This window comes from Quercus suber, unplaced genomic scaffold, assembly GCF_002906115.3.
Source record: "Quercus suber isolate HL8 unplaced genomic scaffold, Cork oak 2.0 scaffold_114, whole genome shotgun sequence".
NCBI lineage: Eukaryota > Viridiplantae > Streptophyta > Magnoliopsida > Fagales > Fagaceae > Quercus > Quercus suber.
In genome coordinates, this window is record NW_027069579.1 from 1292820 (window position 1) to 1349397 (window position 56578).

The 56578-nt window shown below is 37.0% G+C and overlaps 2 protein-coding genes across 2 annotated transcripts; both read right to left on the reverse strand.

The window, feature by feature from the left end:
• Positions 1 to 9091: 9091 nt before the first annotated feature.
• On the reverse strand, positions 9092 to 14756 carry LOC111994612 (respiratory burst oxidase homolog protein D). Its single transcript, XM_024026498.2, has 12 exons — positions 13950 to 14756; positions 13690 to 13852; positions 13527 to 13575; positions 13288 to 13401; positions 12777 to 13202; positions 12168 to 12551; positions 11968 to 12063; positions 11738 to 11853; positions 11457 to 11559; positions 11279 to 11352; positions 9809 to 10353; positions 9092 to 9676 (listed from the first exon to the last, which is right to left on the reverse strand). Exons 1-12 carry the CDS (start codon positions 14563 to 14565, stop codon positions 9567 to 9569), a joined length of 2796 nt encoding a protein of 931 aa, XP_023882266.1. The 5' UTR covers positions 14566 to 14756; the 3' UTR covers positions 9092 to 9566.
• A 12196-nt stretch (positions 14757 to 26952) lies between these two features.
• LOC111994610 (uncharacterized) lies at positions 26953 to 29738 on the reverse strand. The gene is made up of 3 exons (XM_024026496.2): positions 28701 to 29738; positions 28413 to 28611; positions 26953 to 28136 (listed from the first exon to the last, which is right to left on the reverse strand). The coding sequence occupies exons 1-3, from the start codon at positions 29736 to 29738 to the stop codon at positions 26953 to 26955; spliced, it is 2421 nt and encodes an 806-aa protein (XP_023882264.2).
• Positions 29739 to 56578: the final 26840 nt, after the last annotated feature.

Sequence of the window (56578 nt, forward strand, 5' to 3'; positions counted from 1 at the left end):
TGTTGGAGAGTTCTTCTCCTTTTGTCCTGCAGGGTGAAGGCCCTTCTAACTCGGAAGTAGAGTAGGGTCAAAGTATAAGGATACCCCTGTGATAGACAAGGATCTTTCTCTTGTTACAGGTGAAATTCTGAAGGGAACCTTGGTTTGGGCTTTTCTACTCCCACTAGTATTTCATTAAGGGGAAGCTCTGAACCCTTCACTGCTTCTCCAGACGATAACCCCTTGTGTGGTAAGGTTGTAAACTCTCTTGAGAAAAAGAGCTTTGCCCTTAACTAAAACGAATAAAGGCAAGAGTCCAGTTCCTTACCCCAGGCAAATAAATTTGTTAGTTTCTTGAAGCAATCCCTTTTTTGGCTGTTGGAATGTGAGGGGTCCGAAGGAGCATATGAAGGAAAGAGAAGTTACTAGAGCACAGGCTTTCCTTTTGTGGTCTGGTAGAGACCACAAAAGTAAAAGCAGTAAGTTTTTTTATTAATGGCACATTCACTGGACGAAGTAATTTTTTATTAATCCTTATTTGCTAGAAGGCTAGATAGTAAAGGATGTCTGCTGCACTCCCATTATCTATTAACACCCTTCTACTTGTATAACTTGTAATTGCCAAAGTAATGACAATCGCATCGTCATGAGGATGGTGCAGTTGTCTTGCATCTTCGTCTGTGAATATGGCCGACTCATCTTCTCTGATCATCCTTGGTGGTTGTCTAGATATTTGAACATTTTGGACTTCTTGCAGGTAAGTCGTCTTGGCTTTGAACGAGCTTCCTGTTGATGTACCCCCTACAATGATCCTTTTTTCTCCGAGAGGTTGATGTGCTGGCTTTTCTACTTTACCCTTCATTGGTTGTCTCTTTTCCTTATGGTCTTGCCCAAGAAATTTTTTTAACTTTCCTTGCTTAATGAGAGCTTCAATCTGCTGCTTCAAGTCATAGCATTCATCCGTATCATGTCCATGGTCACAGTGAAAACGACAGTACTTGCTTTTGTTTCTATTGCTAGGATCTCCTTTCATCCTCTCGGGCCACTTCAAGGATGGATCGTCTTTAATTTGCATTAACACTTGGTCAAGCGGAGTATTCAACAGAGTATAATTAGAGCATCGTCCCGAGGACGACCTTAATTTCTTACCGTCAGGATCCCTTTTCTCCCCTACTTTGGCTTTCTTTGGACAAGGACTTTGCTTTGGATGGTGTTTATAACCATTGTCTAGCCATTCACCTTTCTTCTTTTTCTTGGCAATGATCGCATCTTCTGCATTCATGAAACTTTAAGCGGAATGTATCAATTCAGCCATCGTCTACGGCTCCTAGTCATACAGCTTATGGATGAACAAGTCTAAACTGACTCCATTGTAGAAAGCTGCTAAAAGTATCTTGTCATCCATTTCGTCCACCAATAGGGATTTTCTGTTAAAATGTTTAATGAAGGTGAGCAGACTTTCGTTTTCTCCTTGTTCTATGTTTAACAAGCTGGACAAGGAACGTTTCTGCCTTTGTCCCCTACAAAGTTGTTGACGAACAATTTACTTAACTCCTAGAACGAGGTTATGGTGTTTGGTGGTAACTTACCAAATCATACTTTGGGTGGGCCTTTCAACGTGGTAGGAAAGGCTATGCATATGATTTCGTCTAGAACACGTTAGAGATGCATGGTTGTCTTGAATGAGGAAATGTGATCACAAGGATCACGTGTCCTATCATATAAGTCCAGGGTAGGCATTTTGAATTTGGAAGGTAAGGGGTGACTTGTGATAGATGTAATGAAGGGGGAATCGGCCCTGTGGAAGAGGTCATCCATGTGATTTGCTATCCTCATGGAATCTTTCATCTCTTCCACAACTTTTTTCAATTGGTCCATCTCCCTTTCCAAATGTGGTACCCTACAAGTAACGGTACCTTTGGACTGATCTCCTTTAGCATAATTCTCAGCCCCTTCATTCTCTGGATTTTGGCCTCGTTCTTTACTATGTCGATGTTGACGTTGCCTATTAACTTCTCTAATTAATTCCTGGTTCTGTTGCGTCAGTTTTTTCATCGCTGCTGCCATGGACTGCAACTGTTGTTGAACGGTCATAAGGGGTGCTGGTGCACGATTTGGGTGACTAGAGGGCGTTTCCACTCTCCTGGTGTCCTAGACTAGTAGCCATCGACCTAGTCTGAACCATGCAACCTTTTTGTCTTGTAAAGCAAAGAAATTAACAGTTAGAAACTTTTTCCTTACTACTCTCCCACATACGGTGCTAACTGATAATATAAAAAATCAGTAGTTGAAATACTTTGGTTATGGTGATGGCTGTAGTCCTGAAAAGAAAGAAAAACTTTCAGGGTGACTGGTGTAACGGCCAAGGACCCTCAACATTAAGTTAGTTTTCTCTCTAGAACACAAGAAAGTGAAAATAGCAAATGGTCAAACTTACCTTGGGTGAATAGAACTTGTTCCTTTTATAGATAGTTAGAAGTGGGTCTACTTATTCAGATCCACCACAATCATGGGTGATGTGGGTGGTTAATGGAGAAAATGGGTAAATGGAGTACATGGAGTGAATTACAAGGAATTCCTTCCACGTTTTGAGAGTAGCAGATCATAGCCTAATTCCATGAAGTTTTATGAGAAGTTTTCTTGTAGAATTCACTAAGTATTTTATGGTCATCCAAGCCCTTGTGTTAATCCTGAACAAGAAATTTTCTTGTAGAATTCACTAAGTATTTATGGTCATCCAAGCCCTTGTGTTAATCCTAAAATACCATCATGAGATTGAATGGTCTTGCTACTGATGGACGAGTATCAGCCATACATGATGCTATTGTTGAATTTCTCTTAAGGTTATCTGATGCTATTATTATAGACGTGGTTTGACTGATTGGACGACCACTATGGACGAATTGACCTTAGATTGATCCCTATCAAGTAGTATATAGAGTTTTTTTAAACAGGCTTATAATATATTACATAACTAAAGTACTACTACAAAAGGGCCTAACCTTTGTAGTAGTAGTTTGGGATTATAAGGACTAAAACTCTAACACACACATGTACTAGGTACAAGATTGTGAAACTGGGACCGGACCGCATAGTATGACGCAGTTAACTGTTATTCATCAAGACAGTTCTTTTAACCAAAAAAATTGGCCTATGCAAAAAAGTGAATGAACTGTGTGAATCGTGGTCGAATGACACATTTTGAAAACCATGACTAAATTGGACTGCCTAAATTTGAATATCTCTCTCTCTCTCTCTCTCTCTCTCTCTCTCTCTCTCTCTCTCTCTCTCTCTCTCTCTCTCTCTCTCTCTCTCTCTCTCTCTCTCTCTCTCTCTCTCTCTCTCGGTGAGAAAGTACTAAATAGACTAGGGTGCACTTAGTAATCAAGAAAAAAAAATTTAAAAAAAAGAATAGCAAAGGTGGGAAACTGAAAAAAAAAAAATACAATTCCCAAGTTGATATCTTTCCAAATTAGATAAGACATTAATACATCTATTCGTTTTCCTGTATACATGTTTGATTTCTTTATAAGGGATCCTTCACAAGAGACATCTACGAATTGAGATCTTGTTGTATTGCACAGTGTGCAATTGCTCAAATCTTAGCCATTCCTTCAACCCAATGGCTTATGTGAAGCATCACGTCATCATTCCCTTGAAAACGAAAAAACCCTAACTTGTTGATTTTTTTTAGAAATGATATGTCCACAACATTTTTACAACAAATTCTAAGTGGTACGTTGTTACTGGTTGTTATTATTGGGGTAAAAAATTAATCTTAATGTTAAGTTTAAATTTGAACTAATAACAACTAATCACTTATGATTTGTTGTGAAAATGTTGTAAATTTGTTGTGGACATAGTATCTTTTTTTTTTTTTCCTCAATTTTTCATCTCATTATTTCAAATTACACACACGTGTGCACGCACACGCATGCCCGCGCACACACACACACACACCTCTCTCTCTCTCTCTCTCTCTCTCTCTCTCTCTCTCTCTCTCTCCTCCCTCTCTCTCTCCTCTCTCTCTCTCTCTCTCTCTCTCTCTCTCTCTCTCTCTCTCTCTCTCTCGAGGCTACACTCATTGCTCGTTGCGGCTCTACCTCTCTCAACCCTGCTGTCACTGCTTCCACCATTACTCTCATGCCTAGCAACAACCACCTACTCTGCTTCCTAGCATCGATAGTTCCAACAAGACCACCACCTAGTACATTTCCCTTTATCTCTTTTTTTTTTTATTATTGATTTTTTCTAATAAACTCTATTTGGTTGCTGGGAAAAGGACGGAAAGTAATAATAATGTCAAATTTTTGTTTATTGATTTGTTGGTGCTAAATTTGATTTCTTTTTGTATGATTTTTTGAAGTTGTTAATTTTGAGCTTAGGGATTAATATCACTTGTGCCTGCTAGTGCGGCCTTCTCCTCTCTTATTTATAAGACGTACTTTAACCCTACACCAGTGGTTGAAGCGTCTCTTCACCAATTTCTTGTGCTTCCAAGAAATGTGTATCTTTTTTTAGTTTCAGTTTTTGGACGATTTCTACTGATTGATGGTGAGACTCGACTAAGTTGGAATCTGTTTTTTCATTCTAATGTGGGAAAATTTCTGTCCTATTCTTATTGATAGGCACAAAAGGCTTTCTAATAACAAATTAGTTGAGAATTTTTTCTTTGGTGAATTTTTATTGTTATGTCTGATGTGTACTATGATAGATAGATAAAGTAAGAAGCCTATATTGTTTCAACTTTTGATGTTGTTATGTTTTCTCCAAAATGAACTCATATTGAGAAACATTATTTTGTACATTGATAACCACAATGGGTTATGTCACTGTAGTTTGTTAAGTGCTACTATCTTTTAATAAAGAAGAAGTTTCAAGGCCTAACAATATTGTGTTAATCCAGTCATCTCTGGTGCATTATGTTCTAGAACGTAGTTGGTCACTGTCATCAATCTTGATAATTTTGGTCCCTTATTTGAACAAGAGTATAATTTTGTGTAAACTAAGAGGTTTATGTTGATTTTGCTGTAACCAATCCTTGCTAAATATCTACTCATTTTTGTAGGGTTTCCTTTAAGCACATTATGTATAACCTTCACTAGAAGTGAAAATGTTCCTATGTTGTTATTTTTCTTATATAAATATCTAACAGTGGTTTAGTAACAGATTGACAATAAACTTCCAAGTTTTTTTCTGCACCTTTCGAGTTGATAGTTTCTTCCTGTCTGGAACCTACATCACTTTCCCAAATGATGTCCCTTAATTTCAAATTATGCTCTAATTTCTGCTGCTTATTCTTATCATTGAATGTATTGCAATCAGATCATGCATTGTCCTAATACGTTTATTTTGTTTTTTATGTTTATCTTCTCCAATGATTAATTATGTTGATTCCTTGAAGTTTGATTAAGCCTAAGTAATCATCAAGTTTGTCATTGTTAACATGTTTTTTACCTTGACAATGCAAACTTGGACTTTTATGCTTCACATATTCTTTCTTGCTTGATTCTACAAGCTTTTTGAAGAGAACTTGATGAAGGAAAGGACAACCAATTTCTTAAAGAGAAATCGTTTTGGGGCCACTATTTAACTGGAATTGTTTTTGTTGGGGGAATGATACAATGTTGGAGTCATAATATTATGTTATATTGTAGATTAAATTCTAATTATATTTTGCTTGTTATAAATATATGTATGACACTTCAATAGAACAAAAGCTATGGATATGCATCTGTGGAACTGGGCATTCATCATTTTGTTTTTGAAGGGGATTCTGAGGTGGTACGTAATGCGTTGAAGTGCGCAGATTTTGATCTTTCCTCAATTGGTCAGTTTGTAAAAGACGTTTTGTTTATTATGAGTTCTCGTAGAACTTTTTCTCTCTCATGCAAGGCAGCAGGACAATTGTATCACCCATGCCTTTAGCCAAGAAAGCAAGAGTTTCTTTTCCTTTGATAGTCTGAATAGAGCATGTTCCACCTGACATTTCTCAGTTTGTTGTTTCTGATTTTTCAGCTTCTTAATAATATTGCTTAGTCTTTTCCCTTGCAAAAAAAAAAAATGCTATGGATATGTATATGATTTATTATCCATTATATTCACCTTTTTTTTTTTTTGGTTAATTTTGGTCCTTATGTTCGTTATATAATTTTAATTGAACTTTTGTTAGGCTACTATATAATTACAGGTATATTTGTGCAATGTTGGTATTACAAAAGCTGGTTATACTATTTTGAATTTGCTTAGTTTCAAAAAAAAAAAAAAAGAAGAAAAGAAATTGCTTTAAAAAAAAAAAGTTCATTGTAATGATTTTGTCAGGATATTTCCTTATGATATTTTTATCTGCATCAAGCACTTTATTATTCTTTCAACACATGACTCGAGTCTCAAAGACAAACTAATAATTTATCTATTTAAGACTGAGGGGAAGAGTTTTATTTTATTTATTTTATTCCTTTTTGTCAATGATAATAACACTACAAATTTAAATTTAGATTTACGCTCATGAAAGCATGCGGATACAACTAGGCGAAACGGCCATTGTCATATACGGGGAAAGAGGTTATGATTATTAGATTTATGGAGATTGCCTCTATATGAGTTTTGGTCTTTCTTGTGTACATAATAAGTCAGAATGATACTTTCATCTTGACACTGCATGGGGAAATATCATATTCATGCTAAATTGTATTTCATGCACAATGGCATTAGAATTTGTGCTTTTTATTGTGAGAATTTTTTGTTCTCATTGCATATTAACTTACTCTTGTAAGTTCATCAAGCCAAAATCACTGAACAGCTTTTAGTGGCTTTAACATCAAGTAAATTGGTTGTATTTACTTGCGTTAGGCTTTGTTTGTTTACTGAGATATTTGAGAAAATGAATAAGAAATTTGTTTGAGTGTCTTGCTATTCAATTTATACCTTGAACTTTCGGATTTAATATAGCTTTAAAAATTCAGCAAGGCCACAATGACTCATTTTCAAATTTTGTTGTTGTTGTTGTTGATTTTAAGATCCCTAATTTATGGTTTATAATTTAAATTCCAAGAAACAAAAAAAAAAAAAATGATTTATAATTTATGGTCTATGGTTGTGAAAAATGTGTTTGTCTATATATTGTGGTGGTTCAATTATTGGACTAAATGTAGGTAGCATATGAGAAAAAATATTGAAATAATTTTCCCACTTTGACATCTCATTTCAAAATTAACTAAAGTGTGTATTATGCAAAAACCATTACAAGGATGTACAATACAAACCAACTGTAATAATTTGCAACTATTCATTTCTTGATATTTCTTGACACATTGAAATTATATTTTGGGTTCAATGGTGACAATTGATGTTGTTGAGCTTGCTATTAAGAAAAAATTATTTTAATTTATTGGTGAAGTTGTAGTTATGCACTTATGCTTAACCTGGGGTTTTTATGTGTTTTTTCTTTGTCCATTTTGGATGATAATAGCAGGCATGTGTCTTGGAAAGAAAATCCTTAGTCAAATATGCCCACCATAGGTTGTTAATGATATATCCTTTTGATAGAAATTTTTGAGTACAAATGAACAAGACCCGATACATAACATTGCATTTAAAGATATTCTCATCATTTGCATATGCAATTAGTGTTTAACTAGAAGTTACTCAAACATGCACATATACAATTTAACATTTCTGTGTAGCATCTTTAGTTATAAAATTGTCCAAAACATTTGCTACATGTGCAATTAGTTGTCTAAATATTTAGAAATGTTGTCCAAAAAAATGTCGAAGGCAAAGTTGTCTAAATCTTGACGTGGCTTCTTGAATTAAATTTTTTTTCTTTGTGATAGCTAAACAGAATAAACCTTATCATAAATTTAAAGCCAAACCCTAAAAATTAAATACTTTGACTAATTTTCATCGGGTTTGATCGATGTCCAAACACAAAAAATACATCAAAATGGAAAATTTTATCAACTTTTTACCAAGCCCTAGCATTGACCTTGTTTGACTAAGCTTTAACAAAAAAAATTGATTGTTTGTTTAAAGCAAATTCTTCACTATCTTAAATATTTCGAAATCGTTTACTCATGGGCTAATATTAGATTTAAAATGAGCGTGATATCACAAAATCAATAAAGAAACGATCCAATCGAGGGGTGTAAAATCGTTCCACCCTATAAATCGAAGAAATTTTTTTTTTCTATTCCATCTCTCTCGCGCTAAGTTGTTGTGGACCACCACATGGGGTGGTCATATAGATCAAAGCAGATCTACTTCTTTTCAACCCATATTAATGCCAACTCCATTAACAAACAAAGAGCTGATGTGAGTTTGATATGGCGTGGGAGTTGGTGTTTAAATCCCCCGATCATAGTCTGTGGGTTCATGCTTGGGAGATGTTGTGGTGGCATGGCAACTGACTATCGAATCAAATGTAATCGACACTGATAAAGTTGCAATTCATTGCGAGCAGTATGATGAAAATTTGACTTTCAATAAAGTGACCTTGGCAGCCACATCTTAAACTCCTCCCAAAACTGGCCATACCGGTCTGGTTGATGTACTGTACACCCCTAATCGAAGTCGATAACAGTAAGATCGAGACAGAAGAATAGGAAAAACAAATACGTAACTTTGAATTTTCTTTTATATATATATATATTTGGTGCCTTTTGGTTTATTTCACAACATCAATGTAGTTAGAAAATGGCCTCATGCTGATGTCACATTCTCATAGTAAAACTAAGCCAATGTCTTTTGCCGACATCATAATCTTTGTCATTTCTTTTTTGACCGAACTTGAGGATTATGCCTAAATACTTATGTAAGCTTCATTCACATTGACTTTCAAATTATAGATTAATAGATTGTCTTAAAAACTTAAACAGTTAAACAATAAAGAATTTTATCAATTAATTTAACACATTTATGTTTTCTTTGATTAGTGAATCTGATATTTATTAATTTGACAAAGGCCATCCATGATAATATCATTTATATATATATATTTGAATTTATAAATTTATATGCTATGTTAATTCTTTTGAAGAAAATGAAAATTCTGATCTCTGCTGGGCAATAAGACCCTTTTTGTCAACGATGAATCGATGATACAGTTTTAACGTCCATCCACAATTCATGCTTGATATATAAAGTGTCGGTCAATAAAACAACTTCTCTAGAAGATTTATATTCTATCGCGCCCTTTAGGCCTTTACTTTAAGGGGTGACATCCTAGCAAGAATACACTTGTATACATACATATTAAAAAATCAAGGAAGAAAAATGAATGAAAAAAAAAAAAGGGGAAAAATTATCATCACTCTATACGATTAGGTGCTCGTGGCTCCCACCATAAGCCAGCATTCCATATTGGTGGGTCCTCTCACTCTCATTCTCACCTTCGTCGAAGAGAGAGTTTCTAATACTTTAATAGTACCTTGCACTTGCACCCCCCTTGATTGCGGTAGCCTGGTAGCCTATTATCCAGTTTATGTCTATAGACTCTATACAATAATCAACTAGGGTACGAAACTTTCACATGGACGTGCTTCCTTCCATGTTCTTCTTCTTCTTCTTCTTCTTCTTCTTCTTCTCTTTTAAAAATTCTCTTTATGAAATTCGAATTTAGTGGATGTCCTATGAGAGAAGTCCAGCGCAAGTTGTTTAAGTTCCTTGGTCAGTGCTGGTGCCCCACAATAGAAAACTCCTGCATAATTTGGACCACATTTTTTGGTTATATATTATTTATATGAATATATAATACTTTTAATCATCTATAAGGTATTTTTTCAACACGTGTTAGGCAAAAAGAAGGTGGAGTGGGGTAGGTGAAACTCACCGACTCGTGTTTCTGGATGGTGAAGAGCAATCTTCTTGTAGACTTGTCGCCAATTGGGTTTGGCGAAGTGGGATTTGACTCTTGTGCCAGACACCACATCCAAACCACTCTTGGCATGGTGTAGTGATTGAAGCATTGCTATGAGTGCCGATCTTGCATCTCCTTCTTCATACACACTTGTACAATAGTTATGCAATTCTATCATTTGTTTCTCATCCATTTCAGCCACTTCATTCATTATCCCTTTGAACCACTCGAATGAGCCTTGTTCCCTTGTGACCCAATAGAAATAGGCTTTTCTTGTCCTGAATCCCTTGTTCTTATTGTGACTTGATGAAGAGCTACCTCTCCCACTTTCCAAAGCAGCCTCAGTTGTTGAATCTTGATCTTCCAAATCTTTGTTTTTTATGTTATTGATAATGTCTTTTACAATGCTAACCATCGGAGTGGCCCCAATCCCAAGCCCAACTAGTAACACCACATCGTATTTTTTGTAATCTTGTGCTGGAGCTCCATATGGACCGTCTATCAGTATCTTTGGAAAGCTGCATTTCATTTATTTAATCAACATTAATTAAGAATCCCAAAACCAAAACACCCTCACCCAAAAAAAATACTACTATATTGCCTACATCACTGGCAACATTAAAAACAGTATAGAGTTTGGAGACTCCGTTAATGTGAAATAAATTAACGAAGAATTAATGATAATAGAGCGCATTAATCGGTTAAAAAACGTCCCCTTCTTAATTCAAGTTCTTTGGTTCGGATTCTACACGACAGTGACCACTCCATGATTGGCGTTATTAACTATAGTCAATCAATGTGTGAACACGCATAACACAATTATTATTTATGTCAAAAGGTGTCCATATTGAACAAGAAATTATTGGTATATTGGTGTCACATACATGTAGATCACATGGACAAGGTTGACAAGAATGACCCGCATATATGTGACAAAAAAGTATAAAACACGTTCCCAAATTGAACACGGGTTTATTAATAGTCAGTACTATCTTTTTTAAATTATCTAAAACTTTAATTCTTGAGTGCTTTTCACCCCCTACAATTTGACTTATAAGCCAAAAGTCTCGTAGTTCCAAAATTCAACACGGGTTTATAGTAGTCAGTGCTATCTTTTTCAAAATTATCTAAAATTTTAGTTCTTGAGTGTTTAATAATCAAGACTTAAGGCCAAAAGTCTCCTAGTTCAATTTGTAGTTTTCGTGTTTCTAACAGAGATGATGGGACTGTTTGGTAAATGTGTTTAAACAACTATTTTTAATTTTTTTAAAAATACATGTGAATAAAAAAGTGTATGAAAATATGTATAATGTTTTCAAACTGAAAACATGTATTTAAACTTGCATATCAAACAGTGCTAGAGTTTTAAAATGTCTCACTCCAACTATCAAATTGTAAAAAAAAAATAAAATAAAATAAAAAATAAAAAAACAATCATCTTACCTGGGGTTGTTACCTCCTTGCATGAAATCAGCTCTGAGTAATCCGCTCTTCCCAGCAGTTGGAGGTTGACACACCTAACCAATGAAAACATAAAGTTTTAGTGCTAATTTAAAAGCTTGAAGCAGTGACTGATCATGAACACAACGATTTCTAAAGCACTTGTTAAACCACAACCAACCTCAGAGAAAACAGTTTTGAGCTGCCGTGTCCAGTCACCTAGTGTTCTAATGTGCACACTTAGGTAATCATCTCCTGGTGATGACGTAATGGAAAATGGGTGCCTGTTCAAAAAAAAAAAAAAAATCAACAATTGGTTTATTTTTTGATAAAAATAAACATATAGTTTTGGTTTATTGTAAGCATACAATTATTATAAGTTTGGTCAATCCGATCGGCCACTAACAACAATGTGCATCCAGTTGTATTGTATGTCACAACATATAATATAGTACTACCTACCATTCGAAGGCTGAGACAGCAGCACAGTTGACAAACATATACTGTCCACTCTTGTATCTAAAACCTTGAGGCTTCGACATGTGCAATGCTAACACATTTCCTGGATAAACAGCAACCTTCAAATTGAACAAAACACACATCCAATCAGTGCATTATGATTCAAAAGGGTGTAATTGAGTTTGAGAGAATGGTTTTAGGATTGAGATAAAAAGGCATAATAATTTGATTACCTTTAGAATTTTCACAGGCTTGATGCTTGATCTAAAAGCTCTAATTAACCTTTCACATGCATAAAGGGTCACAGGAACTGCCAAATACATCCATGTCTGCCAACAAAATAAAGTAGCTACAATGTCAAAACACAACTCTAAAAAACATAAGAGGGGACAGGTTAAAAGGTCACGAGAAGATTTAAAGAAATGAAACTAACCGTTTTCTGATACCACTTTTTTGTGATATAGAGTTTGATGCCGTGGACAATGAGGAGGGCATAGACAATGACAAAAAGATGGTGGGAATACCAAAAGGCATTGAATCCAGTAAATTTCTTGAGGGGCTTTGGTAGGTTGAGCTTGTTTCGTCTAAACCAAGGGGTAGCTAATGTGAATGCTATGGCCATCAAGATCACAATTATTATACCTGTGACCCCTTCAACTCCTTTCACAAACCACCAGTAGCTAGTAGGTTGTTCCCCAAAGTAATATACCATGGGCTCGTACTGTTCCGCAGTTGCGTGAAGAAGTCTTGGGAAATCACATGTTAAATGAGAAATCGCGTGTAGTCCAACCCCGACCCCAATTCCAACCGCAATTACCTGAGTTTTACATTCAATAAAGGGTAAAACATTTTAAGTTTTTTTTTTTGAGACCTTCGCTACGACAAAAAGGATCCTCTCCATTTGAAATGTATCCATAACAGAACAATGTTATAGTCATGAAATAGACGAAATGGAGAGGACCTTGTTTTGACAAAAACTCATACGAAAAAATATCAATCAAACAAATGACTGTAAACATTTTCGGTAGATCATATTATATACCTTGTGGAAATTCAGATTGTCATCAAAGGGAACAACGGTCCCTAATTTGGTTTTGTTTCTAAGCCAAGTAATGGTGTTCCGGCAGACAGGTAATAGTATTAGAGCCATGTTGAATTTAAGGGTCTCTGCCCCTCCTTTTGCAACGCAAACACAGTAGCCCATCACTTCGAATGCGGCCTTGTTTCGATACTGCACAAATTTGTAGGCAAAAAGACCCAGCATGATCCCAAGCCATAACATCATTACCCAGACCCTTTGCCAGTTATCCATTAGAAAGTACTTAATCTTTTGGTACCCTCTTCTCACTGGGTTGTCCTCCTGTGTTGGCTTCAGTTTCTGACTCAACATTTGACTCATAATTCGGCTATCACTTATTCTGACAGATTGGTTTGGAGCTTGCAATAGCAGTGTTTCAAGATGGTATATCTGTAATTAATTTGCCAATTGAGTCAAACTAAAGAAAGAGATATATAGAACAAGTAGTTAAAATAGACAGTTTTTAATAATATACCATGATGTACCCATTATTTTCTGGGTCTAGTTCTTCCATAATTAAAGCTGCATATTCCTTGGCTTGTTTCTGAATATTGGAAAGTTTGTTTGTAGAAGCACTAAGGCTGATAATCTGGAAAGAGAAGTAATCATGATGATGCTAAGATTAAATTCTATACTTGTGGAATACTTCGTAGAAAGTTAATATAATGCCGGGTCAAATGTGGTCCAATTTGGCCAAAGTGTTCGGTGGCCTACCTCAGCGACTTCTTCTTCTGCAATTCTTCCATCGGCATCTTTGTCTACCCTGTAATCATTACAAAAAATAAATGAATGAATGAGAAAAGGAGCTTGCGTGCGAATTAATGAGAAACTATGAAACTCAAAACCGCGTAAATTAAAGAGATATATATAAAATTACATGTCAAAGAAAATTTGGAGCCTGGAGTCGAAGCTTTCATCAGAGATTTGTTCCCAGAAGTCTTTCAGCTGTGCCTTGTTGATTGAATCACCACTAATGTTATATCGCCGAGCGAGTGCTCTGAACATCTCACCTGCGAACTCCTTAGACTCCTTGTTCATTCCTGTTACAAAACAAAAAGTATGCTGTAAATTAAATATTTTATTACAAAATTGACGTGGTGACAATGAATGTGACTGAATCTATTCTGTAATATTTACCTATGCATTCTCCAAACAAGGAGGAGGGAAGGAGTCCATTTTTAGAAGCGGTGAGATCATCGAACCGCTTCTCGATGGCCGGCCAACCAGCAGCGCCACTTGTCTTGGCGGCGATGAACTTGAGACCCTTCAAAGCATGAGCGGCGGCAGACTTTGTTCGATCAAAACGTGTCGAAGCAGAAGGTCTTCTTGTAAGAGATGTGAAACGTTTGAGCTCCTGAGAAACCTGGCGTATATGAGAGGAAGTGTTACGGAGCAAGTATGAACCAAAGGAGTTAGATTTGCTCCGTAAAGTTTTCTTTGCCAGCAAAGAAAGCTCAGGGTCTTCCTGAACATCACCACCCCCAACACCTGTTGTTTGAACACTGTGAACCGCAACGGAATCGTCACGAATGTCAAGAGTGATCTCAACGTAGCCATCATCGTCGTTGTTGTTTGTGGTTATTTGGTCACCTGGTAAATTGAATCTAGCACTCTTTTTCGAAGGTTTTCTGCTGTTGCTGTTGAATTCTTGAGTACCCAAAGGACCACTAAAAGCTCTTCTGTCATTTCCTCCCAAGCTTTCTGTGTCAGAATTATTTTCTGAATAAGCTCCTCTTCCATCGTTGCCTCTCATTTTTTGTTGTTGTTGTTGTTGTTGGTGACAAACAACACTGACGCAAGTGGGTTTAGCAAAACAGTTTCGATAAAAATAAACAAATGAAATTAATGGAGTTTCTGTTGTTGCTCTTCAGAACATCTTCAGAAACTTTGATAAAAATTTGCTACGGTTGATTTCTCAGAAAAATGGGGGTGTTAAAGAAATGTATATATAGGAGGTGGCGTAAGAAAAGTCAGAGATTGATTATGTTTACTCGCCCCTCTATGTATACAAAGTCGTAAACGCAACAACCAACCAAAGTTGTTCAGATATGAGAGTGAGACCACAAAATAATATATTGTTTTTTTATATTTAAAGGGATTAACAGTCAAACATAAAGTTTTTTCAATCCTGGCGGAGGTCAAACGTCCCCAAAAGACCAATGAACTCGCGTGCAATTATCATTCTCAAAAAAAAAAAAAAAAAAAAATCTCGCCTGCAATTATATACTTTAAAGACTATATGTTACGTGCCATAAATTTATAGGAAAGACTCGGCAAATAGGAATATTATAGTACTGCTATTCTCGTTATTCACACGGTAAAACTCGGACTTACTCGCAGCCAGGTGTTTGGTCATTGGTGGGCTTCCATGTGCACTACTTCTTCTTTGTTTTTGGGTAGAAATAAAATGGGCTTGTGTACCTCGGATCCAGACTGCACAATGTAATTGCAAACTAATGGATGAGATGGAGAGTTAAAAATTCATTTTTAATCTCAATTTTTTTTTATCAGAAATTTTTTTAACCTTTTATTATTATTATTTTACTTTTTAACTTTTCAAACTTCTACATTTATAGTTAATTGCACCATACATTATTGCATGAACTTCAAATCCATGTCGGATAATTACACCATATTATTTGTAGAGTTTTCAAACACACGCCATCAAGGAATTCTAGACATAGCGCACTCATTATTGATGAATTGAAATTAGAAAAGGAGTAGATGGAAAAAATTGTTTTCCGAATCATATAGGAAACGATTCTATGTCTCTTCATAAAATTGTTGGGAGGCCTTTTGAGGACATGATGTGATATATCTTATTTTATACACTAAAGCGTTTATCCAAAAATTCAAAAATGATGTATGCCATACTGTACTTACCACTATAAATCATTTTGTGAGACATGCAACATGGATGTCCAATGCTTGTTACGTTGAGAGATGATGTCAAATCATTATTAACAAAATGACTTTACAATTAAGATTTACTATTGAGTACATATTTTTTTGTGTTGTAATATATTCTTAATTTAAATAATAAAATTATCAGTTTGGTGGGTATACGATGAAGTTGTTTATTCTTAGCTCGGCTCTAGATGCTCGAAAGGGACATGAATTGCTTTTAAATTAATGATATTTATTTGTTGGTGAACAAGTTTTATCTTGCACACTTCACAAATAATGAAATTCTACTCTTAAAATATGAAACTTCACTATTATTAATATAATGTAGTTTGGCAGTAAGATTTCAAAAAATTATTAAATATTTATGAATTGTGTCAATGGCTGATAAATACTAGAAAACTAATAGTCTATCAACTTGTTCATAGAGTGGTTATACTTGAACAATTGTACTAAATTTTCCGGTTTTACTCCAAATGTGGAACAAACATTTTCAATCATTAATATTATCAAATTAGGTTTCGCAAAAAAATTGAAAGATGATTTTTTAACATACTTTGATTTTGTATATTGAAAGAAAAATTATGGAGAAATTTTTTAGAGAATCAATCACAAATGATTTCAGAATTGAAAAGAGTATAGAGTTCTATTTTAATGGATGGCAAATGATTGAATGGAAATGCATTAAGAGGCAACAACTTTGACCACGACGAGGAATTGCAAACTCTCCGTATCCACCTCCAAGATACAGTAAATTCTGGTGGTTATGACTAAAGTCTTGAAAATTCACACTTCCAATACCCATGGAGGCCATTACATTCAACGTCGAGAATGATATTTGTTTAATTTGTTTATGATAATTTCTTTCTGGTGGTTGTTGGTTTAGTTATCAAAATGTGTTTGGGTTTTAGGCCCGGTTGTACCAAGAATTACCAATTTTAAACCAAAAAGTTAAGTAGTTCAATAATGGTTAAATCAAACAACATGCCACAATGATTAAATCACCACAAGAAAACATAATGGTGACTTAAGAAAAGCCAATTGAACAACTTGTCCCATGGTAAAAACCACTAAGAGGGTTCAACCTTTCAACCCAAGGTAAACAAAATCCATTAGAATGGAATGGAAATTTATACAATAAATTTAACTCTAAATTTATTGTTAACTCATGTAGTACATACTATTATACTAATGTGGCCTCAAGTAGCTCCATTTCTATAGAATTTTCTATTTTGGATTTTGTTACACGTGAACCTTCCGCTCATGACTCCAAGTACTTGCTAGTTGCTAGAAGATTTGTACCAAAAGCTTTGACGAATCTGGATTGTAGCAACTTTGCTTCAATCACCGAATCTTCAAAACTTGAATTGGATCTCCGATTGATTATTCTAAGGAGTTGGGAAGTCTCCAATGGTAAGCCTCCAATGCTTGTATACAAAAACATGGCTCTCCAAAAGTCTATGAAAAATGTCCTCTAGGGTTACTTTTATACTTGACTTGCAAACCATGAAACCTCAAATGAAATGGCTGAAAAACTGTAGACTAGATAGCTGAATCTGCAAGAATCTCGATCTATTGAGATTTTGCTACGATTGATCAAGGTAAGAAGGTCTCGATAGGTTGAACCTAGAATCAAGTGGGATTCAAGATTCTGAACACCTTGGGTTCTTTACAACTTGAACCTTGGCTTGTCTTCTACTTGATATTGGCTTCAAACACACTCAAGATACACTAAGATTCTAAACTTGATTACACAAGGTCATGGTTTGCAAAACTAGTCCAATGGACCCAACAAAATGACATACAAAAAGGGTTCTACTAGTTGGAATTTCTGAAACCTTAGGCCAAAAACAATGGATGTAATAGTATTCGGCTTTCATGCTATAATGAGGCAATGTTCAAGTGGCAATCGGGGTGAATAGGTTTTTTTTTTTTTAAGTAAATAGTCAAGGACGAGGAGGTAAGGTTGAAACTACATACATGAAGCATAACAAAAGATAAGCCTGGTCTACTACTGTGTCAATATGATTATCTGAAGAACTTTGGACAGCCACACTAATCTCATTCTTCCAAAACAAGGCAAGGCCGCCACCCTGATTGTGGTGAGGAACAACAAACATGTGATCATACTGAATCTTATGACGAATACGTTCAAAACAATCCTTCTCCATTTTAGTTTCCATAATGAAAACCAGTTTGGTATCTTTGTTGTTGATTAAAGTAACGAGCTCATTCTCTGTCTGTAGATTCCCAAACCCACGACAGTTCCAGTTAAGGTAACTCATATGGACTGGTGGTGCTAGGGACCAGCCACTACCGGGAAGTTTTCTTTGTTCTCCACAATACCCATGTCCAACCGCTTCTTCTTCAAGAGCCCAGTTTCACTAGCATCTAGAAAAGGCCAGCAATGTTCATTAACTGCCACCTCAACAACTAAAGAAACATCCCCACCCTCTCGGGCTAGCTTTTTCCACTTCCTGCCTATCACTGGAGAAGCCAAAGGGCTCCCCACGTTCAAAATGTCACACAAGGGTTTATGAATTGGATCATGCCTATTGCTACTATGCTGCCTTAGCAGTGATGTTCTACTCTGATCCTCCAAAATTACACACCCCAAAAAATTAGTTGAAACTGTACTAGTGGTCTGTCCTAACTTAGCAACAGACCCAGCTAGTGCTTCCACCTCACTATTATGATTAAAAGGTTTGATAGACCATACTTGATAGGAGCTTGAAATGCACCAGCGATGGGCAAATTCTCGTTTGAAACTTCATCCAAACTTTGCACAACATCACTCATCAGGTCAGGTTTAGGGACTACGACCTTGTTCATTGGGGTCTTTGCTGTAGATGTATTTTTTTCCATTAAAGGGCCCTTCTTCCAGTAATATGGAACATGAGAACTATCGAACACCACGACTACCGTTTTCCTGAAAGGCCTCACGTGATCTACCTCAAGCCACTCGCCATACTGTTGGTCTTCTTTCTTAAGTCTTCCTTTGCCTTCCAACCACAAAGCACAATCCTTCTCAACATGGTTACATCTATCACACCAATAACAAAATTTTGGGAGCCGTTCGAACTTGAGGAGCGCCCATCCGATTTGTTTTCCTTCGGAGTTGAGTTTGCAGCAATGTGGAAGGGGTTTTGTTATATCAATGGCAACACAAACCCGGAGAAACTCGTTACTCAAGCCATCATCCTCTGGATCAGTAACCTAAACTGTGGTACCAATAATATTACCCACTGCCTCGCCAGTTTCCTGATTCATACTCTTCTCTGGAATATTATGCAGTTGCACCCAAAAACGAATTTTTGAATAAGTCAGATTAGGAACAGATTTTGTGTCTAGGGTACTTTCAAAGACCACCAAATTCTTATCATAAGACCTGGGCTCGAATTCCAACACCCTTAGCAGATCCAGTTCATCTTCAAATTCAAAGAGTAGAATATTTCCACCACTATCTCTAATCTTAAGTTCACCCTACTAGTTTCCACAATGGCTTAAATGTACGTGCAACAACTTTAGCATTGACTACTCGCTTGGTAAAGAATTTCCTTACAAGGCGATGGATGGTCGCCTCACCCTGTTGGGGTACATCTGCCCCTCTTACTTCCTCTTCCGATAAAGAAACCTCGACCATAAATCCTCCAAACCTGCTATCACGAAGAAACTCGGGACCCTCAAAACAATAATCCGGCCTATCCGAACCAAAGGAACAGAAGGGAACAAGACCTAAACCAGGTAAGGGACAAAATTTTACACACAAAAAAGGAGAAGCCCTAGCCAGAGAAAACCCTAACCAAAGCAAACCCTAGCAGCGTGAGAAACTGGCCATGAGACGAGGAGGCAAGGTTGAAACTACATACATGAGGCATAACAAAAGATAATTGTAGAGACTCAATTTGGATTGGACCCAGAAAAATGATGGTTTTCTAGCCCAACAAGCCCAAACAATAAATTTTTAGAGTGTGGGTGCAAGAACTAGTTCTATGTGGTAGAAAAGGTCACGGTTACAGTGTAGGCAAAGACACTTCAAGCTAACTATCTGATAAGAATTCTCCTCGGCTAGGTTTCAGGGGGTCTTTTTCTAAGCCTCCTCCTCCTTCTCCCTTTCTCTCCCCTTTTTCTTTTCAAAAAGACCTTTCTAATGTCACCTACTTTCTTCTTATATTCTCCGTTCCTCACTCCGTTTTCACCGTACACGTGTAGGCTTCGTTCTTAAGACTCCTTCTTGTCCCATCCAGCACCTCCCGGGAGCTTCACTTAGTGGCCATAAGGCTGCTTGATTACTATTCAGGTATCACCTCCACATTAATGCGGCCAGTGAGTTAGTTGGGAAGCATTTAATTTGGAGGTGGCAGCTCCAGAAGATATTTATTATCTCCCTCGGTTCTTCCCTTGTTCCACGTTCACCATTTAGTTCTAATGTAACTTTGTGGGGTGCCCTGAATAATCGAATAGTTATATCTACCTCGGACCATGGTATCCGAGATGCGTCTTATCCTCGGAGACGATTTGGGCCACTGCTTATGACCTCCGTCCCTCTTTCTTAGACTGGTCCCATGATACATTTCTTTAATCATCCTCGGACAAGCGAATGTCCTCGGACTGGGCCGTTGGGCCCCAAGCCCAAATCCTATGGTTCCTGTATCCTTTTAGATAACTGGCCCCACAATAATATTACCACTAACATCCAGTTCCAGCTTTAAAAACTTGGTTTTAAAATATTGAAGTAATAAAAGACTATGCCTTTTTAACATTACATTCGGAATCTAGTACAATTAGTTCATCTCTTAAAAAAATAATTTATCTATAAAAAAAAGTACAATTAAATTTTCATTGAGAATTTTCACTTTGAGAGAGAGAGAGAGAGAGAGAAGCCTGGAAAGAAAATTTTTTGTTCTAAGGGTTCCTTTCACTTTCTTTTAAAAATAGGAATCATTAGACTAGACATATGAATAACAAACCAATATGAGAGCATATCTATGTAATAAACTTTGAAAGGAAAAAAAATGTAATAATATCCTCAAAGACTAGTTATGACTTATGATAACATCTCTCTTACTGCACACTATGATGTTAAAATTTTTCTAAAAATTATAAATTAATAAAAATTAAGGTTTTGGGAGATTACAGTCTCTGGAACACATGGAAGAAGATCCTCTCTATTTCATTTAAAATGAAAATAGTAGACGAAAGAGTTTATTTCTATAGAATGCAACATCATTTAAAATTGTAAATTATGTTATAATACACATTTAAACTTATAATATTTAACTTGAACAAAGGTATGGATCTATTTGTTTACATGTGACTCCACAACTTTTTAAAATAGAATTTAAGACTCCAAACTTGATGACTTGTGAGTTCTGGTTAGCTCAACTGATAAATTCTCTTATCATTAAATTGATTTAGGATTTGAACCTATTCTAAACTTGATGAACTAGTCTCTGCAATTGTAAAAGTGTTTTCCCAAATTAATAAATCTAATGACACATTAAGTTCACTTTTTTTTTTCAAAATTGTTAAACAACAGGTTGTGATTGGTATAGAATAAAAATAATATCGTTAGTAGTCTCATGTGAGTAGTGACAAAGCATTATAAATTTTTAAGGAGGGGACAAGCTTAACACATCAAAGAAAAATAAATTAATCTAAAGAGTAATATATATGGCAAAAATGCATTTTTGTTCTTTATATTTTTGAAATATTTTCATTTTGGTTTTTATGTTTTAAAATTTTTGTTTTGGTCCTTGAGTTTTTCAACAATGTTTCACTTTGGTCTTCGCTGCCATTTCATTGATAGAAAAAGTTGTCGTAGCTGACAGAAAGCTCACTTAATACACACGACTAAAAGATAATAAAAAATATTTAATTGCTATTGAAAGAAGCACATTAGCAAGTAAAACGAATTTTAAAAAATCCACAAACCTAATATCACCAACCATACAATACACTCATTCTCATGTGTTGTGTGCTTTCCCAAACCTACTATCACCACCGCGCCAAAGTCAAACCTAAACACTAACCCTAAACCCTTTTTGATTTCCTATCAAATAAAATAAAATAAAATAAAATAAAATAAAAAAACCTAAAATTTCAATCCCATACTTCATCAAAACTTAAAACCCTAACCCTAAACCTAATTTCCAATTCTTCATCTTCACCTTAATGTGCTTCTCTCTCTGGGTCGCTCTCTGTGCCACCTCTCTTCCCTTTCACTTGCTAAAATTTCTGATAGTGCCCTCCAAACCCCCAAAGAATTCTAGCCCAATCACCCTTAAAAATCATTGAGAGCTGAGTCACCCATGTGGTCATGATCGTGGAGATTATTATTATGCGTGATTTATTCCCTAACATCTCGAATCTCTAGTACTATCGACTGGACCAGCTCAAGGCGATTAGGATTGATGACCTAATTCAATTCGAGACACCCAGTTGAAGATCATGGAGTGCCATGTCAGAAAGGTAAGGTGTGAGGCGTTTTATTTTCATTTGGTTTAATGGGGAATTTAGGGGCCTTTTTCTTTTTCTTTTTCTTTTTTTTTTGGGGGGGGGGGGTGGGGGTTGTCAGTGTGTTAATTTGTTTGCCAAAGTGATAGAAAAAACATGTATTTATTGTGGAGGCCATTTGATGAATTTAAGATCACTTTTTGTGGGTTATCGCATGCTCAGGTCACAATTAGAGTTGTATTACTTTCTTGTAGATTTATTTGGGTCTCTAATCAATTTTCATTGATTCTATTGTTATATTGAGATTTTTTCCCCCGGAATTAAATCTTTTTGGTCGTGTATGACTGATTTAGTAAAAGAATATTGCTGAAGCAGTGATGGGGATTTTCTCGAAGCTTTGGGTTATGTCTAGCTTATATTGAGATTTTCTCTACATTTATTGTTGTGATTGGTTGCCAGGTAAGTGGAAGGAACAAAAAAAGGAATCTTGGGTTTTTTTTTTTTTTTTGCTTTTTTATTCCAGATGTGTATTTTTTTTTTTTTTTTATTAAAACGCTTATGTGACATTTTTTTAATAGCAATTAAATTTATTTTATTAATCATGTGTGTGCCAAGGGAGCATTACCCACAAACAAACACACACACACACACACATACACATAAAGTATGTTTGTAACATGATTTAAAATATGTTATTTTCTCTTATCTAATAAACTTATTTACACCAAGATAGTCTAAGGTTTCATTTTGTTTTTTTTAGTCCTTAATGTTTATGTTTGTTGTCAATGCTACTTCTCTTGTCCATAAACTCTGTTAACTAATAAAAAAAAAATTTAATACTAAAAAATTAATTCCTTTTAGTGTTAAAAACAATTTTTAATAATAATTCCCCAATTTTAATGGATGTAAATTGTATATTTTTCCAATTTTTTTTTTTAATTTTATTAATTTTTACTAGTAAAAATATATATATTTTTAATACTTAATGAAGTCTATGGACAGAAGGATGACAATAAACATAAACTTTAAAAACTAAAATAACAAAAAATAAAACTTAAGAGATGAAAATGACAAATCACAAAACTTAAAGGATTTGATTTGTTTTTTATTTTTTTATTTGGTTTCATCCAGGTAATTAGTAACCTTTGAACTCTCTTTTAAGTCATACCTACCATAATTAATGTTCTTTAAACATATGAGATCAAATTTTTTGCAAAAGAATTTAGTGATTACAAAATTAGAATATACTAATAGCTTTAAAATTTATGAAATATATTAAATTTAATCAATTTGAATAATTTTTTTTCAAATAAACATTAATTTGTACATATGCCTAAATATACAAGCTAATATAAGAAAAATATAACAACACTAATAAAAACTAAAACAAAATATTATTTTTCATAAAAGACAAATGAAATAAGGATCTCAAATTCCTAGCCACAAAATTCACAATTGTCCTTTTTTATAAAGATTAAAAATAAAAACATAATAAAATTTTAGTATTCATATCTCTAACTCTCCAAATGCAATATTAAAAAAAAAAAAAATTGTTTTTTAAATATATAGAAGACTTCTATTAAAGAGATTTACTTGTCTACCTCTAGAAATATATCTCTTGAATATACTTTTGTGTAATGATCTACTTTTTTTAATTTTTATTTTACTATTTTAATGAGCAATGTATGGTAAGAGAGAGAGAGAGAGAGAGAGAGAGAGAGAGAGAGATGATTTATAGAGCTACATATGTTATAGCACTAAAAATGCCATTATTCATATAAATATAGTAGAATTTAAAAAAAAAATCCAAAGAGTCATTAGTTAAATTTATATATAAATAAATAAATAAATACAAAATCACTTTTTTGGAGACAGAAAAAGTGAAATCTAAATTTTCAAGATCCGGATACACTTTTACACCGAAAAAATTTTAAAATTTTGGAGTCAAGGTCTTCAAGATTTGGATCCCTTTTATGTATAAATTGTTTTAATGAAATCATAATTGTTTTCTTTGTCCATTACCAATAAATTCTAATTGACTCCTTATACATACTGTCACTGTGACCACAAAATACGACATCATTGACATGACTTACAATTTACTAATTACATGGCATCTTCTTCTACTCATTTTAAATTCTTTTTCAATATTCCTTTAAACTAAGAAAGAATCACCTATGACTTCACTTCACTTATGCGTGCATGACGTAAATTAGCAACTTTCTTTTTCTCAAAAACCTTAAGAAATTACTTTAGAATAGTAGTCTTTATTACTAGAAATAAAATATATTGTAATAAATTAGTTACTTTTATTCATAATTTTGGTTATTACGTATTAAAAATTTGTATTTTTTTGAAAATATATTAATTTTAAAAGTTGTTATATAATTTACAAGTACTAAAGAATAACTATTACATTAATTTTAGAAAAAAATAATTATTCTTCAATTCAATAGTTAATCCTTAGGAATAAATATTATCTATGATAACATTGCAACCAAATATCAATTACACATAATAATGTGTAAGTATGTGTAATTGAAATGGTTATCCATGTGTAATTGATAATAAAAAATATCAATTACACATGGATAACCATTTCATTATAGGATCTACTACAACATACTAAACCTTCCCTTATTGTTTAATCACATTATTTTGTCTCTCAAGAAGTTAAGTGATTAACTTTGTGTGTGTGTGTTGGGGGGGGGGGGGGGTCATATCAAAGTTACGCTTGATATTTATTTATAATTTTTTCAATTATTTATCTATATTTTGTGGGATTTATTGTATATGGGTTTAGTCTCAACTTTGTGAAGAATTGCTCAAATCAGAGGATTTCGCGACTAGCTCACAAGTAGGTCGGGATTGCAACACCCACGAGAGCTCATGTGAGGACCACATGCTGAAGTTTAAAAGTCTATTATACTTGGGTCTCACGAGTAGCTTAAAAGAAGGCCCACCTACGAGCAACCTATTAGCCATTTACATATGGATTTTTGTGTGCATCTTCCTCTTCTTCACTCACATTATATATACCCTCATTGCTCACGAAATTGAAAAAGAAGAGTTTTTGAGAGAAATCCCTAGAAACACCATTGGAGAGTTAGTAATTGTGAGCCTACAATTTACTACACAAATCTCTTAGATTTTCTCTACTCTGTTTCCTCTTCAATTGTCATACATTGAGAGAAGATTTCATTCAAACACAGCCCATGAGTGTTAAGAGTGTTTTTGGACCATAGGAAGCATTGGAGCTTAACCATACATATAACAAGTAAGGTGTATTGGAGCGATCGAGTGTATTGTGGGATTTGAAAAGTTTGTGAAGACAAGATTTCTTCAAATCCATAGTTAGTAGGAAATTTGAGGGCTCAAGTACTTTGGGTAGCACAGGCTTTGAGAGTTTTTGTGTATTCATGTACTCCAACAAATTTACTAATGGATCATTTCAATTTGTCAAGCTCCAGAGAGGTTTTTCCGTCAAGTTCTTTAGTTTTCCTCTTCGAAAACATGAATCTAGTGTCATCCTTGGTTTGCTTTCCTTTTAAGTACTACCCTTAGATAATTTCCTTGTTCAAATATTCTTATCCATGCTCTTTTCTTTTTTCTTTTCTTTTTTCTTCCAGATAGTACCAATTGGTGTAGGCAGAGATTGAAACTCAGATCTCTTATTCAACAACAAGAGATTTTACCAATTGATTAATTGGTTAATTACAGAAATTCTGCACTAATTGTGATTAGTCTAAAATTAATCAAGCCATAATTAAAATTTGGGAGTCTTAATTGGCATAGATTAATTAGACTAGTGCACTTTCAAGTGTAATTAATTAGTATTTTGAAAATTCTATTAATATATTACATGTTTTTTATGTTTTTTTTTTTTTTTTTTTGAAATCGGGCCCATTATATTATTAATTATTGAAAGACACCAAATCCTTATACAACGCCTCAACAGCTGGAGATGGAGTCTCCTCAAACCAACAGATATCCTCAGCTATCAAACGTGCATGCCTAGCTAATGAGTGTGCAACACTGTTGGCACTACGATTAACCTAGCTGAACAACAAACTCCTACAACCAGATGCCAGCACCCAAACATCCCCATACACGTTGCCAAGTCTGGACTTTATAGGACCCAAAAAAGCCAGAGATCTCATAACCATGGCGTTATCACCCTCAACCTCCCATTCCATGAAGCCAATGTCAACTGCGAATTCCAGAGCTCTCCTACACGCGAGCACTTCTGCCTCCTCATTGTCAATGACAGCTAGTCCTTTCGCAGACAAAGCAGCCATAACCTCCCTATATTGTTTCGGATAACCACCCTAAATCCCGTGAAGTTCATATTGGAGAAAATCGCAGCATCAAAGTTCAACTTGTAGAGCAAACCCAAAGGAGGTCTCCATGACTGCACCGAGACCGTATTCATCGTGATGCCCAGCTATACCTGAACTGCTCGAAACTCCTCCAGATAGTCTCTAGCCCTTTGGTTCAGTCTACCCGGGTCTTGGATTGCACCCCCATGCAAAATGGAGTTTCGTTGATTCCAAATTAACCAACTTTGAACCCAAAACAGTTCGAGCTCCTCATTGGACAATCTGCCATGCAACTCTTCAACCACCTGGAGCATATCACCATGACCTACCATTCCCTTTTGCAGGCATCTCATGCAACCAGCCCAAATGTCCTGGGCCAATCCGCACTCCCATAGTGCGTGGTACTCTGTTTCCGTAGTCAAAAAACAGACCCCACACCTGGCATCCTCAATAATCCTTCTTCATGCCAAATTCTCTCGCGTAGGCAGGGTGTTAAGGCAAGCTCTCCATCCAAACACTTTTATCTTGTTTGGGATCTTAAGCTTCCATAACTTCACCCAAACCAAGCCTCCAATCACCCCACCAGAACACTCTCCCTTGTCAGCTTCTAGCTTGGATATTAATCTCGCAGTGTGATATCCAGATTTCACCGTATACTCACCACTCTTTGTATGAAGCCAGAAAATCACATCAAGGACTTGTCTACGACTTAAAGGAATTTGAAGAATAGCCTTTGCATCTGATCTCTGAAATTTAGCCATAACCTCCACACGGTCCCAAGAGTTTGTGCTGCTGTCAATGAGATCCGAGACACGCCACTCCCACTCCTCCTCCACAGGTGGATATAGAACCTGGTTTGTGACTTGATTCGGTATCCACTTATCTGAGGTGACCCTAATTGCAAACCCATCACCCACCCTCCAACAACACCCCTCCTTCAAAACAGGTTGTGCTGCCATTAAGCTTTTCCACACATAAGAGCTGTTAGGGACATTCGAAGCATTCAAAAAATTAAACCATGGGAAATATCGAGCCTTAAAGCACCTGTATAATAGGGATTCTTTTTGTTGGATTAGTCTCCACCCTTGCTTGGCAAGCATAGCCAAATTGAAATCCTTCAAGTCACAAAAGCCCATTCCTCCTTCTCTTTTAGGTAGACATAATGCGCCCCAGTTTTTCCAGTGAATCTGCCTTTCATCTCCCGTTTGACCCCACCAAAATCTAGCACACAAGGCATTGAGTTCATGGCAAAACTTTGCAGGAATTAGGAATACACCCATTGTGTGTGTGGGGATAGATTGGGCAACAGCTTTAATTAGTACTTCTTTGCCCGCTCTCGAAAGCATTTTCCCTTTCCAACCTTGCAACTTTTTCCAAACTCTATCCTTCAAAAAAGAAAAAGCTTGGCATTTTGATCGCCCTAAGAGCGTGGGCAATCCTAAGTATGTCTCAAATTTTTCCACCTCCTTTACCCCCAACATGTTTTCTATAAGTCCTCTTTGCCTTCTAGTTGTGTTTTTGCTAAAAAACATGGATGATTTTTCAAAGTTGATACATTGCCTAGATGAATCAGCATATAACTGAAGAGTATCTGTAATACACTGCATTTCCTCCTGAGTTGCTTGGCAAAATAGCAATAAGTCATCTGCAAATAGTAAATGGGATATATGTGGTGCACTCCTACAAGCCGCCACCCCCTTAAGCCTCCCTTCAGATTCTGATTTTTCCAACTAAGCTGAAAACCCCTCCGCACATATCAAAAATAAGTAAGGAGATAGTGGGTCTCCTTGTCGAAGCCCTCTCAAAGGAATAATGTTCCCATAAGCTTTGCCATTTATACAAATTGAGAATAAGGTCGTAGAGACGCAACACATCACCCTCTCAATCGATATCATAGGAAAGTCCAACCTAACCATGATACCTTTCAAGAACTCCCATTCAACCCGGCCATAAGCCTTACTTACATCCAGCTTCAAAGCTAGTGACCCCTTCTTCCCTGATTTTTTGCAGTGCATAGCATGCAAAGTTTCATATGCCACTAACACATTATCAGTTATAAGTCTACCTAGAACAAAAACACTCTGAGTAGGGGCAATTAGCTGGGAAGTATCTGTTTCAATCTATTAACCAACACTTTTGAAATAATTTTATAAATTACGTTACAAAGGCTAATAGGTCTAAAATCAGAAATTTTTTCAGAAGATTTCACCTTTGGAATAAGAACTATATGAGTGTAATTAATTTCAGGAATCATGTTACCTGAATTCAGAAAATCAAGAACAGCAGCAACCACATCATCCCCAACAACATGCCAATATTTTTGATAAAAGAGGGCATTCATACCTTCTGGTCCAAGGGCCTTTGTTGGTCCCATTTGGAACAACGCTGCTTTGATTTCCTCCGCACTAAATTCACTAGACAAAACATCTTGCATTGTTGGGGTCACTTTTTGTTTCACTGCATCAAGACATTCTTCCATTCTCTGACATGATCCCGAATAAAAAATACTCTCAAAGCACTCAATAGCCACGTCTGCCACCTCTTCTGGTTCTTCCACCCAAATATTATTATTGTCTCTCACCCCATTAATAAAATTCCTCCTCCGCCGCTGAGAGGCTTTAGAGTGAAAGAAATTAGTATTCTTGTCCCCATGCTTCAACCAAGCAACCCTAGACTGTTGGGCCCAATATATCTCCTGTTTGAGAAGCAAATCATCCGGTATTTTACTTGCAGCCAAAAACTCAAACTTGTTTGCCACTATCGGTTCAACCATACTTAACTCCTCCACCTTCTTTTGTACTCTCTTAATTTCTGGTACATTCGGATTGGTATCATTGGCACCCCAAGCCTGAAGGACTGATCCACACCTATTAATTTTGTCCTTTATACACCTCAAACCCGAATCCAAATTACCCACAGACCCCCATGCCTCAGTTATGACCTCTTCACAATTAGCCCTTATTAGCCACGCCTCTTCGAACCTGAAACTCCTTGTACATTTGCCACAGTGCCTTAGATCAAATTTGGCATGTAGTAATAAAGGCCGATGGTCAAATGCATAAGAAAAAGGATGAGTCACCGAGCTTGCATGAAATTTTTCCTTCCATCTTGTGTTGGCCATAGCCCTATCCAGCCTTTCCTGTGTATTCTCCAGTCCTGGCCTCTTATTATTCCACGTGTAAGGATATCTAACAAATCCCAAATCAGCCAACCTACATTCATCCAGCAAGTTACGAAAATCATCCATTTGTTTAACCTGAGGAGGATACTTACTTTTTTTTTCTGAAGAATGTAAAATTGCATTGAAATCTCCCACACTACAACATGGCCCATCAACGAAGGAGCGTATATGATTCAAGATAGCCCATGATTGTGGCTTTTGACATGCTTTAGGCCACCCATAAAAACATGTTAACATCCAGACAAAGCCATCATCTTCCTCCACCCTTGCTAGTATATGGTTATCTGTAAAGTTTATAACCTTCATCTTGACCTCCATCTTCCAAATAAGAGCTAACCCCCCCTCCCCCATAAGGCTTTTTGATAATAAACTTATTCGGAAAAGGAAGTTCACTACAATGTTTATTAAAACCCTCTCTATCTAAGCGTGTCTCCATTAAGAAACATGCTGTGGGAGCTTAATCCCTCACCAATTTGTGAAGGCTACGAACTGTCCAAGAGTTCCCAAGCCCTTGGCAGTTCCAACTTAATAGCCTCATTGTGCTCGGCAAGGGTGCTCTTACACCCCCGCCACTTCATCCATTAGAGAATCTTCAGGGTGTCTACCATGCTTCCCCTCCTGACTGCTTATTTCCGTTTCTGCTTCAATGTCAACATACTGTATTCCTCTTTTCCCCAACGTGTTTGGAGTTGCATCTTTATTCCTTATCCCCGGCCCACACTCCATCCTTATAATCCTAGTCCAAGTGGGCTTTTGTTTTGTAACAAAAGGCCCATTCTGCTCCTTCCCTTCCACATGCCCTTTTGTTGACTCTGGCTGCCTCACTCCCACGTGTTGCTGGCTAGAATTAAGAGATTCACTCTCAATATTTGAAGTCGGCGCCTCAGAGTTATCAGCCAATAAATGTTGCCCCAACCGTTCCTTAGTTATTGCACCCGTTATAGAAACATGATCCAAGGAAACCAAGGAGGTCCCTGAAATCATGTCATTTCCTTTTGCATGCATGTCGCCTTTAGTAGGGTTTTCTTCATTGTGTGCTATCTCCGCCATCGGCTTCACTTGATTGCCACCAAACTCATTCTGCGCTTCAGCCGTTCCTTCACTGCTTGAAGCCTGGTTCTTGGCCGAGCCCATTCTAGGGGGCGAACGGGTTCGACCTCTTGTTGATCGCAACCACTCCCCATACGGACACACTACCTCTCCACCATCCTTGCTTAAAGCAAAAAATTCAGCACAGTGCTTCAAATCATGGCCCAAGAGTCCACAGAAATGGCAGAATAATGGAAGGCATTCATACTTATAAGTAACCTAAGACCTCTTCCCATCCGATCCACCAATGAAACCACCCCGTCGAAGAGGTTTAGAAATCGAGACAGCAACCTTGACTATCATAAAAAAATTCTGTACTTCACGTTTCTGACGCTTCTCTACCTCCACTACCTCCCCCAAACAACTCCCAATTTCAAAGGCAACCTTGGATGAGAACATGTCAAACGGCGCTCCCCAAATCTGAACCCAAAGAGCCACCGAATTGAATTTAACATTCGTCACAATCATTTCGGGCTGCCACCTTCTCATCAAGAGCACTTGGTTGTCAAAAGACCAAGGACCTCCTTTAAACACTCGGTCCATATCAAATTCCTTCTCAAACTTAAACTGGAAAAGGTTAGAGCCAACTTCCACAATCTACATTGATTCCTCTAAGCCCCAAGCTTGCCTCAACGTATTCTGAGCAGCCCGTTTGTTAAACGGTTTGCATGTGAGAAACTTGCCTACCAAATTGAGCGAGCAACTTTCAATCTCATCCCTCCTATCTTCAACCCGTATCGTTATCACTTCTTCCTCTTCCGTCGTCAACTTCATCTTCTCTAACCCGTTGATCTTCAGCCATAGTGTATGTAAACAGACTAAACTAACGTAAAAAGCATGCCCTGAGTAAAGCCCAGGGAGAGAGATGTCTCGCAGCAAGTCGAGAGAGCTCCTACATGATGAGAGCTTTTTATGTTTTTAATATGCATGTGTTGTTCATAAATAAATTTTTAAAAAAATACATGTCAAATTTCTTATTAATCTAATGTTATTTCTATTTGAACCAATAACCCATCTTTCACCAAAAAGCCAATGCCATTCCCTCAATGGCTTCCATAGGGATGAATCTGATTGAATATGATTCCAAGGTTAAAACAAAATTAATTATTATGTGGAACTTGCGTCGCAATAACATAAAAATACTTTGGCTATTAGATTAAGTACCAGATTGTTGTCGTGAATATTTTGTTCACCACACATTGACAAAAATTTTCTAGGGCTGAGGGAAAAAAGTCGCACTCGTGAATCATATATTTAAAATTTTCAAAACGTCAATGTTTTCATGTGTTTCGACAATTATGAATCACGGGAAGCTCACATCACGTTACCAACCTCCCTCCCTATCAATCAATCTAGAAATCAACTGGCTTTAAAAAAAAATTAATGCGCAGAAGTTGTCTGTAAACAATCTAATAAGACACTAAGAAAAGTTTTTTTTTTTTTTTTTTGGTTTTAATTAACTTAATTAATAAATTTTTTTTTGTTAAATAATAAATTTTGAGTTTAATATTTTGGCATGATGAGAAAGAGCAAATATCATGAAACAGATGTCATAAATTAAATTTCAATTTGCAACGAGAACTGAAATTGTGATGAAATGAAATGTCCTTTGTTAAGACCACAATGTTTGACCCTTGACTGAACAAAAATCTAGGTTCTTTGATTGATCATTTCAGAAAAGTTGAATGATGCAACAAAGGCAGAATAGACAAGGCCAGAAATGAGATAGGAAAAGTAGCTTGCACTGATTAAGAACAAATTAATTAAGGATTAATATGTTTTATTTCATAAGTTGTTTGTAATTAGCTGTACGCGTATATAAATTGACATGACATTCCTCATAATCTCCAACGTGTTTATTACAAGATTGAAGCACAGCTCGGTCTCTAAATCCTTTCTTCGTTATTTCCTATTTCGTTTTCCTTCTCTTTTGACATCAATATAGCTCATGATTTTTGTTTTCACGTTATGATGTTGGAGTTTTAGATCATCAAAAACAAAATGTTGGACTTATAGTGGAAAAAAATAAAATAAAATAAAGATACAGGGAATTCCAATTTGTTCCAAAAAGTTCTAATCACTATAGCTTGTAAATCAAACTTCATTTGAAACTTGGTTGGATAAACCTCCGCCATAGCTTTCCCAATGTATATCCTCAAACATTCGCTTTGAATAAAAATATCTGACTATTTAAACAACACTAAGAGTAATGAAAATTTTTCCTCCAATTTTCTCTTATTTTTAGTAGAATATGTGACACATAATATTTATTTAATTTTAAAATGTTGCATATCTTATGTTTAAATAGAAATTAGAGGGAGTGGAAGAATTTAACAGGAATAAATCTTATTCCAAAAAAATATGTCTATCTATAATATCAAAGTTATATATCTCTTGCTCATATTATAACTATCAAATTATAAAAAAAGAAAAAGAAAATTGAATATGCAATCTTATTACGCATTTTAAAATACAAACAAAATTGATGATGACTTAATTAGTTTAAATAATTTAACGTGAGGCATTTAAAAAAATGAGATTTCGATTTCCATCTTTTCACACCCAAAAAAAGAAAAGTTGATTTCCACATTGGGTATGGGTAGTGTGATAATGGGCGGATAAGGGCGATAGACAATGGGATGGGACAGGAAGCAAATAGGGATTGTTTTGTTTTGTAGGTGTGAGAGTAATGACTAATGAGAATGGGTTGACTAGATATTTCAACAGTGGGACCCGTGGGCCGTGGCAGGAAGTTGAAACCTGAAACGCGGATTCGCAAAATGACACATTCAAACTTATCTTTTCTTAAAAAGTATTATAAACGTGGACCAATACCGTTTAACTTTGAATGAATACGTCCAAACTCGTAACTGTATTATTATTATAGCAACAAGTAACTTCACATTGACTTCTCCGCTAAATTTTATATATATACATATACCACCGTTAATGGACGACTCCTGCTAAACTTTACCATCGTTAACTTCCGGGAAAGAGGCCATATGTGAGCTGTAATGTTAGAAAAATTATCTTCTTTAAGAGCATTCATACTGTAAGGTGTTAAAAGACTTTTTGTCTATATTTTCTTATGTCATTTCTCTTTTTTTTAATCATTGCTTCTCTTAAAATTTTTTATTTCTCTCCTAGGCAGCAAGGCAACTGTGTAGCCCATGCTTTGGTCAAGAGAGTAAGATTTTTTTTTTTCTTTGTTAGTTTAGATGGAGTATGTTCCATCCCACATTTTTCAGTTTTTTTTTTTTCTAATTTTTCAGCATCTTAATAATATTGCTCAGTTTTGACTCTCAAAATAATAATAATAATAATACTATAAGGTGTTAAACAAAATTTCAAGTATAAAAATTCAAAAAATTGAAAATGTTTCACAAATGTAAATTTATATTAATGAATTTTTTAAGTATAATTCTTTGTATTTAATTCCTTTTAAAAAAGAATTATCCTTCTTAAATTCAATCTCCATGAAAAATTCTTTCAATCCAAGAGTTGTGTTAACGAATTCTTGATTCGAACATAGAATTCCTTTAAATATATTTAAACTTAAGACTATAAAAAGAGCAGAAATGCAAGTTACTACTTATATTGTCTCTTTCTCTATCCAAGTTTGTGTTTTTTTTTTCACTTACATAAAAGATCTGCAATAATATTTAACATGATTAATCTTTTGAGGTTGCAAATGTTAAATGGTGGATGAGGCTAATATGTTTGTTCTGATTAATTCTTGTCAAGGCAATTCTTAATTTGCGGTTCTATCTCCATTATGAAATTTCACCCACCAACAATATGGTATTTGAAATTTTGAATGTTAGAAAGTTGAGTCCATTATCAATATAATATTGTTGTGGCCTTGTGGGTAATGCAGTCTGGACTCTGGGTCTTTGCTGGAAAGGAACTTTTTCCTCGAACGGTAAGGCCTTGACTGAAGCTTAAGTCCACGCGTTCAGCTAAGTCTAACATGCGGTCCATACCATATGATGAAGTGTGACTTCGTCAGCCAATGAATGCAATCAGAGACGAACTGATCCCTCGTGAATGATCTTTCCTGATGGATGGTCACCGGTATGGTGCCTGCCACAACGTCTCCGATGCTAAAGTCAGTGTCGAGAATTGTATGAGAGCAAAACAAACACACAGCATCAAATGTAAAAGAAATGTTCATACCTCTCCCGTTGGGGGATGTGAAGGATTTATATATGTTGTTGTAGATTTTAGCACAAACTTCTTATAAATGTTTTTATTAGGTATGAATTTTAAAAACCTAGCCATTTGACTGCGTTTACTTTATTTTTTTAACATGCATGTCAAATTTTGTTTAAATTAAATATTATTTACTATTTAATTAATAATTTATTTTTGAAATTTAAACATTTGATTGATGACATAACTACTAACTTTTTATTTTTGAAGTTGTTGAAATTTTACAAGCATGAAAGATATAACAAAAACATGCAATCTACTAATTAAAATTTTAAAATTCACATTTACCAAAAATATATAGGAAACCGTGGTTTCTCTCCAAATAAATCTTTTCCAAAAGAATAAATAGTAAGTACTGAAATGAGAAGGTAAGAACCTGCAAACTTCACTGGAAAGAAATGCTTGTATTTCTTGAGATTCCTCCTCTAACGTACCATCACACTCATTTGTAGTCAAGCTCTTTTTGCTGATTATATGTGCTCTGAATCCTGATCTTGTTCACCTGCACTCTTATTTATATATAGTAGGTATGGTCTGTCTAGACTGTTCCAATTTCAATCGCTAAGGACAAAACTTATTTATAATATTTTATGTGTTATTTTTTATATTTTTCTTTTAGGATTCTATCATATGATTGTTTAATTAAAAAATATATTTTCATTTTATAAGAAAAAATTTACATGGAAAAATCTTAAGGAAAAAACTTAAAAAACAGCACTTAAATATTGTATCCAAATCATGCCTTAAAGCTAATCTCTTTTTCTTTTTTCTTTTTTTTTTCCTGATAACCACGCAATAATTTTAGTCACCCCGAGCAACAGTGCACGATAGGGGACCAATGTTGTCATATACTTATTGTAATATATCCTTTTTGGATTAATTAAAAAAAAAAAAGAGTCATTAATCTGATTCATTTACCACGTTCATAAAATGCCAATAAAATTAAATAAATAATTGTTATACTGTGATGGAGCCACGTTGAGATAAATTGTTGCATCCAACCTAACTATGAGAAAAGATAAATAATCAGTCAAATATAATATTTGTCTTTGTTCCATTGACTGTCTTGAACTTTTGGCATTTTATACCGTGACAGAGTCACGTTGAGATAAATTCTTTTACAACTAACATATATCAATTAGTTTAAATGCACAGTCTTGAACTTTCTACATTAGTCCATGTCAATTGATTTGGTGTTGAAAATTCCAAATTCCCAACGGAAGTTTGACTATAAGGGTTAATCATGCAAGCCTTTACCACTTGAATAATGAATATGGAGATCTATGGGTTTTCAGAAAAGCCCTTCATCTTTTACCTCCTCACAAAGTGAGGAACACGTGGAATCTTTTGGCCCTTCCTTTTTGCAAAAGCACAATGTGAATCATGTGATGTGCGTTTCACTTTCAAGTTTCATCCTCTCATTCAGGAAAAAAGAAAAAAAGAAAAAAGAAAAGGAAGACCTCATACTCCAGTCAATATATTATATGAACTATTTTTGGCACGTGGAAATTTTTTTTTTGCGAAGGTAAATAGTCCATGGAGTTGTTATTGCTTTAAAGAAAGACTTCGTATTCCCATCAAGATATTATATTATATTATATTCAACAGTCGGTACCTTTTTAAAAAAATTTAGAGATATTTATCGGTTTTTAATCATTGCTTTTTATCATTTAACAAATTTATCCATTAATTTTTTATATAAATAGGAATTGAATTCTGAGTTTCTTATTTAACCACAAATGATTTTACAAATTGAGCTAACTAGAATGCATTAAATGAACGGTACGTATTTGATTGTCTGATCTGCAATCATTTTGATTTTTGATGAAGTGTGACTTCGTCAGTCAGTGAATGAGACCAGAGACGAACTGAAACCTTGTGAACGACTGTTTCTGGAAGGATGGTCACCGGTGTGGTGCCTGCCACAACTTCTCCGATGCTAAAGTCAATGTTGAGAATTATATGAGAGCAAAACAAGCAAATAGCATCAATGTAAGAGAATGTTCATACCTCTCTCGTGGGGGGATGTGAGGGATTTATATATGTTGTTGTAGATTTTAGCCGTTGGGTGATTTATGGTGCTTTAACTTCCCTCTGTGTAACGCCTGCTGGCATTATTAAGTGGCTTTAAGTTGGTCCCAACGGTCTGTTCGTCTGGATGTGTAACCGCCCCTTATCATTTACTGATGGTAATGATGGAGGGGCTATCCTCGTCATTAATAAGTGTTCTCGTCACTAAGGATCTTCCTCGTCGTCAGCCTTACCTCTTGCAGAATCTACTTCGTCAGTCCCATCAGTTGCCCCCGGATTCCATGGTCGTCATGACGCGTCGTGTTGGCCAAGGAAGGTGAAAGGTTTCTGGGCAGCAGGCGGTTGGGTTTTTGAGCCGCATTTAATGTGCTGCGGCGGTTCCTTTTGGGTTACGGCCCACGTGGCGTCTTTTGGTTGGAGGAGTTAAGGCTGCATATGATGAGCCTCCTTGATTTTCCCGCTGGTTTTTCAGCTTCCCAACATTTGGTTTTTAAACTTCCCTTTTACCCATCATTTTCTTTTCACTTTTTCGAAAACTCCCTTTCAACATTGCTTTGGTGTTCTTCTTCTTTTCTCCCCAGTGATCTTCTGCGCAGCGCCATAGTTGGCTTCTCCGAGGTCAAATTTTTCCTTCGGCTTTCTATTTCCCTTGATCTTTTGTTGTTGTAAATTTCTGATCTTTTCTTTTTGCCTTGCTGGTTTCTTCTTTGTTTTTCTTCTTCTTTGGTTTTGGGGCGCTTTAGACCTCCTGTTTCCTAGCTTTCCATGTGCAGTAGTTTTAAGGTTAGGTTAGAGTGTCCTTCAATTTCATTCTTGTTTGCCCGATTAGGGGGGGTTTTAGGGACTTTCCCTCACCTAGAAAACTTTATTCACGAGGGCAATAGTTTGGCCATTGTGTTGGCTGATTTATTGCCAATCCTTCACCAATCTATTGAGTGGTTTGAGAAATTAGTGAGGGAAAGGACGATGTCAGAAGTTAGGTCTAGTGAGCTTGATACTGGGCTGTCGTCTAGCGGCGGCCCAGCAGAAAGGGATACGGCTGTCTCCGTCCCTCGTGAGGTTAGGGCTTTCCATGCCCTGGAGGAGAGGTGTGGATTGGACGACGATACCCTTAGAAGATTTCGTGATAGATTCCAATTTCCAGACCGGGTTAGGGTTCGTCTGCCTAACGAGGAGGAACGGGCCTGCCACTTCTTCCCAGGCGAGGTGTGCTTCTATGAGTCCGCCTTCGTCTGTGGGTTGAGGTTTCCCGTTCATCCTGTCGTGATGGAGTTATTGGATCAGTTTGGCATTGCTCCCGGGCAACTCATGCCAAATTCGTGGAGAATATTGGTTAGTTGCATGGGCATATGGCTGGCTGCCCTGGACGGAGACATGCTTAGGGTAGACGAGTTCAATTATTTGTATCGTTTGAAAGCGTCGAAGGAGCACGGGTACTATGAACTGGTACCGTGGGAGAGGAGTACTAGGATCGTCAAGAAGTTACCCTCGTCCTTTAGATACTGGAAGTCCAGGTTTTTCTTTGTATCTGGGGATGATTTCGAAACCCCCTCGGGCGAGGTTTGGGGTGATCTCCCGAGATTGCATCGTCGGTGGGGAACCCCGACTTTAGGTGCGTCAATATTCCCTTTGATATACTAATCCTCCTCGTCTATGTCCTTATCGTCAATGAATGTTTTGCCTCTTTTTTGTGTAGTTAAGAGACGACCCAAATTGAAGAGCAGGTACAAGAGTCGAGTTCAGAAGGTGATCGAGTACGCGCAGACGATCGAAAACTGGGACAACTTGGTTGATCCCAGGACACTCGCCTTCTATTGCCTGGGGCCAGATTCGTCGGACTTTGTTCTGCGAAACATTGAAATTGAGGGGAAGAAGAGTAAGTATTGAGTTCGTCAGTATTTATATCCTACGCTGTAGTATTTTTTTTTTTTTTTTAACAAGTGTTTTCTTCTCTGCAGAGATGACGACGAAATTTAACAAAGAGTTGTACGCTAAGATGAGATCCAAGAAGAGTGAGCCTTTGTCCAATTTAGGAAAAAAGGCCGTGCGTGTCACCGGGAAGAGCAGTTCGGCACTTCCTATTTCCTCTGCCAGCCCAGTCGCATCGGGGGTCGCGACGACGAGGACTGCTTCTCCTACTACCTCGTTGGAGGAGATTGAGGTTACCCCAGCTTCAAAAAGGCCGAGGTTATCCAAGAAGGAGAAGGAGAAGGAGAAGAGTGTGCCTCGTCCATCTACTCTCTGGACGGACAAGAGGCTAGCCGTGGATAGGGCCCACGAAGTGGTGACCGCTGCAGATTTGAAAGTTTTGTCAGGTGTCCCATTTAATGACGTGGCGGCTCGACACGTCCATAAACTCGTGCAGGTAAACTTGTTTGTGTTCATTCCTTTCTTCGTTCTCTTCTTTGCATCATTTCTCTTGTTGACGATCATTAACGTTTATCTTCAGGTACTAGGTGAGAGTATGCACATAGCTTCTGAATATCTCACTCAGGAGACGAAGGTAGCGTCTTTAACGTCCAGGATGGAGACCTTGGAAGCGGAGAATTCCACGCTGCGGAAGAATCTCATTGAGTCTATGGGCGAGTCCGCTTCCTTGAAGGAGAAGTTGAAAACTTTGGAGGACGAGCTGAGGGTGGAGCGTCAACTGACGCTAGAGAAGGATGAGCAGCTTATAAGTACCAAGGAATCGCTGAAGACGATAGCTGCGAGGTCAGTTGAAGCATTCCAGACGACTGAAGAGTATAGCACCGTCTTGTTCAGCTGGTACTTCAAAGGATTTGAGCTATTGAGGAGGTATTTGCTGAAGCATCCTTCTGGGGTGGATATGGAGAAGCTAGACTTGGAGGAGGTTGATCAGGAAATGGCAGCTGACGAGGTTGGCCAATCTTCTGCCATCGTGCCTTTCGCCCGTGAGGATGCTCCTGTTGACGACACACCAGCTGATGATGGTGCCACCAATGCCTGACCCTGATACTTAGGAACTTTTGTTGTGAAAATTTCACACCTTTTTTTTTTTTTTTTTTTTGGGTGCCCACTGTGTTTTTTGGGCCAAATGTTTGAACAATTTTCTGCTTATTTTATTTTGGTAACCCAGTGTTTATGGGTTTTATGTAAAAACAATGGTAATTACCCTTTAGTTTGGGGTTTTTAAACTGAATTTACCTTAACTTTGTCATATGCTTGACTGTTTGTATGTTTAATGAGTTTTGCTTGGGTCCACATGCTGTGAATGTGTCTTATTCCAATTTTCCTCTTTCCCGTCCATAGCCGTTTTCTTGCTACTTAGCCTTTTTTGTCTGTTTAGGGATTTATAATCGTCAGTGGTTTACATCCGTCAGTGCGGAATCTTACTACTTAGCCAAATTCTTTGGCTTTTGTACTTTTCACCGTCAGTAGTTTACATCCGTCAGTGCGGAATCTTACTACTTAGCCAATTTTTTGGCTTTTGTACTTTTTCATCGTCAGTAGTTTACATCCGTCAGTGCGGAATCTTACTACTTAGCCAATTTTTTGGCTTTTGTTAAATTCCTTGAGCGACCGTGTATAAACACAAATATTGGCTGAATAACCTGTTTATTGAGTATTATTGATGAATACGTCCATACATTACATCTACTGATGGTACTTCTTCAAATGTTCAATGTTCCATGGTCTTGGGAGTCTTTGTCCGTCTAAGGTCTCCAGATGGTAGCTGCCTTGTCTGGAGTAGTGAATGACTTTGTATGGTCCTTCCCAAGTAGGGCCGAGCTTTCCTTGCGCAGGACGAGGTCTCCTATGTCGAGTCGCCTGAGCTTCACCCTTTTGTTGTAGTATTCTGCCATCTTCTTCTGGTATCCCGTCATTCTGCTGAGTGCTTCGTCTCGTACTTCGTCAAGGCAGTCTAGATTAACTCGCAACAAATCGTCATTCTCTTCCTCGCTGAATGCTTCCCGTCGGGTACTGGTGACTCCGACTTCGACAGGGATCATTGCTTCTGTACCGTATGTAAGTCTGAAGGGGGTTTCTCCCATGGGTGTTCTAGCCGTGGTTCTGTAGGCCCACAGGACGTTGGGTAGCTCTTCTGGCCAGGCACCTTTCGCATCGTCCAGCCTGGCCTTTATGATCCTGAGCAACGTGCGGTTCGTTACCTCCGTCTGTCCATTGGCCTGGGGGTGTCCTGGTGACGAGAACTGGTTCTTGATGCCTAGGCCTGAACAGAAGTCTCTGAAACCCTGGCAATCAAATTGTCGTCCATTGTCTGATATGATCGTCCTCGGGATCCCGAACCTGCATATTATATTTTTCCAGACGAAACCCTGGATTCTGGTTTCGGTGATGGTCGCCAATGCCTCTGCTTCAACCCATTTAGTGAAATAATCAATAGCAACTAGCAAGAATTTTACCTGACCTTTTCCCTGAGGCAGGGGGCCAACAATGTCGATTTCCCATTGCGCAAACGGCCATGGGGATGTTATCATCGTCAGCTTTTCTGATGGCAGGGATTGCACATTCCCGAACCTTTGACATTTGTCACATCTCTTGATGAACATTGACGCGTCGTCCTGCATGGTTGGGCAGAAGTACCCAGTTCGCATAATCTTTCTTACTAGGGATCTCGGCCCAGCATGGTCCCCGCAAATCCCTTCGTGTACCTCTCTCATGATGTATTCGGCCTCTCCTTCGTCAACGCACCTCAAGTAAGGCATGGAAAAACCTCTCTTGTATAGGGCGTCATTGAGAATCGTGAATCTGGCGGCTCTCTTCTTGATTTTCCTGGTTTCGTCTACGTCCTGGGGCAGGTGTCCATCCTGGAGAAAAGACATTATGGGCGTCATCCAGCTGCTTTCGCCCCGGACTGCGAATGTTAAAACTTCTTCTATGCTGGGGTTTTTCTGCGTCTCCATCATCAGGTCTATCCTTGATTCTGCTTCATCCGACGAGGCTATTTTTGATACTTCGTCCGCGGCTCTATTCTGGCTTCTTGGAATTTGGGCGAACTCCACTTTTTCGAATTCTTTCATCAAGTGGTTCGTCAATTTGAGGTATTTCTGCATTCGTTCCTCTTTTGCTTCATATTCCCCTTTTACCTGACCGATTACTAGCTTTGAGTCGTTCTGGATCAGTAGGTTCCTGGCCCCAAGCTCTTTCCCTAGCCTTAGGCCCGTCAGGATTCCTTCGTATTCAGCCTCGTTGTTAGTTGCAGGGAATTTCAACCGGACTCCGTACTTCAATATTTCTCCGTTGGGGGTAGTTATGACTACCCCTACTCCCCCTCTTTTTTGGGCTGACGAGCCATCAGTTTGTATCATCTATGTCTCGTCTTCGCTGGCACGATTGGGCTCGTCTAGATATGTGAACTCGGCTATGAAGTCTGCCAGAGCTTGTGCTTTAATGGCCGTCCTTGGATGGTACTCTACGTCGAATTGACTAAGTTCGACCGCCCACTGGATCATCCTCCCCGCGGCTTCTGGTTTGCTCATTGACTTCTTGATGGGCTGATCCGTCATCACTAAGATTGGATTCGCCTGGAAGTATTGCCTGAGCTTGCGCGAGGCTACAATTAAGGCGAATGTGATTTTCTCGATATTCGGGTACCTGGACTCAGCCCCTTGGAAGGCTTGGCTGACGTAATAAACCGGGAGCTATTTCCTATCCTCTTCTCGGATTAGCGCTGCACTGACTGCTGTCGATGATACAGCTAAATACAAATACAAGTTCTCACCTTCCTTTGACGGACTCAGGAGTGGCGGGTTGCTGAGGTAAAGCTTGAGCTCCTGGAACGCTGCTTCACATTCGTCAGTCCATTCGAAAGCCTTCTTCAGGTCTTAAAGAAGGGTAAGCATTTATCCGTTGCTCTAGAAACGAACCTGTTCAGCGCGGCAATTCGGCCCGTGAGCTTCTGGACTTCCTTGACGGTCTTAGGGGAGGCCATGTCGACTATCGCCTGTACCTTCTCGGGATTCGCTTCTATTCCTCTTTGGGACACCATGAATCCCAGGAATTTTCCTGAGGCAACGCCAAAAACGCATTTACCAGGGTTCAGCTTCATCTGGTATCGTTTGAGTGTTTCGAATGTTTCCTTCAGATCTTCCAGATGGGCAGGCTCCTCTTTGCTCTTGATGAGCATATCGTCAACGTACACCTCCATGTTTCTTCCTATCTGCTTGACAAACATTTTATTTACCAATCTCTGGTATGTTGCTCCAACGTTCTTCAGTCCGAACGGCATTACATTGTAACAGTAGAGCTCTTGACTCGTGATGAAGGCGGTTTTCTCCTGGTCCTCGTCAGCCATTTTTATCTGGTTGTACCCCGAGAACGCGTCCATGAACGTCAATAGCTTGTGTCCAACTGTGGAGTCTACGAGCTGGTCTATTCTTGGGAGGGGAAAGCTATCCTTTGGGCAGGCCTTGTTTAGGTCCGTGAAGTCTACGCACATCCTCCATTTCCCAGTGGCTTTCTTTACCAGGACGACGTTTGCAAGCCAATTTGGATAATATACCTCCCTGATGAAGCCTGCCGCCAATAGTTTGCTCACTTCGTCAGCGACAGCTTGGTCTCTTTCTGGTGCAAAAGTCCTTCGTCTCTACTTGACGGGCTTCCTTTCTGGATTCACATTCAACCTGTGTTGGATGGTTTCAGGAGATATGCCTGGCATGTCGTCATGGTTCCAGGCAAAGACGTCCAAGTTCTCCCGAAGAAACTTTATGAGCTTCGTCCTCATCTCGGGGCTTAGGGTCGTCCCTATTCTGGTTGTTTTCGTTGCTTCCCCTTCGATCAACTCTACTGTTTCCAGTTTTTCCACTTTTGCTTCCTCTTTTTCTTCTACGATCCACGTGCGGTTCTCCTTAGCTGCGAGAACAGCTTGATAACATTCTCGGGCCAGCACTTGGTCTCCTATGATTTCACTAACACTGTCATCCGTTGGGAACTTCATCTTCAAGCAATACGTGGATGTGGACGCCTTCCACTTGTTGAGTGCTGGCCTTCCAATGATAACATTATAGGATGACGGACTGTCTACTACCAGAAAGTCTATCTGACGAGTCAGCTGTTTTGGGTCCGTCCCTACTGTGACTGTCAGCGTCACTATGCCCCTAGGATACACTCTGTCACCGCTGAAGCTGACGAGCGGAGAGTCGAATGGACGAAGTCTCTTGGGTTCCAGCCTTAGCTGTTGGAATGCTGAAAAGTAAATAATATCAGCAGAACTGCCATTGTCCACGAGGACCCTCTTTGTGTTGAAGCCTTCTATAGTGAGCTTTATAACCAAGGGATCAGTGTGTGGCTGTTTCACTCCTCGGGAGTCACTTTCGTTGAAGATCATATCCTGATCAGTTCATCTCTGCTTTGGCAGGTGTGTCACATGGACGCTATTCACTTGCCGTTGATGTGTTTTCTTGAGTGACTTGAATGAGCCCCCAGTGGTAGGTCCCCCTGCGATAGTCTGTATTTCCCCGACTACGTTTTGAGGGGGTTGTGATTGACGGCCACCGATCCGGGAGGAGGACCCCTGTTGGCGTTTGTTTTCTTCTCGGAATTCGCTGTGTTCCCCCTTTTTTACAAATTTTTGCAACTTCCCCCTCCGTATCAACTCTTCTATCTGCTCTTTGAGATCCCTACAATCTTCAGTGTAGTGGCCGTGATCTTTGTGGAATCGGTAGTATTTACTTTTGTCGCGGACATTGGGAGATGAGTGTAGTGGTCGTGGCCACTTAAGATAATGCTCGTCCTTAATCTGCGCTAAAATTTTGTCAACAGGCATAACAAGAGGGGTGAATTTTACCGTTCGTGGATTTTTGTCGTCCTTCCTTTTGAGTCCGTCACTGATTCGACGATCTGGACGGTCGCGCTTCTGCCCTCTGCGATCATCTTCTTTTCTTCCTTTGTCCCCTGGTCTGTCCTCGTCCTTGATAGCAGCCAATGCGTCATCAGCGTTCATGTACTTCTGCGCCTTGAGGAGCATTTCAGCCATCGTCTTTGGGGGGTTCTTTGCGAGTGAGCTGACGAGATCTCTGGACCTCAGTCCTGCCTTGAAGGTTGTCAGTTGCACCATATCGTTGGCTTCGTCTACCTCCAGTGTTTCCCTCGTGAAACGTTGTACATATGACCTCAAGGTTTCTTTTTCTCCCTGCCTGACGGTAAGCAAATGGTCAGCGGTCCTCTTTGGTCGTTGTCCTCCAATGAAGTGACGTAGGAAAGCGTTGCTCAACTGCTCGAACGTATCGATTGACGATGTTGGCAACTTCGTGAACCACTCTCGGGCAGCCCCCTTGAGTGTAGTAGGGAAGGAGCGACACAAGATTTCATCTGGGGGCTGTTGAAGTCCCAGGGTCGTCTTGAAGGTGTTCAGATGATCTTGAGGGTCCTTCAGCACGTCGAAGGACTCAAGCTGAGGTAACCGAAATTTCGACGGTATTGGGCAGTCGAGAACCGCTGTTGTGAATGGTGAATCCGTCGCCCGGACCATCCGATCCACACTCCGCTCTGTTTTCTCTTTGATGGCGTTTCTTAGTTCGTCCATCTCCTTCCTCATCTCCCTAAGAATATCTGAATTTTGCTCGACGGGAGTGTTAGGCCTTCGATGGTCACTTCTCCTGTTGCTATCTCCCTCATCTTCCTGATTTCCCTTCGAACGATTGTCCTCTTGCTGAAGCCGTAATCTCAATTCTTGGTTTTGCTTAGTTAGTTCTTCAATGGTGGCTGCAAGGGCTTGAACTTGCTGAGCCAGGGTTGCAGCGTCTTGATTAGACTCCATCTTGAAAAGAACAAGAATAGGGAACCACTGTTTCGAGTCTGAACACGAAAACAATGTCGTTTCCCACAGACGGCGCCAAACTGATGAAGTGTGACTTCGTCAGTCAGTGAATGCGACCAGAGACGAACTGAAACCTTGTGAACGACCGTTTCTGGAAGGATGGTCACCGGTGTGGTGCCTGCCACAACGTCTCCGATGCTAAAGTCAGTGTTGAGAATTATATGAGAGCAAAACAAGCAAATAGCATCAATGTAAGAGAATGTTCATACCTCTCTCGTGGGGGGATGTGAGGGATTTATATATGTTGCTGTAGATTTTAGCCGTTGGGTGATTTATGGTGCTTTAACTTCCCTCTGTGTAACGCCTGTTGGCATTATTAAGTGGCTTTAAGTTGGTCCCAACGGTCTGTTCGTCTGGATGTGTAACCGCCCCTTATCATTTACTGATGGTAATGATGGAGGGGCTATCCTCGTCATTAATAAGTGTTCTCGTCACTAAGGATCTTCCTCGTCGTCAGCCTTACCTCTTGCAGAATCTACTTCGTCAGTCCCATCAATTTTCAAAATTCTTACTTGCCATTGCAGGATTGCGATTCTCTAATTAAAGTTTTAAGTTTTAGGAAAAATACAACAAAAAATACATGGTTAGATATTATTACGTTATTAACACTTAATAGATTTAATTCTTTTTATTGAAATATTGATTATATAATGAAGTGTGCCTTTAAATAGGGATTGAATTATGAGTTTCTTATTCAACAACGAACGATTTTACAAATTGAGCTAATTAGAACCAATTAAATGAACGGTACGTATTTGATTGCTTGATCTATAATCATTTTGAATTTCAAAATTCTTACTTGCCATTGTAGGATTGCGATTCTCTAATTAAAGTTTTAAGTTTTAGGAAAAATCCAACGGAAAATACATGGTTGGATATTATTACGTCATTAACGCTTAATAGATTTACTTCTTTTTATTGAATTTTTTTTTTTTTTTTTTGAGAATCTTTTTATTGAAATTTTGTTGATATAATGTAGTGTGCCTTTGGAATTAGACTATATAAAGCTAATTTTTAGTCTTTTGTTTCTTGGCTACAGCAGAGAGTTAGATAATCAGTTTTGAAATGGACATAAAATTTAATTCATTTTTGAAATAATGATAAGGTTTTACAATATATATATATATATATATATTGACATTAATTCAAGAATTAAAAATATTAATCATGCATAGTTCTCATTTATTTCTCTGGAATGAAACAATAGTAACACGTATCATGTGGTGATAGGCCTAGCCAACATAATTATTGGTCAACAATCTAATGTGCTTGGGATTAACTTATAAGTTAGTTTTGTGTGTGTGTGTGTGTGTGTGTGTAGCTTTCTAAAACCTTAATATTTCTTATTTTTACTCACTTTTTCAAAGTAAAAGTATACTTTAGAATATTTTTAGTAAAAAGTGTTTAGCAAAAAAACTAAATAAGTTGTTCTTCTAAACAAAGCATTTTGTACCCCTTACAATTCGGACCTCCGTTCTCCAATGATGCTGAAATTCTAAGATCCAAGGTTAGTTTAGGACCCAATTAGATTACAAATTGATGATGACTCTACTAATGTTGTAATAGATGAGGTACAAGATGCGCTGCTTCTTGTTGTAGATAGTTCACTTGATGATTGGGTTTTGGAATCAGGAGCTTCGTTTCATACCACTCCACACCAAGAAATCATACAAAACTATGTTGAAGGTGATTTTGGTAAAGTGTATTTAACTGATGGAGAAGCCTCTGATGTTGTGAGTATAGGAGTCGTCCAGATTATATTACCCAAAGGGTCTGTTTGGTTATTGCAGAAGGTTCGACATATTCTTGACCTAAGGAGGAATCTGATGTTTGTAGGACAACTTGATGATAAAGGGCATGCAATACTATTTGTTGGTGGAACCTGGAATGTTACAAAGGGAGTCATGGTATTGGCTTGTGGAAGGAAAACTGGTACTTTGTATATGACCTCAAGTCCAAGGGACACAATTGCAGTTGCTGAAGCAAATACTGATGCAAGTTTACAGAACCACAGACTTGGTCAAATGAGTGAGAAAGGAATGAAGATGCTACTATCAAAAAGGAAACTATCAGAACTGAAGTCTATTAATCTTGACATGGGTGAAAGTTGCATCTTAGGAAAGTAGAAAAGGGTGAGCTTCTTCAAAACTAGCAAGACACCGAAGGCTGGAAAATTGGAGTTAGTACACACTAATTTGTGTGGGTCTTCTCTGGTTGCATCTCTTGGAAGTTCAAGGTACTACATTACTTTCATTGATGACTCAAGCAAAAATGTATGAGTTTATTTTCTGAAAAATAAATTTGATATATTTGATACTTTTAAGAAGTGGAAGGTCATGGTTGAGACAGAAACAAATCTGAAAGTAAAATGTTTAAGGTCAGACAATGAAAGAGAGTACATAGATGGAGGGTTCAATGAATATTGTGCTGCACATGGAATTAGTATAAAGAAGACCATTCCTAGGACACCACAGCAGAATGGTCTGGCTGAGCGCATGAACAGAACTCTTAATGAACGTGCTAGGAGTATGAGGTTGCATGCTAGATTACCAAAAAAAATTTGGACTGATGCTGTTAGTACTGCAACTTACCTGATAAACCAAGGACCATCAGTTCCTATGGAGTTCAGAATTCCTGAAAAAGTTTTGAGTGGTAAAGAGGTAATGTTTTTCCATTTAAAAGTTTTTGGTTGTATTTCTTATGTTTATATTGATTTTGATGCTCATCGTAAACTTGATGCAAAGTCTAAAATATGTATTTTTATTGGCTATGGTGATAAGAAATTTGGCTATCTGTTTTGGGATGAACAAAACAGAAAAATAATTAGAAGTAGAAATGTGATATTTAATGAACAGTTTATGTACAAGTATAGATCAACTGTAGTGCCAGATGTTACAAAGATAGATCAAAAGAAATCTGAGTTTGTCAACTTAGATGAATTGACTAAAAAATTGTCCAGAAGGGAGTGAAGAAGATAAGAAGAATGTAAAGTCATAGGTAGATTAAAGTACACATGTAGCTGAAGTTCGTAGATCTTCCAAGATCATTAGACCTCCATAACGTTATTCACCTGCTTTAAATTATCTCTTGTTGACTAATGGTGGTGAGCTAGAGTGTTATAATGAAGCCTTGCAAGATGAAAATTCAAGCAAGTAGGAGTTAGCCATGAAGGATGAGATGAATTTTTTGTTGGAGAATCAGACATGGGAACTGATTGAATTGCCAAAAGGAAAGAAGACTTTGCACAATAGGTAGATATATAGAATAAAGAATGAGCATGATGGTAGCAAATGCTACAAGGTCAGATTAGTTGTCAAAGAGTTTCAGTAGAAGAAGGGCATTGACTACTCAGAAATCATTTCTCCAATTGTGAAGATGTCAACAATTAGACTAGTACTGGAAATGGTGGCTACAGAGCATCTACATCTTGAGCAATTAGATGTGAAGACAGCATTCCTTCATGGTAATTTAGAAGAAGACATTTACACGAGTCAGCCAAAAGGATTTATTGTTCAAGGACAAGAGAGTTTGGTCTGCAAATTAAAAAGTGCTTGTATGGCCTAAAGTGAGCTCTAAGACAGTAGTACAAGAAATTTGATAGTTTTATGAATAGAACTAAGTTCAAGAGATATGAAACTGATCACTGTTGCTATGTTAAATTCTTTGACAATTCTTATATCATTTTACTGTTGTATGTAGATGATATGCTCATTTCAAGGTCTAGCATTAAGGAGATTAATAATCTGAAGAAGTAATTGTAAAACATTTTCAATGAAGGATTTGGGAGCTACAAAACAAATCCTTGGTATGAGAATCATTAAAGACAAGACTAATGGTACATTGAAGCTTTCACAGGTAAAATATGTGAAGAAGATTCTCAGTAGGTTCAACATGAATGAAGCTAAACTAGTGAGTACACCCTTGGGTAGCCATTTCAAACTAAGTGAAGAATAGTCACCGAAGACAAAAGAAGAAGGGGACCATATGAGCAATGTATCATATGCCTCAACTATTGGCAACTTGACATATGCTATAGTGTGTACAAGGCTAGACATTGCACATGTAGTGGGAGTTGTGAATAGATACATGAGTAGGCCAGGAAAGCATCATTGAGAGGTAGTCAAGTGGGTTCTGAGGTATTTGAGAGGCTTAACAGATACATCTTTGCTTCACAGGTGCAAGTTTGAAACTGCAGGGGTTATGTAGATGCTGATTTAGTATGTGATATTGATAGTAGAAAGAGTACTATTGAGTTTGTATTTACTCTAGGTGGTACAACTATATCTTGGGCTTCAAATCTGCAAAAGATTATTGCTTTGTCTACTACAAAAACTGAGTATGTTGCAACAACTAAAGCTGAAAAGGAGATTATTTGGCTACATAGCTTCTTGGATGAATTGGGTAAGAAGCAAGAGTTGGCCATTCTACACAATGATAGTCAGAGTGCAATTTGTCTTGCTAAAAATTCAACTTTCCATTCAAAGTCAAAGTATATATAGATGAGATACCACTTTATCCGTTACCTTATTGAAGATAAACTGGTAATACTTGAGAAGATTAGTAGATCTAAGAATTCAGTAGACATTTTGACTAAGGGTGTTACTACTAAGAAGTTGAAGTTGTGTGCAGCTTCAATTGGTCTTCCAGCTTGAAGACAAGATGATAAGTTACAATGATGAGGGATTGTCTTTGGAGGATTGCGGTTGGTGTTGGTGATTGAACTAGTCTCCAAGTGGGAGATTTATTTGGCTTTATAGAGTCTAGTTGTGTTTGATCTGGATTATAACCCGACCCAAAATAATATTGTTACAATTTTTTAATAGGAGATTTTCTAAGGCTTAGTCCATAGAGTGAAGACTTGGGCCGATAGGCTCAAGCCGTAGCAGGATATAAAAACTATTGTTTGGAGATTAGGGTTTTGATATCGTTTTTGAGAGAAAACAACTGTACTGCTACACTCTGTATTTTTTCCTGAAAAAAATGAAATTCCTACAACTATGTGGACATAGGCAAATTGCCAAACCACGTAAATACTGTCTTGTGTGAGATTATTTTTTCTTTGGAGTATATTTTTCTCTATTTTTTGCACCTCACATGTGTGGGAATTTCGTACATATTCCCTTCATGGAGAGAGAAAAATAATATCAAAATCAATGTTATGTTTCGAAGTTGAAGGAGAGAAAAAATAGTTAAAGCAGATCGAGATTTGGGATGGAGGTTGGAGTCTATAGCTACTAGCATCGAAGGAGTGGTGGGCAGGTCAAGCACCACAATTCAAGAGAATAATTAATGGCTCTCTAGTTGGCCTTTCTAAATAGAATTCATATTGGTTTTGAGAAATCCCCTCAATCCCATTTAAATGAAGATTTTTAAGATTAATCATGTGTATTATTTAAATGAGTGACATATCATTTGAAAATATCATGCAAATAAAAGTACTCGTGGAGTGTCTTTTCAATTACCATGTAATGTTCCTAAAATAAATAATAATAATAATAATAATAAACTACCAGATGAACTTTCCTCCAATCCAATTTGTTAGTTAATTTTTTTCTATTTAAATATAATTATTTCACAATTTCCATTATGCGCTAAACTAAAACGGAAGATCACATTTTCAAATATGTGTGTAAAACTTTTTTGTATGTACCATGTAGTCTCCCTCACAAATGAAATTTGCTCCCACCACTGTGTCTCAAGTTGTTTCATTAAACGCTAACATTTGAAGAAACAAAGACTTGTCCTACTTGAGTAGGTCTATTATCACTACAATTTTGACAATTTTAACTACAATTTGTCCATATTGTGAGTTAAAAAAAAAAAAAATAGTAAGTTCATGTGGATCCACAATTTCACTTCTCACAAGTTATCATATGAACAAATTATAGTAAAATTGTGAAAATAGTTGTGACACTAAATCTACTTGGTCCTACTGGCTATTGGCTACACCTACAAGTTACCACTGCAACCATGTGAAACGAAGATTTCCAATTGATTTTTTTTTTCCAACGACGAAATGCTCCATCTTTTACATGAAAATTAGTGGCCATGCGTCAATATTATACAATTGCTAGGATTGGCATCTTGTTTTTGTGAGCATAACTCACATTTCTAGTTCTTATAAAAATAAAATAAATAATTGTGGGTTTTAGTTAACTCATTTGGTAAATAATTATGGGTTTTAATTAACTCATTTGGCAAAGTCTCTTTTCATAGAATAAGTGATCTACCAACACCAAAAATCATCTCATGATAATGAACAATTATTAAGAGTGTACATCATAAGTTCAAACTATATCTCAACAAAAAAAGTCACAATTAAATTAAATAACTAAACCTTTAATTTTCAAATAAATAAGATTTCTATGTATATCTCAACTATCAAGAACCATGAAGATGTACAATGAAATCTCCCTCGCTAATGACATTTTAAATATATTTTTATTATTCTATTGAAAATGGGATTTGTAGGAGTTTTCCTTACTTCCAGCCCACTTAAATCCTGTTGTGCATGGCATTGGACCACCTCAACACTAAGTGAGACATACCAATGACTGAACCTACAACTTCAAACTTGTAATGTGATAAGTCGTGAGGAATTCCTACCATTAGACCACCATTTGGTCTGGTTTTAGCATTTCATTGTAAAACGAGGACTCGCTATAGATTGGTCATAAGAAGGACCATTGTAATTGTTGTTTACCGAAGAAAAGATTAATTTACGGAGTTACTCACATCTTAATTATGAGCTAGGAAGATAACAACGCTTAGATAGAATGCCACAATTCAAAATCTTGCCATTGCTAAGATTGACTGACTTGTTATTATGAAGTCAAAACTAATCATAAACAAATCAAGCCAAATAGGCTAAGGCCAAACGACAAGGGCAGAGGTAAATTTTATGAATACATTACTTCTTAATAGTTCAATATTCAAAACTATAAAGCAAAGCTAGTTATATAGAAGTCTTATAAAAATTTCCTTCAACTTAATAGGTATTCTACAATCATACAAAAATTTTGAGATATTTCTCCATTTTATCCACCCTATTCTTATGCTACAATTCAAATCTTCATCAATCTCTCCATATTTATGAATTATTAATTTAAGATATTGTCGCTCTTTAGTATCTCTTGACCATCAAGTCTTATCGAGAGCCTTTAGATTCTAGAGCATTTTGCCAAAATTCTACTTCAGCATTAACTCCACTTCTAATTTTATCCAATAAAATATATCATAATCAAAAGGCATACACCAAAGGACTTCCTATTGAATTGACTTTGTGGGTTCATCCATCACCAGTACAAAGAGATATGGACTTAATGTTGATCCTTGATACAAACATATAGTAATAGGAAATTGTGATTCCTCCAGTTGTTTAGACACTAGTTACAACTTCGTCATTTATATCCTTAATCAACTTTATATACTTTAGATGAACTTCTTTCTTTTCCAACCCACCACGTAACCCTTTTAAGGATCCTATCGTTTGCTTTATCTAAATCAATAAAAATCATATTAAAATTTTTACAAGCCCCTATGTATTTTTCCATTAAACATCTAAATAAGAAAATTGCTTCATGGGTAGATCGTTTTGGCATAAAACTAAATTGATTCTCCAATATTGTTGTTTCATGTCTTAACCTACACTCAATCACTTTTTTCCCGAAGTATTATAGTGTGACTCATAAGTTTAATTTCACAGTAATTTGTATAGTTTTAAATATCTATCTTGCTCTTGTAAATAGGTATTGAAGTACTTTTTATCCTCCACTTAGAAAGCATTTTGATAGTTATCCACTCAAAATCCACCAAAGCAGGACCAAGTGCCTCATGACTCATGAGAGATACCCTTGACACTTAAATTCAGCACCACATGATAAATTCCAATGTGAATTAATGTGCACCATTGCCATAGTTGCAAGAAGATTTAGGACCTACGCAAGAGCATTAACATCAGCCTCATAACAATGTCTTAGTAAAACTTCTAGCTAAAATTCTCACGTATGTTATTCTAATTAACATATTGTTTGTGTTTTCTAAATTATAAATATTTTTTTACGCATTTCGCCTTATTACATTGATGGTTAACTATGATTTTGGGGGAAGTCAAAGTTCAGAACTCTTGTCAAATGGGTCACTAGTTGGATGCTACCACTGTGTTTTCTCAAAGCAATGATGGATCAAGATACTCACTTCATAAAATTTTCTGCCGTTACTTTCCAAAAGAAGTCCACATATATGAAATCACCCTCATAGGAGCCCTTAATATCTGACAAAATTAATATTTTAGTTTCCCCAATTGAATTCAACCATGTTAGAGTATTGATCAATGCAACAAAAAGATCAAATAGGTTCCAGCAAATCTGAAATCTCCAATAGGCAAGGTTCCTTTGAGTTAAGCAGTGCAAGGAGCTATTTGCAAACTCGGTAAACATTAACCAGGTCCACAATTCCAATATCTTGACTGAAGTTCAAGGCTTTCAGTGATAAGGAGGCTGCCATCTGTAGTTGAAAAAAAAAAAAAAAAATAAATAAATAAATAAACATTTGATTACTGGTCACCAGAGTCCAGGGAAGAGCTTTGTATGCATATCTTGTGAGCCAGCATGTTGTACGTGATGACAATTGACCAACATGGCTTCAAAAACCGGAAAAACAGTTTTGCCCTTCGAACCTCACGAACTGTTGCCCAACCGGACGGGTATACCGGTCGGATCTGTATTATTTGTCTTCCTCAAAACGGTGGCCGGAAGCCAAAATGGATCTTCCAGGCCAGAATTCCAAGCCTATCACGGCCGTCGGTAGCCCAATCCATCAATCCGTGGACTAGATAAGATCTTGCCCAGTGATGGAATGAGTACAAGAGACTCAGAAGAGACAGAGGCTTAGACTGAAGAAGGGTCTCTGCGAAGAGTCTAGCTTATGCATGGTTTTAAAAACCGGTACGGTGAAAGAACCGGAAAAGGGACTGGTTACCGGTTTTTTGGTCCGACCGGGGTCCGACCGATGGTCGAACCGGTGACGTCATAAATAATTTAATTAATAATTATAAAATTAATAATTATAAAAATAAATAAATAATTTTATAATTGATCATTTTAACTAAAAAATTAAACAATAGTAAAACATTAAACTTTGGCTTACCAACTTTTAGACACCACTGAACACAATTCCACCAAAAAAAAAACATATACAAACACCCATAGCCTACAAGCCCACTATAAAATATTTTAATTATTTTTTAACTTTTCAAATAACAAAAAGTAAGTCCACCATTGGTAATAATATCATTGCCCACTTATATTTTTTCCTCTCCACATATTCTTGATTCTACACGTTAATATCCCAAGATTCTCAACAACCACACATTTTGAAATCACATCCACACATTTTGGAGGTACAAGTTAAACAGCCAGCAATAGTTCCATCACACTTTTTGCTTTTCATAATTTCGTCTCTTTCTTCAATACTCTCTCTGTCTCTCTCTGTCTCTCTCTCGTGAATATGTGCAGTGCAAGAGGCAAGAGCAGCAAAAAATAAGCCTCAACTGAAGCAGACAGGCAAGACGCAAGAGCAGCAAAAAAATAAGCCTCAAACTGAAGCAGACAGATCATTACAAATCTGCTTATCTTTGGGCTTCTTTGGTTCTTTCTCAACACAATATAATAAATCTGATTTTTTTTTTACTTTCTTTTGAGCAAAGGTAAGTAAAGTAAATCTGGTGTTTTTGGTTCACTATGACTTGTGGGTGTCTTAGGCTTCACCACTTCATACTTGAGAGGGTTTCTTTTTTTTTGTTAATCTATACACTTGATTAGATTAGAGTAGAATTTCTATCTTATTTAAAAAAAAAATGCCAAATAAGTTATGACAAAGCCAAAAGTGTTTCCTAGATTTTTGGCACGCTATTTACTAGATGTTTAATTCTTTTGGGTAAACAACGTTTTTTGTCTCTATTCTATACACCATATTTTAATTTGATCTCTAACCTTTCAATTATGTTAATTTGGTTCTTAACTTTTCAATATAGTGTTAATTTAATCCATGCCGTTATCTTTTGGATCAAAATTGATAACATATTTAATGGCAAAATAAAAAATTAGCTTCCATTGATGTGAGAATAAATTAAAATTTTATTTTGACCGTTTGTCATATTACTAATTTTCATCCAAAATATAATAGAAAGAACTAAATTGACACGAAACTAAAAAGTTAAGGACCAAATTAACACAATTGAAAGATTAGAGATTAAATTAAAATATGGCATAAAAATAAAATAAAAAATTTATTTGAGACACACACACACACACACACACACACTATATATATATATATAGAGGTACTTAAATAATAAGAACTTAAATAGGTACTTTAGCCCCTTTTTTTTTATTTTTTTTATTAAACCTTTTGTTTTTGGCGCTCAACTACTCCACAGTCCACACTGTTATTAAATTATTAAAAGGAAAAAGGAAAGTGGAAAAGTGGACACATAAGCTCTATGTTTTAAAAACCGGACCGGACCGGCCGGTTCAACCGGGAACCGGACCTCAATCCGGTCCGGTTACTAGTAAAAACCGGAAATGAAAGAAAACCGGATGAACAGTGTAAACCGCCGGTTTCAACCGGCATAACCGGAAATCAGTGTGGTTAAACCGTTTTAGCATTTCTTCCTAAATACTTCAGCTGTTAACCCAAATTTTTTTTAAAAAAAAAATTAAAAAGAGAGGTCTTGTTTCAGATTTAAAGAGGGAGATTTGATTTTGAAAATGCT

What these genes read in the sequence shown, in the direction of transcription:
- LOC111994612 (XM_024026498.2), bottom strand. Translation starts at nt 14,565, where the DNA reads ATGAGAGGCAACGATGGAAGAGGAGCTTATTCAGAAAATAATTCTGAC. An exon ending in CTTGTTTGGAGAATGCATAG is followed by an intron (nt 13,853 to 13,949) that starts GTAAATATTACA and finishes GTTTTGTAACAG; the next exon opens with GAATGAACAAGGAGTCTAAG. An exon ending in CAGAAGAAGAAGTCGCTGAG is followed by an intron (nt 13,402 to 13,526) that starts GTAGGCCACCGA and finishes TTCTCTTTCCAG; the next exon opens with ATTATCAGCCTTAGTGCTTC.
- LOC111994610 (XM_024026496.2), bottom strand. Translation starts at nt 29,738, where the DNA reads ATGGATGATTTTCGTAACTTGCTGGATGAATGTAGGTTGGCTGATTTG. An exon ending in ATATAGTTCTTATTCCAAAG is followed by an intron (nt 28,612 to 28,700) that starts GTGAAATCTTCT and finishes GTTGGTTAATAG; the next exon opens with ATTGAAACAGATACTTCCCA. An exon ending in TGAATGGGAGTTCTTGAAAG is followed by an intron (nt 28,137 to 28,412) that starts GTATCATGGTTA and finishes TACTATTTGCAG; the next exon opens with ATGACTTATTGCTATTTTGC.